Source organism: Episyrphus balteatus, chromosome 1 (assembly GCF_945859705.1).
Source record: "Episyrphus balteatus chromosome 1, idEpiBalt1.1, whole genome shotgun sequence".
In the NCBI taxonomy this organism is placed as follows: Eukaryota; Metazoa; Arthropoda; class Insecta; order Diptera; family Syrphidae; genus Episyrphus; species Episyrphus balteatus.
In genome coordinates, this window is record NC_079134.1 from 10,348,040 (window position 1) to 10,418,194 (window position 70,155).

General features: G+C 31.7%; 5 protein-coding genes across 5 annotated transcripts; 3 read left to right on the plus strand and 2 right to left on the minus strand.

Annotated features, from left to right (window-relative positions):
• Positions 1-494: 494 nt before the first annotated feature.
• On the plus strand, positions 495-40,470 carry LOC129907716 (vascular endothelial growth factor receptor 1). Its single transcript, XM_055984056.1, has 18 exons — positions 495-1,004; positions 10,531-10,905; positions 11,037-11,164; positions 15,886-16,060; positions 16,133-16,777; positions 18,303-18,454; positions 22,960-23,137; positions 23,202-23,501; positions 23,567-23,733; positions 23,794-24,532; positions 24,591-24,845; positions 24,906-25,130; positions 25,197-25,359; positions 35,892-36,031; positions 36,107-36,596; positions 36,659-36,764; positions 36,824-36,974; positions 39,392-40,470. The coding sequence occupies exons 1-18, from the start codon at positions 914-916 to the stop codon at positions 39,886-39,888; spliced, it is 4,977 nt and encodes a 1,658-aa protein (XP_055840031.1). The 5' UTR covers positions 495-913; the 3' UTR covers positions 39,889-40,470.
• Positions 40,471-43,616: 3,146 nt separating this feature from the next.
• LOC129906148 (39S ribosomal protein L28, mitochondrial) lies at positions 43,617-48,771 on the plus strand. Its single transcript, XM_055981799.1, has 5 exons — positions 43,617-43,796; positions 43,882-44,316; positions 48,153-48,299; positions 48,377-48,582; positions 48,651-48,771. The coding sequence occupies exons 1-5, from the start codon at positions 43,776-43,778 to the stop codon at positions 48,712-48,714; spliced, it is 873 nt and encodes a 290-aa protein (XP_055837774.1). The 5' UTR covers positions 43,617-43,775; the 3' UTR covers positions 48,715-48,771.
• Positions 48,772-57,921: 9,150 nt separating this feature from the next.
• LOC129906858 (inosine triphosphate pyrophosphatase) lies at positions 57,922-58,794 on the plus strand. Its single transcript, XM_055982810.1, has 2 exons — positions 57,922-58,279; positions 58,337-58,794. Exons 1-2 carry the CDS (start codon positions 58,042-58,044, stop codon positions 58,663-58,665), a joined length of 567 nt encoding a protein of 188 aa, XP_055838785.1. The 5' UTR covers positions 57,922-58,041; the 3' UTR covers positions 58,666-58,794.
• Positions 58,795-61,473: 2,679 nt separating this feature from the next.
• LOC129921382 (mannose-P-dolichol utilization defect 1 protein homolog) lies at positions 61,474-62,574 on the minus strand. The gene is made up of 2 exons (XM_056003188.1): positions 62,299-62,574; positions 61,474-62,218 (listed from the first exon to the last, which is right to left on the minus strand). The coding sequence occupies exons 1-2, from the start codon at positions 62,390-62,392 to the stop codon at positions 61,545-61,547; spliced, it is 768 nt and encodes a 255-aa protein (XP_055859163.1). The 5' UTR covers positions 62,393-62,574; the 3' UTR covers positions 61,474-61,544.
• Positions 62,575-67,800: 5,226 nt separating this feature from the next.
• Positions 67,801-69,279, minus strand: LOC129906284 (trimethyllysine dioxygenase, mitochondrial). Its single transcript, XM_055981976.1, has 2 exons — positions 68,881-69,279; positions 67,801-68,816 (listed from the first exon to the last, which is right to left on the minus strand). Exons 1-2 carry the CDS (start codon positions 69,074-69,076, stop codon positions 67,909-67,911), a joined length of 1,104 nt encoding a protein of 367 aa, XP_055837951.1. The 5' UTR covers positions 69,077-69,279; the 3' UTR covers positions 67,801-67,908.
• Positions 69,280-70,155: the final 876 nt, after the last annotated feature.

The following is a 70,155-nucleotide window of genomic DNA, read 5'->3' on the forward strand; positions in this document are numbered from 1 at the left end:
ATGATTTTTCAGAGGAACCCATAAAAAGCATAAGTGCTTAAACTGGTAACCTCTGATAACTGATAACCTCTGTTGCTGCAAAACAAACAGCTTGTGTCAAAATGCAAAAATTCTTGCAAAGTCTTATCAATTATCACTTTCAATTTTTTGTTATTAAATTTGTTTTCATTTCAATTTAAACAAAAATAATCTTTAACCTACTGGTCACTATGGTTTTGTCATTAAATGAAAATTTGCGGTTCAACGAAGATTCTCATAAAACTTTTTTTGGTTGGAATAAAAAAATAAGGTACCCGATACATATTTTCTCAACATAAGAAAGCACCCAAATCTTTTCTATTATTTTTTATTCAGTTTTGTGGTTAGCTTAAATTTATTGTTCTTATCTTAATGCTTAAATAATTCAATTTCAATACCAAATCTTATGTACTGAAATACATAAAAACACTTATTTATTAATAATAACTTTTTTTTTTCTTTCTTTATAATTTCAGAACAAAACCCTTTCACAATCATCTGTAACTGATAAAAACCCAGAAAAAAAATATTAAACCAGCAGAGCCTGCGCCAGATTGAATCTGAAAAAACAACAGAACAGTAGTTGCTTTATGGTGCTCGTGGCGGGAAGTTGAGAACGATTTTTTTTAAACGAATCTTGAAAAATACTACTGAATTCGATGAGATAAAAAAAAGTTCAAGTGATAAAAAATAATAATTCTTTGATATGATTCTTTGACAAAAATGAAAATAATTTATTTTGAATTTAAATAAGAAATATTCTCAAATAGAAAATCTGAGTGTATTCATTATAATCAATGTGTTAAGTGGATATATAAAGTGTTCAAAAAAAGATTCAAAAGAAAAAGAACCATTTTTTTTTGGAAACGGTTTTTTTCTTTCATTGGAATACGAAATGGGATTACAAGGACAAAGCCATAGATTGCTGTTATCCTGTGGAACGGTGTTATGGATTATTACGTACTTAATTAGCAGCTGTAGTGCATGTAAGTTTCTTTTGGATACATAGTACTTATGATAGTCATATTTGAACACGATAACGTAGCTTTAAAGTTTCTAGGAAGGGTGTGCCCTGTTAAAAAAAAATACGGAAATGTTTTCTGTATTCTGTATTTAACAAAATATAGCGGAATTAGAGGAAAAAAATTATGATAAAAGTTGTACTTGGAATTAAAAGAGGCAAAAGTAATAGATGGAATAGTGCGTGCGACACTAGAGTCGCGGCTTTTTCACTTATAATTTTTCGTTTGGTGACGCTCTTTCTTTTTACATCTTTTTCAATATTCAAAAGTTGAGCTGACTGTAATTTTGGTTTCTCCAAAATAAGGTTGCTCTTTTTATACTCCAATCCAAATAGTTAAATTTAATTTTATAAAACATTTCAAAACACAATAAAACTAAAAACCTTTAAATTAATACATTTTTGACCAATGCATATGAAGATTTTTATAAAAATGCATACAAAATTGTGCATAGTGAGAAGGCTTAAGCAACAAAATTGTGCACTTTTAGATAAAAGCATGAAATTTTCATGGTTGGAAGCGCTCAACGTACCACTAGTTTCGGCGTATTTTTTACACCTGATCTAATAAAATTTAAATCAAAATAATTTGACCGTCATGTAAATAGAATGTAATTTGCGTTTTTTGTGAATAGAATTACGTGAAAATATTTAATTATAACTAATGAACCATATTATGAATGTTTCATTTGCCATAGAAAAAACTAATTGAATATGCGCATCAAAAATTTTATTTTTATTAAAGAGTTAAAAAACACTTTTAATGATACCATTGCAAAATATGGAAAGTTTATGCATTTTTTTAAACTTGAGAAAAATATTAAAAATTGGATGAGAACTATAACATTTAAAAAATGATTTTTTATCATACTGTTCAATGTTCATGCAAAAATTAAGATCTTGTTTCATGGCAATGCTTCCATCCTTAACAAACATCAAGCGTTAAAATTTTTCAATAAAAAAAAAGTTTCACATACGCCGTAGTGACTCCCAAGAGTAATAATTTAGAAAAAAGTATATCGCTGAATTAATAATGAAACAAGTTGACTATTTTTGACAGTTGGTGCTAAATTGGGATTGGTTAATAATACTATACGACTTAATTCGTTATTTTAAAATTACAGTGAATCAATTTCATATTCGTACACCTTCAATAAAAAGAATTGAACGCGCTCCTAATCCAAAATGACTTCAGACACAAAAATAATAACCATGTGCATTTTAAGTACGTACATTGTTGATATATTTTGTGGAATTTTTATAGTTGATAACATTCATTTTCCTTAGGAAATGCAAATAAAAGAAAAAACTATAGTAATACTGGGTCAATTTCGTATTCGTACTCTGTTTTAATCAGTCAAAAAAGTAGGCTTTTATATTTTGTGGCATAACCTTTGGAAGCAATTACGGCTTTCAATCGTCTTGGCATTGACCATTCCAATTTTTTAGTTGTTTGAGATGTTATTTCTGTCCATTCATAGAGAATTTTCTCTTCAGGTCGATTTTGTTCTTAACAGTGCATTTGCGGATTCTGCGGTCCAGTTCATCCCATAAATTCTCAATTGGATTAACTTCAGGTGATTGTGGGGTGGTTTCCATAACTTTTCGATAGTTAAAGACAAGCCACATTCGGATTGCATTATCCTTATACTCTGGTTCGTTATCCGGATAATAAGTTAAGTTGTGTTCTAGACCCATTTGTGCAGCACTATCTTTTAAAGGAGATGGGGCGTTTTTGGGCCATGAGCGTACATTAATGAGACTAGTCTCGAATTGAAGCTGGAGCTTAGTATATTCAATATATGAAGTTTTTTTTTAAATCGAAAGTCAGGGTCCTGAGATATAAGGCTCCAAAGTTCGTTCTGATAACCATTTTCTGTCCCTTTTATATGCAAATATCATTAGAACTATAAGAGCTATATGTAAGTTTTTGATGTCAAATGAAAGGTTTTTTTTGTGCCTTTTCAACAATATATAACACATATTACACATAAAAAAGAAACGGCGAAAAAATAAAGAAAAAGTAAAATATTTATGAAAAAGAGAGTAATCCTGAACAAGTTTAAGGTTGACCTGAAAAAACGACAAAAACTAAGGATGAGGCTTTGTTCCTGAAAGCCTCTGCAATAATAATCCGCTTTTACCAAAATCGGATTAGATATTTTTTCGAGATATCCCCGTAAAAGGGTTTTTTTTTTGTGAAAAATTCATACCAAAGCAAGGCACGAGTACGATAACTTAGGCGCCGAGAATTGACAACGGCTATTTCTAGAGGTGTTCAAAACAAATATTTTTTCTTACGGGAGGGGGGGGGGGGGTCAATGTCCCTCCCTTTAGGCGGGAGGGGCAATTTTCAAAAGAAATACTTGAAATCATAAAAAAATTATTAAAAAACAACGGCAACACTTACAGTTATCAATTATACTTTTTTCAAAAGCTAGAGTTATACACTTGATTTTAATTTTTAAATCAAGATATTTCAATCAATCGTTTTTGAAATAATCGATTTCAAAATCAACATTTGGGAAAAATAAGATTAAAAAAATACATTGGATACTATTTTTGTCAAGTTTTTCAATGAGAAATTGATTGATGAGTAAATTGTCTCAATAATTTCCTAATCAAATACTGAAAACCATATCTTCTTATGCTTTCTAGTTTTTGAGAAAATTGTAAAATAAGAAAACTTTTTTCAAATCCTTCAGTGGATTAAGTTTTTGGGGACTATTCTCTGCACCATCAGGGCTCGCCTGTGGTGAGCGTACAATGGGAATCTAGTTTTTTTTTTTAAGAAGAACAAAGCTCTTTACTGACTCTATGTATGAATATCGATCTTTTCTGATTTTTGATAATGGTAAACAGCCAAGAAAATAAAAATCTGATTAAGAAATTAGTTTTTCTATTTTTCATTTTTCTCAAAAACTAGAAGCAAGGCATAAGAAGATATGGTTTTCAGTGTTTGATTAGGAAATTATTGAGACAATTTACTCATCAATCAATTTCTCATTGAAAAACTTGACAAAAATAGTATCCAATGTATTTTTTTAATCTTATTTTTCCCAAATGTTGATTTTGAAATCGATTATTTCAAAAACGATTGATTGAAATATCTTGATTTAAAAATTAAAATCAAGTGTATAACTCTAGCTTTTGAAAAAAGTATAATTGATAACTGTAAGTGTTGCCGTTGTTTTTTAATAATTTTTTTATGATTTCAAGTATTTCTTTTGAAAATTGCCCCTCCCGCCTAAAGGGAGGGACATTGACCCCCCCCCCCCCCCCCCCTCCCGTAAGAAAAAATATTTGTTTTGAACACCTCTAGAAATAGCCGTTGTCAATTCTCGGCGCCTAAGTTATCGTACTCGTGCCTTGCTTTGGTATGAATTTTTCACAAAAAAAAAACCCTTTTACGGGGATATCTCGAAAAAATATCTAATCCGATTTTGGTAAAAGCGGATTATTATTGCAGAGGCTTTCAGGAACAAAGCCTCATCCTTAGTTTTTGTCGTTTTTTCAGGTCAACCTTAAACTTGTTCAGGATTACTCTCTTTTTCATAAATATTTTACTTTTTCTTTATTTTTTCGCCGTTTCTTTTTTATGTGTAATATGTGTTATATATTGTTGAAAAGGCACAAAAAAAACCTTTCATTTGACATCAAAAACTTACATATAGCTCTTATAGTTCTAATGATATTTGCATATAAAAGGGACAGAAAATGGTTATCAGAACGAACTTTGGAGCCTTATATCTCAGGACCCTGACTTTCGATTTAAAAAAAAACTTCATATATTGAATATACTAAGCTCCAGCTTCAATTCGAGACTAGTCTCATTAATGTACGCTCATGGCCCAAGTCCCATATAATTTTGCCCCATCTCCTTTGCCTTCAAGATATCCACGTAGATCTTGTGATCCATAATTCCTTCAATAATATGCAGTTTCACAACTCCAGCCGCTGAAAAACAATTCCACAAAGTTATGGAAACCACCCCACAATCACCTGAAGTTAATCCAATTGAGAATTTATGGGATGAACTGGACCGCAGAATCCGCAAATGCACTGTTAAGAACAAAATCGACCTGAAGAGAAAATTTTCTATGAATGGACAGAAATAACATCTCAAACAACTAAAAAATTGGAATGGTCAATGCCAAGACGATTGAAAACCGTAATTGCTTCCAAAGGTTATGCCACAAAATATAAAAGCCTACTTTTTTGACTGATTAAAACAGAGTACGAATACGAAATTGACCCAGTATTACTATGGTTTTTTCTTTTATTTGCATTTCTTAAGGAAAATGACTGTTATCAACAATAAAAATTCCACAAAATATATCAACCATGTACGTACTTAAAATGCACATGGTTATTATTTTTGTGTCTGAAGTCATTTTGGATTAGGAGCGCATTAAATTTTTTTTTATTGAAGGGGTACGAATATGAAATTGATTCACTGTATGTAAATACAAAATTCTGTATTTTAAAATTCTTTAAGTCTCCATAATTCTCTATTTCAACTCTTTTTATTAAAATAATTTTAGAGTACCAAATTTTGAAAACCAGAAATCTTTAAATGCAGATTTACTGGATTTTATATAAACATAATTTTGAAATGTGGAATTTTGAATTTAGAGATTTTTGAAAAACAGAATAATACAATAGCATATTAGAATACAGAATTATATTCATACAGAATTTTTGCTGAATATACAGATTTTTGGTCCAACAGCATTTTGGAATACTTAATAAAGACCCGTTCTGTAATTATAATAAAAAATGTTGGAAGTTTACAGATTTTTTACCTGATGGGCAGAAATAAATTTTAATAAAATTTTATTTTGAATTTTGAAAAGCTTATGTTTTAACAAAGTTTTCAAAAAAAAAAGTTTTATTTTCAAAAACTTTTCAACGTATTCTTTTGCAATAAGGGTGTTAGTATTTTTTTTAACTGCATTTGCAATTTTATTTATAATGTATGACTGCAAAACTAAATTAAAAGTCCGCAAGGTAGGCAGAAACCGCAGCAGGTAGGTATGCTTTTCTAAAATGGTAAACAAAACGGGACTTTTTCTCGGTTTTCTCACACAAAAAATGCCATTTGATAATCAAAAGTATTTCTGCTCGTTTGCAAAAGTAAGAAGAAATATATTTTTTTGATATAATACAATGGGCTTTTGATGATAACACTTTGAAACTCTCAACCACTCGATTATGAAATAGCTTGTAAAAACTAATTATACCGCCGAAATCTGGATTTAGAGGCAAGGAACATTTTTTCTAGCATTTATTGATTGTTTCAAAGGTAAATCACAAAAAAGTTGCGTTGTAAGAAAAAATATGAATTCCTCTTCCACTTTCGCAAATAAGCCGCAAATTTCGTTGCAAATGAGAAACTTGAGTAAAAGCCCCTTAGCGCTTCCTTACTAACGTGAGCGAGTTATTTTAATTTCCTTTTAACTTGGATGTCAAAAGTTTTGTCAACTCCTTAGCAAAAAAATTTGATTTTCTTAGCATCAAAAAAACTGTATAATATGTAATCTTTAATAAAAAACTTTTTTTTTTTCAAAAACGACTCCAACGATTTTGGTTAAAAATTGTGTGTGTTTTCCGAATGTAAATTCGTATTTTAAAAATATTTTCAGGCCTATACTAACAATAAAACCGGTTATTTCACTTTCTTGTAACCGACTCTACGATAGCTTCGATTATTATAATAAGACACATGAGAGATATCCAGTCTCGTGTATTATAAAGATCGGTGCATGAAAACGAATTGGATTTGTAAAGTTCTAATTTGATTTTTTTTTCGACAAGAAAACGGATCAAAAATAATTGTTGTTTAATAAAACAAAAGCATGACACAGCATTTAAATCAATTCATTGTTAAAAGTAAATGACCGATTAAAATTCCAAATGCAATCCGAAGAAAAGTTATAAAAGAATCATTTAAACCAAATTATGTTCTCATTTCCCTAATACAAATTTGATTTTAAAATACCTACAGACTGTATTTAGAACTCATTTCACGTCATTATGACAATCGAGAACATTAACATATTCTCTTTTCTTTTTTTATACTCTATAAGTGTCATTTACTTAAATTGTTAGCAGGATAGCACACATTAAACACAGGCATTCAAAGAAAAAAAAGAAGTGGAGATTTCCCAAGGTTCTAACATCAATATAGTCAGTCATACCTTTAAATTGTTTTTCACACTCTATTTAACATAACGTATAACTAACGTTATCATACGTCACTGTTTAAATTTACATTTTAAATGGTGATGATGATGTGACATTTAAAGTGAAAAAGCAGAATTGAAAATGTACACAAAGAATAATAGTGAATGGAATTTATAGCAGTTTCCAAAAATTTCAAACCCAAATTGTACGTGATTTTGATGTTAGTTTTTTTGTTTATTCATTGATTTTTAATGTAGATTCGGGTTAACAATATCAGTCATCGATATTCTGTGAATAAGGGTCACTTTTGTCAAATCAAACAGAGTTAATGTTGTTACGTGTTATGAATAAATTAGTTGCATTCTTTGACAGATAAATAGTTTTATGTATAATCTATGGTTTTGATGAAAAAAGAAGAAAATAAATATTTTATAACATCCCTGTACTAATTGATAGCTCTGTTTAATCAAAGTACAAAGGAAAATACTGCACTGGCGTTAATGTGGAATAATGTTATGAATACAAAAGGGAGAAAAGAATAAACATTGATAACAAATGAGTAGTCATTTGTTTTGATTTTTTTTTTTTTAAGTAATTACAGACTTTGTCCCACTAACCGGCCGGCTACCCAACTTTGCGAAAACAAACAATGAAATTAAAAGGGTGTTTTTTTTTAAGTATGAAAATGATTTCTTAAGAAATAACTGTAGTTTTTTTGGAAGAGGATGATGTTCCCTACTTGCACTGGAAATTGTTGTTTAGAAGCCTTATCGGAATCAATTATAATATCTATTTGGCTTGTTTACCAAACGTCATTTGCACAAACTCAGGATTAATCACTTTATTATTATTCGGGTAACTGTCAAAATTGTCTACTAAATCTTTTAACATAAAGTTATAAATGATCTACTATAATATCTTTGCCGCAATATCACAAAAACATCAAAGCTTTCTTTATAATACCGGAAACCCTTTGATGTGTACCACACGTACAAATATATACAAAGAGAGAAAAAATCTTCTTTGGCCTAATTTTTTGCATCATAAACCCACTAAAGGCTACATGCAATGAATGCTCTTGATAAACAAAGATCATTATTATTAATTAAACAAACTTGAGAGAGCATTGAATGAACAAATACAAACAGTACCAGTGTGCATCTCTATCTACACACAAATGTTAGTATAACGCCATCTATGTGCACTTGTATAAAGTCGGGTAACATACATAAATGCATCGTGTAAACAGAGAATGTAATAAAAGATTGGTGGCGACAAAGACAACAACCACGACACGACCGACAATGATTGAGATTCAGATTTTTGTTCAAGTCTTCTTCTTGTATTATAATATGCATGTAGGATTGTAGGTATGTTTGTTTTTGACTTAAAGGGTACGCGAAGGCGAAAGATTAAGCGAGTTGTGAAGCAAAAGAAAAGCCGAGAATTATTATTATTATATTGTTATTGTTTACAGTTGAGGGAGTGAAGACCGCTCTTTGTGATGTTTTTTGTTTTGTTTATTTTTTCACGCATCTCTCAGGAAAGAAAGCGATAAATAACAAAGCCAGAGGTTAATTAAGCTACTGTAGGTCATTGGAGCCTTTAAAGTACGAATTGAATTGAAAAAAGGGAAATAAAAAAGTTCGTAATAAAATAAGACTTTGAAATCAAAGGAAGAACACTGATGAGTGCCAAGTTTTGTCATCGTGCAAATACGCTATCAAAGGCCAAGACATTTTTTATATTACTTCAATCAATTAAATTTGTTAGTCATCACACTGATTAATATTGAATGTTACTTGATGGAATTTTTATTATTTAAGAGGTTTTTCCACACTCGTTCTAAAACCAACGTTTTGGAATGCATTTGTAACACCAGTTTTTCAGTGCAACATCATCCTGATATTTGTGTTAAGCCCAAATTGCCCCAGAAATATATTATTCAGTGAATTTCGATGCCAGGTATATCTCAGTGTTAACTTTTCAAAATACCTGAGTTCAACATGGGATTAAATTGTATATTTTTGACAGATTATGTGTGTCCAAAATTTTTCAATAAGAAGAGATAATATCCATACAGATTCGCACATCGATATTTACAGATTTTTGACAGTTCACTGATCACTTCACCCTCAACTGAAAATTTTCAGCTGCGTTAACTCTGGCTTAAACCTTAAACCAATTAGATCTTAGTTGACCGTGGGTAATTAGCAGAGTTTGAGATTTTTAAAACTTGCTTTCGTCAAACACTTTACCGAAGAAGATATGCACTTTCTCATGAAAGTAATATTCGTGGAGGATTTGGCAATTCCTCCCCTCACAAAAAAAATTGGCTGGATTTGAACTCAGAAACTAGCATATGATGGTTCACCTCACTTACTATAAAATATGGCTGTTGACATCCAACTAACATTTAAACTACTACAAAGCTTTATTAAAACTACATTTCAAATTCGGTAAAGCTTCGGTAGGAGAAACTCTACATGGAAAGAAGATAACGTTATACAAGTTATAGTTCTTATAGCAATGTTCATATAAGACCTTAAAGAAGCTAAAAAACATCTTTCCCGAAGCTTTATCGAAACTTTGGCTTTTGACGGATGAAAAATGAAGAAAAAAAGAATTCAGTATCTGCTGGATCAATCTTACTCCATGCTATGTCGTAGTACTTCTCTTTAAGATCAAGGTTAACAAGGTCTTACCGAATTTATTTAAAAAGTAGCTTTGAAGCTTTAAAAAAACTCCTTCTGAAGCCCCTGCAATTTCTTAATTCAATAAGCTCACTTAACGAAGTTTTACCGAAGTTCTATAAGTCTTCTTGAAGCACATCTGAGTTAACGAGTTTCAGGTGTCAGCCTCTATAAGAAATTAGTTTCTGAGGAATGGTTTATAGAAGCCCTATAGAAGCTCAAATACCTTAAATATTTTTTTATGTTCTTGAATGTTTGTAGAAAATGAAAGCTTGAAGATTTTTGGGCATGTCTACTTAATTATCATACAATATTGAGAAAATATTTAAAAAATACAACTACAAGCAATCGTTTAACGCCTCATTATTAACTTCATTTTATTGAACGATCTCACCCAACCCACACCTACATTCAATTCCATAAACTAAACAAGCAAATTACCTACTTAGCATTTAAGCACTAATTATTTCAAGACAAACTTAGGTTAGTTCTTACTCATTAAAAAAAAAAAACAAAAAACAAAAAATGAATCATAATTCCAACCTACATACATGTCACATAACCACAAAATCAATAATAATAATAATTCTATACTTAAATATTAATTTCCAGTACCAAAACCTCAATCAAGTATTGAAGATGACGATTACTTTGCTAATTTTGCTGCAACTAGAGGTGCTCCCCTTATAACACCCGTCTCGCCCGAAATAACACTTGAAGTTAAATCAAATTACTCATTACGATGTGAAGCTAATGAACCGATAACATGGCGGGCATCAACACCGGTTGCATTGGAATTAGAAAATTCATCATACAATACTCTCAATGTAGATACACCGTATGGAAATATGTTGTATTTACGTAATGTGGCAGCTGAATATGTTGGATATTACTATTGTATAAAAGAGAGTGAATTAGTTGAAGATGGTGATTATGATATGCTGGTGGAGAACTTTAAAGCTGCCAAAATTTATGTTTTTATCAATGGTAAGTCTTAAGTAACAAAATGAGATTTAATTTGACAGTTGTTTACGTTACGTTAACGGAATGAAATGTCATTTATATTGTATATATTTAAAAAGCTTAGACTTTCACCTACTTTAACTCTTCTTTTTTAGATAAGGATGTACTTTTGGTACCGATGATAGTCCCTGTTATAAGCGCTAGTCAATATGATGATGTCGTGATTCCATGTAAACCAACAATGCCCGATACTGTGGTTGAATTAATCACGAATGACCAACAGGTAAATCATATACAAACATGATGATTCATTCATTCACACATTACAACATTTATTGTTTGGTGTTTCTAATAGAAATACCATCATCATCATGCAACATGCATATTGCACACATTTCCTCTTTTCATACATACAAATGTCAATCTTTGTTTTCATTTTTTATTGTTTAATATAATTAAAAGTTTGAATTATTTTTTTATTTCGTATAACTACTATACATAATAATTTAGGTTGTACTAAGTTCGATTGAAACAATACAACCAAATTTTCAACCGGACATTGCCTACAATGAAGTTAAATACGATCCAAAAGTCGGCTTTCTGATACATCAAGCCATCAATATGACCTATTTGAATTGTCGCGGTGAATCACATGGTTACAATGAAACCTTCAGTCTATACATTTCGTTAAATAGTAGGTTTTAGTTTTGTTTTTTTTTTTAAGAAGTTGTAATATTCAATAAATTATTAAAGAAAGTTGCCTATATATAGATGACTCGCCGAACCTTTATCGCTTGTTCTTATTTTATTTTAGTTATTTCGTTAAGTTTCACAATTTCGTTAAATAACAAGTGTTTTGAAAGACGTCAAAAATTAAGTTGTTAAGTTGAGGCAGCCTTCAATCTAAATTTTGAAACAAGTCATTGAGTGCTATTAAAAGTACTTGATAGCCCAACTTACAAATTTTGCTTCTATAAAGCCTTACAGAAGCTACATTTGCATTTGCAAAGTTTTATAGAAGCAAACTTGTTAGTTGCATCTCTACGTTCTTGTTCGTACTTCAGGGTGATAAGAAGATAGCCAAGTGAGGCATCGCTTTATCTCCAATGACACCCTTCAACCGACCTCGGTCCGAATCCGCTCCGCCTCAGGTGGAGCTGAGTCCGACTTCAGCTCAGAAACGGGTCCGAAGGCGGCTCAAATTAGTATGGAAATTATAATCACCGCAGAGCCGATTTTATATGTATTGGTTTTTTCACCACGATTTCTCCTTCGACTTTGTGTTCATACACAAAAAGTTGCAAGTGTGTGAGTGCAACCCCGTTTTTCTCGGTCGGAGGTCGGAGTGTCTTTTCTGAACTCCGTTTTCTTGCTTGAAGGGCAGCAGCACAGAGACGTCAAAATGATTTGGAGGATTGCGTCCAATGCAAACACGTCCAAAGCAGTAAATATCAAAGATGAAAGGAACACACCTATTTTGTGTTTGAAAATCTGACTTCAAACAGCGACTCCCTTTGTGTTCCGTAATATTTTTTAAATCGTTCCAAATCTGTCCAGATTACTTTGTCAACTCCTCGAAATTTTGACAGCAAGCTTAGTATCGTGCACAACAAGAGTGTAGAATTGAATTTGACGATCGTTCTGTACTAAAATGAATGATCAACTGTCAAACTGACATCAAACAGAAAAACCATTGTAAAATGACAGCAAGTGCAATTTAAACAGCGAGTCATCTATTAAAGGCAACTTTAAATATACCATATATTAACTGCGAGCAAAATACCATTTTATAACTTCTACATTAGGGTGGGTCAAAATACAATTTTTTGGATTTTCAAAAGGCTCAGCGATTAAAAGGTGCTAAACGGTTCGGTTAGCTTATAAGTAAAATTTCATTTCATTATTTTAAGCCTAAGTGCCTCCGGATTGTGGTTTCATTTTTGAAAAAGCAGATTTTTGCAACATGCTTTGCTTAATTTATTATTACATATCTTATTTCTTATACAAGCTAATTCAGGAGGATGTGCCAAAAAGCTTAAGCGTGAAAGTTGGGTCGGGACAAGAAAAAAATCGTATTAGAGGGGGTTAATATTCGCCCCAGTTTGGCGGGGCAATTTTCTAAAAAAATGATTTAATTAGGAAAAAATATTATTAAAAATTAACGGTTATACCTACAACAACATGTTATACCTTTATGTTAAGCCCAAAATCTCTTTTTTATTTTGCTTTCAAATAAAGCTGTTTTATAAAACAGTTTTTGAAAAATTAATTTTCAAAATCAAAATTTTGAAAAAAAAAATTTTTTAATTTGCGAACTAATTTTTTTTTCAAAATTTTATGTGATTAAGTACTATTAAAGTTTTTAAAATTCAATGCTCTTATTTGTTTTTAAGCAAAAACCAAAATCTGGATGTAAAAATGTTTTGTCGTTTTTGAGAAATTAAAAAAAAAAACCAAAACTACATTTTTCTAAGACTTGTTGATTAATTTAAGAAACATTATAGCCCAGTCGGGATGTACCCAGGGGTATTCACGATCCGGTGTAACAAAAAGGTGTAAAAATGCAAAATTTTGTTTTCTACTACTACAACTACAATAGACAAATTTTACACAATTGTATTTTATTTTTGCAATAGGGTTGGGGTATGGCAAAAGTGTAAAAGTGTAAAAAAAATTTTAGTCTGTATATTTGGTTGTTTTATTTTAAGAAAATGTTACACTTTTGCACTTTTACAACGATACAAGACCATTTGCATCGAATCGTGAATACCCCTATTATATCTTTCTTTTATTATTTTTAAGGAGATACCACACCTCTAAGGTAGAAAATCTTAAGTTTGAATATGTTTCTTTTGCACTAACCACAATTCTACCAAGTTTGAAGATTCTAGAGTATTCAGAAGTATACTTTTTAATAATTGATATTAATTCTACCAAAATGGGCGGTTACCACGCCCCCTGAATGTAAAATCTCAATTTTTTGATTTTTTTCTTTGTATGTACTTCAAGATCCAACAAGTTTCTATGAAAACTAGAAGTTTGCCATAATTTTTATCATAATGTTAGTTGGTGTGTTAGTGAGTAAATCAGCTACTCTTTTTGCAATTTTTGAAGGCCTTTTTCTCAGAAACTACAAATCAACGTAGCTGAAAGTTTTTGAGGACCTTGATTTTGATTATGTTAACAAATAAAACGAGTTTGAAATGTTTGACATTATTAAAATAAAAGTTAGAAGGGTGTAGAACCAAAGTTCATAGAGAACTTGGCTGGGCAACCGGAGGCAGAAGATAAAGTCTGATTATAACCAAACTTTATATTATTGTTCTATTCACAGTTTGGCATCTTTTAATCACTGTGCCCGTAAAAAAATCAGCAAAAAACAATTTCTCCATACATTTGTGACCCAGCCTATTCTACATACATAATCGACATAAAATTATATATTATTTATCTATTTATTCTCTGTAGCCAATATGAATTTAATGTGGAATGTATTTTTGCCACTGTTCATCTGTATATTTGATCATCAATATAAATTTATCGCCAGCAATTTAAAATTACTCTTGTAAATTTGTTAGTAGTTAATTGTAAATATATTTTTATTCTTTGAAAATTTTATATAACGCTTTTGTTATAAAACAATTCCGATTTATAAAACTTTTGATATTTAAGAACGGTTTTTGAGTACTGAGTTAGATCTGGGTTAAACCACAGTTAATTGATCTTTCAAATAAATTAAGCCAGAGTTAAAAAAGAAGTATCATTGAATTATCACATAAAAGCCCCGTTTCTTTGGATGTGGTAAACTATTTCATGACTTCTTTGATAGATGTTTTCAAGGGAAATTCACTTTGAACGAAATAAATGCAAAACCCATATACAAAACTCATATACTCGCCCAAAATCTACTCATGAGTATTTTACCACCTCCAATGGAACGCGACTGGTGACGTTTAATAGTGTTTTTTATTCCAATGAATCTTTCTTGTTCATTTTAGCCAAGTATCAAATACTAGCCACATTCTATTGATGGTAGTTGACTACTCATAAGTAGATGAAAACCATACTCCAGTACTACCAACATATTGCTGTCTACTCGGGTAGAATAGCATGTGTAGAATTAGATGGTAGTACTAGATCTTCTATTATGTACCTACTCATAGGTAGTTGACGCTTCTCCAAAGAAATGCGGCTATTATCGTGTAATAGCTGACTAACTATAAAAAACTTGAAAATATTGTGTTTAATCAATTGATTGTTTTGACATATTGCTTCAATAAAAAATAGTAGTAGATTGTCGTTGTCTTTATTTCATTTCGTTCTTACCTTAAATAGCAGCGTTCCTTTGGAGGTGGTAAACTATCTATCTTCTTATCTAATTATGTTCATTATAGCAGAAGATCAAGCGTTGTTTATATTAAGTACTAGATTATCTACTCATGAGTAGTCTACCAAAGAAGATTAGTCTACAAAAGAAACGTTCGTTGCTAGTATCAGTAAACGAAACTGCAATTGTTAGCGAAAATTCAAATAGTTTTAAAAATTCTTAAACATCGTGTCTTACCATGACATAAGGATTTATATGAGGCATGTTCCACAAACTGACAGCTCGAAATATATTAAGTGGAAAAAATCTCTACTGATGGCTAAAACATTACTAACTATAAAAATGTAAGGATTTGTATACAGAAAAAAGTACCAGAAAGTTTGGCTTCGTATTATAGCAGTGCTATAATAGCACAGAAGAAGATAGGCCAATTGGCCTTAAAGAAGAGCTCAATAAGCCTTCTATAAGGCTTTTTGTAATGGTCCATCAAAGTTGCGACAAAACATAAACTATTTCTTTCGTTCATTTGATGCTTATTTAAAACTTGTATTTGTTGCCTAACAAAAAAAAAAAACAAAAACACATCGTCATTCTGTGTTTGTGATTCTTTATGTGTTCCATTTTTTCCAAAAGACAAAAAAGAAAAAAAAAATCAAACAGAATAATATTCATTATAGGTACATTCCAGTGAGCAAACCGGCCGATACGACCCGAAGCGGGGTTTTGTTGTACAAATCCAACAAATAACCGAAGCGGGCTTATACTCATGTAAACCTCAACAACCATCACCGTTAAATGAAGAAGAAGAGGTCAACTTTTTGATCCTTTATAGTGGTAACGAAAATAATGATCGTGAGTTGGCACCCATTTGTGATGTTTTCCCAATAAATAGAAATAACCGTAACAATACTATTAATTGCACAGTATTTGCCAGCGAGATACCGCTAAACAAATTAAATAACAACAACTACATTCTATCTAGTCTAAGTCCAGTGAATAACACACATTTCTTTTCCCAATCTAACAACACCAACAACAACAAAAACAACAACTACAACGATGTGGTTGATGAACCGGTAGTGGTGGTGGTATCGCGGAAGTCACGTTCACTCTCCTCATCGCCATCATCTTTGACATCAATGACAACAACAACAACAACAACAACAACTGCAAAACCAACAACAATGAGACAATTTAAACGTCTTAATGTTGGTGGCGCTAGTAGTAGTATGGTGAAAAAAAGTGATGGCGGACATAACAATAACAACATTGGTGATGGTGAGGCTGATGTTAATGATGATGAAGATGAACCGAATAATAATAATGATGGTGGTGGTGATAATGATAATGATAATCGCGAAAATGTCAAAAATTCTGACATTACTACAACTGCTAAAAATATTGGTGTGGGAATAACATCTGCATCGTCATTGCCTAATATTGAATTTAGAGTTACAACTGAATCGGGTTATGGTGTTACAAAGGGCAAACGGCAAACGACTAGCTCTAGCTCTTATCGAGATAGATCGTATAAGAGCTATAGTGGGAGTACACCAAAACCAAGACGGTGTAAGTCCTAGCTTGACCGTTTGTTCCTTAAAAAAAAATGCTTGATATTGTTTGACATTTTTTTGTATTCATTTTTTGTTTATTTTTTTGATTTTTGTTTTTCTCTTGGATTTCAGTTTCTTGTTGCATCTTGGTGGTTGTGGTCTTTTTTACTTTGGTTCTTTTGGTTTTTATTGCATTAATATCCATTCAGGAAACAGCTTTTAAATGTTATTTCAATGTGCATTGAAATGATAGTAAACGCATTATTTAAAACTGACACGAAGACATTTAAATTTACATCTGACGTAAAACAGTTTTTGACAAGACATAATGACAGATACTGATCCACCTGGTATCAACCAAGATGTCACGCAAAACACTGTTATTAGGTCTGTTTGGGTACTGCCTAAAACAGACATATTTCAACTTTTTTCAACATTTCCAGCCCAATTCCTGTTTGGGTACTCTGAAATTGTGCATTTTTTCACAAAAAAGATGGCCGCAAGAGAGAAAAAAATTTCCCCTTCGTGCGAATTTCTGCCCCAAAAATTTCTTCGGACAAAAATCTGAAATCTGTCAAAAGGTAGTGCTTTCTCTTTCTTTCTTATTTGGTCTTGTAGCACAAAAAAAAAACAAACTACAAATATGGCAGTGTGGCTTTGTGTTTTGTTTTTATTTTTATTTATCGCGTTTTAGTGGTGTAATAATCAAAAATAAATAAGTGTTTTTATAAAAATAAATAATAAAAAAGTGTTTCAAAAATAATACAAAGTTGTTTTAAATTTTTTGTTCCTTTATTTATTTTTTTCAATTGGTGTTGTTGTTTACATTTGTTGTTAAAAAAAAGCAGAAAATTTTGTGTTTGGGTACTTTTGCTCAATTTTTTTTTTTCTCTGAGAGGATTTCATCCCCACTTCGCAAAATTTGACAGGTTTCATATTTTTGTCCAAAAAGAACCCAAACAGACCTATTGTCAGATCTAAATGACAGAAAGGAATCTAGTCGTACCATTAAATTTTAAGAAATCTGATTGTACTTTTCCAGTTTCAATGACAGCTGTCAAATTTATATTGGTAGCTGATCAATGAAGTTAGCTCATGATTGTTTGCTCATGCAAGCTTTAATATTTAAATTTCATTATTAACTATTCTCTTCAAATAAGACATAGCCCAAATAACTTTATATAAACTGATCGAAACAGTTCTGAAGACATAATCGGACAAACGCTAACCGATCTGTTTGTTTTTAGAATCTTTTATTTATAGCTTAAAGCGATTACACTTTACATGCTTTTTATTTACATTATACTTTTGAAAAAGACTCTCTGCTTAATTATATTAAAAATTGCTTTTATTTGTAGATATGTATTAAATTTTTTTGTTGCATGTTTTTTTTTATATAGAAAAATTACTAATACTGTGCCTTAATTCTATTTTGTTCTATGTAGCTTGTATAATGCTTGGCTTTTATTGTTTTAAATATTTAAAATGCATATTTTAATATTTTATTATTTTATTTTTCCCAAATAAAAAAAAAATTATAGTTAAAACAACACATGTGGCAAAACCTCAAATTCATTCAGATAATCATGGACATGCTGTTGAAGGTGAAACATTTAATTTGACATGCTCTGTGGAGATATCACATGATGTGAGATTTTTAATGAGATGGGAAACACCATTGGACAAAGATTCGGTAAGTTTGGGTCAAATATATCATTAATTTGTTCAAAATAAATAAAACTATTATAATCTGTTCCAAGATTTAATAAATCAGTTGAAAATTTTGTTTTTTTCAAAACCATTAACTAAGTGTTAGGTTTCGATTCATGTCATGTCATGGAACTGCAAGCAGTTGCCTGTTGCCTAGAAGCTTCCATTAAGTCTTTCGTTGAAACTTAGTAGAACTAACATCCAATATCCCAACATAACAATTTTTATATAATTATTAAAAGAATCATTTTTTTTTCGAAATTTTGTGTTTGAAAATTAATTTATCGAAAACTTATCACTTAAAGTCTTTATTTTTAAAGTTAAACAATAGACAAAATTCTAACCTTTATCAAACTTGTTTAAGACAAAACAACTTTATTCTCTACACATGGAAACCCTGACTCTATACTCACTATATGTGCCAGCAACCCTAACAAGTTTTTTTACACTTCAAAAATTTAGGGTGACAATCGATGATGGAAGGTTGACGTGTAGCGAGATCTTGTACTAATATTTTTAAGGTTTTTTTTTTTTGACATGAGCAATACTTTTATTCCTCAAAAATCTCCTTCATATTCTCCGCTGAATTTCCACGCTGAGGTTTTTTGCTGACCTAATAACATTCGTTACTGACTAGTATCATTATTTAGTCAAGAATCATTTTTTTAAGTCAATTTTCAAAGATTCAACAAAAAATGTTCACTGTGGTGTATACGTACCTTTTTTCTATAAAGAAAATTAAACGATTAATAAAAATATATCTCTTGCTCCCAAAAAACACTTAAACTAGTCGAACATCATTTGTTTTCCTTATCTGACCTTTGACACAATGTTGTTGGGTAATCGAACTCTTGCATAAGAAGTGTGTAATTCTACAAATCACGTAAACACGAATTGTGTAGGTACCTCAAATTTTACTTTAGGTATACTCTAGGGTAATTTTTGCATTCGTAAAAAAAAATTAACTCGAGATAACAATGGAACATGACATTACGATGATGAAGAATGCAAGAAATTAGTGTTTCTCTGTCTGTCTGCCTGGCCCTATATCGTATGAGTTTTGTTCAGAGGGTAGAAACCGAAATTTTGTTTTTTGAATACAAATTAACTGTACTTACCATAGGACTTAAATGGAAAAGGTTGTTTTTTACTTGCGGTACTTGTGGTCAGCGTTACCGTTGAAAATTTTTGAAAGGTCGCTAAAAAAGTCGCTTTCAGAAAAAAAAGGTCGCTAATCTAAAAAATTGAAAAAAAAGTCGCTTTTATGTCGAAAAAGTCGCTATATGAGAAAAAAAGGTCGCTAAACCGTTTTCATATGTTTTTAAATAGAAAAATAAACACAATTTGTCTTGAAACAAAGTTTTTATTAACAATAAAAAAAATAACAAAATTAGAAACTAAAAAGTGGCTGTCTGTAAAGTTGGTTTACGGACGATGATTTTGCGTGAAAACGTCATAAGAAAACAGGTCGTGTGCTTTTGTTAAAAAAATGATCTAAAAATCATTTATTTGTAAACTTTCTTGTAAGAAAAATTATAATAAATCTTATAGTAAAGTACCTACTTAAACTAAAAATTAAGACCTAACATATATGTGTATAACTGTATGATTTGTGGAAAAACGGAATAACTTTTTGAATCCTATCATAATTTACAAGAAAAAGTTAAATCAAAATTTAAATTAATTTTTACAAAAAAATTACGCCATTAAAAAGTTTAATATTTTTTCTAAAGAAAAGGTAAAAAATCCATTTTTATTATATAAATTTTATACCATCTGAAAGCCTATTGTTTCCGCTGTAAATATTCATATCAACCATGTCTGCACGACATCTACGAAAAGAGCTAGAATTTTTTGAACCCAATCAGTTTTCATAAAAAAAAAGCAAAAATATCAATCTTTTTTATCTTCTCAAGCCCTTAAATAAATTTTTTAAAATTAAAATAAAAAAACTAGACCGACTACTGCACTCTTGTACCATTATTTTATTTGTTTGAAATTTTTTTCTATTTGCTAAATGCTTGTTCAGCATTCAACTCGGTCTGCTCAGAGAGCGATAAGTTATTCTGAGTCCATCGATCGCGCTCTGAACAAGCTCAGAATACGTTCAGAACGAAAAAAGAAATTGAAGCTCTAAATGTTGAGAGGTAAAAAAGAAATACAATTTTTTTAGAAAAAAAGTCGCTATAAAGAAATTGGTGAAAAGGTCGCTTGGAATAAAAAGTCGTCGCTTGGTCGCTAAGGCTTCAAAAAGGTCGCTAATAGCGACTAAAGTCGCTTAGCGGTAACGCTGCTTGTGGTAGGTACTATATATCAAGTTATGCATTCGTACAAAAAAAAAAAGTTGAGATAACATTTTTCCATGACATTACGATGATAGACTATGCGATAAAAGTGGGTCCCGGAAGTCCGTCTGTCCGTCTGTCTGTATAAGGAACTATAGCCTAAACGGATGGACCGATTGACTTCAAACTTGCTATGTAGCAGTTTTTGAAAACTCTACAGAGGAATTTTTGGAATTAATTTTTTTGGACCAAAAATAACGGTACCTGTCATACAAAAATTTCGGAAAAGTTTAATTTCACGAAAACGGCTTCAACGATTTTGTTAAAAAAATTCAAATGTTAGTTTTTAAACAAGATCTATCTTTTGAATAAAAAAATTTTTTTTGAAAATCATTATTAACGGTACCTGCCATAGGACCGCTTTTTTCAAATCGGATTTTCTGCAAAACTACTTATTGTATTTCAACGAAATTTTTTATACAAAAGCATTTATACAATTTTAATATAAGCCAAAAAAAATAATTTTTGGATTTTTAAAAAAATTTTGAAATTTTTTTTTTTTGAAAAATCAAATTTTCGAAAACGGGACATTGAATTTTTTTGAAATTTTGTTTTTAGATGTTGATTAGTTATTTCTACAAAATGGCATACCAGTTTTATTTTTAAACTTTTTTTTCAAAAAATTATTTATAAAAAATTAGTTTTTTAAAAAACGGCTCTAACGCTTTTAAAATTTTTTTTTCTAAAAATGCACCTTAATATATCAAATAAAATTGCATACTTGTTTTGTGGGGCGATTTGATTTCAGATATTGTTTTATTTTTTTGAAAAATGAATTTTTGTTTTGTTTTTTTTTTTTTTTTTTTTTTTATATACCTACATTTCCCAAGTTTCTATATAAAAAGTCTTAAATATTTAAGCAACTTGAACTCTAAGAGCAAGTTCGTGCGACCCAGTCGTGCATTTTATTTTTTCTTAAAATCAAGTCCAACAACTTTGATAAAAAAAAAAATAAGAGTACTGCCCGACTAACAAATTTGCTTCTATAAAGCCTTATAGGTGGATATGTGGCTCCTGTAAAGCTTTATAGAAAAGATATTGTTTGTTGGGTGTGGCATATAAGAACCGTTTTCTTGATTTCTGACTTTCTCGTAAACCATTTAACTTATTTTAATGAAAATATGTATACAAAAACGTTTAAGTAATTAATTTAAAAAATGGTTTTTTTTACAAATTTTTGTTTTTGTTTTTGAAAATCATGTGGCAAAATAGTTTTACAAGAACTCCAATTCCAATTTTTTTTTATAATGTTTGAAAATTTGTACACACAAAATTTTATTTTTCTTTAAAACGGCTCCAACAATTAAAAAAAAAAAAAAATAAAATAAAAAATACTTCGTTACAGAAGAAATCGAATGGCTTACTTTATTTGGGTATACTTTAAAAACAGTTTCCATGCTTTTTTAAATTTCTTAGATAAGAAAAAGAAACTTTAATATTCTAAAGAACAAGTACTTACGACCAAATCCTGCATTTTATTTTATTTTTTAACCATCCAGTCCGATATCAAAGACATTACCTACAGTATGTAGCATGAATGTTAATTTTCTACAAAGTTCAACTGTAGCTTCCTAATCAGTTAATCTTCGCTTATATAGTCTTCGTCAAATGTTGCGTTGACGCAGATGCTATCATACAAAAATTAAATAAACAAATTTCTAACTGGTGTCAATATTCAGTAACAGAATGATGTTTTTAATCCGTTCACTATGGCGTATGCGTAACTTTTTTTCAAGCTAAATTAAAAGATGAATACAAATATGTATGTATTTCTATCACTAAACAAATAACAAAACTAAATGAATTTTGACAAAAACGGTACTAAAATATTGTTGCCGAAATAGTCCCTATAAAACGCCTATGGCAAATTCAATCAGATGATATTGATTGATTTTGGTCCCATTTCGAACTGAAAAAGTCAATGAAACATGCTAAACAGGTAAACCGTCTTAACTTTCTTTGTAAACTCACACTATTGAAATTTAATCTTTAAGGTTATTCGGAACTATATTTTCTTAAACAGCTCCAATTTTTAAAGTGAATTTCTCTACAGTTTTTTTATTTGCAGGAGTGAAGCAATATTTTAGTTTCAAGTTATATAAGTTTTTACAAATAATATGTTATTCTTTTTCAATTTTAACAGGAGGATCGATTGAGTTACACAAATGCCACCATCGATGCTAATGAAAAAATGCGTCATATTGGAAAAAGTTTCCTTACCGTAACGAATGCCCAAAAAAGTGACGGTGGAAATTACAAATGCATTGTTCAAGATCATTCAGGAAATTCAGCTCATAGTACATATTTAATGACAGTTCTAAGTAAGAAAGTTTTAAAATAAAAAAACATAATAATTTAAATAAATTATTAAAATTTTTTTTTTAGAAACTGGTGAAAGTTATATTAATATAAGTGAACCCAACAAATACTACACCATCACAACAAATACCTCGAAAAATATTATGATGAATGTCAACTATCGTGGTTTTCCAACGCCAAGCTTACACTGGTACGCTCCAGGACCAAAACTGATACAACCAAGCAAAAAATACGAAATCAACAGAACAAATACATCAATTAGTTTGCAAATTAACTTTGCGGAACTTTTCGATACTGGCGTTTATGTTTTGAAGGCAAATAATGGTGTCGAAGAAAAGGACTTAGAGTTTAATCTTTTTGTCAAAGGTAAGTTTTTTTAAAAGGTTATAAGTTTCATTCAAAGACTTAGAAGAATATTTTAATATTTTTAGCTAAACCACAAGTAAGTGTTGAAAACGTTTACGTTCAAGCTGGTGAACAAGCTAGACTTTTATGTAAGACTCATGCCTATCCAATGGCTAAAATAATTTGGACCTATTATCCTTGTAATATAAAACCAACATGGCCGTCATGCGAAACTGAAGCAATTACATTCAATGTAATTTTTCAAAACCTTATATGTTTTCCAAATTCACTTTCATTTGAAATTTCATTTTAGTCAACTCGAAACTCATCTGAATCTTCCACGATCGAAAGAACTAACGAACTTATCTTCAAACCAGATCGTCCTGGAAAAATGCGATGTTCAGCTGGCAATGACCTAGGCATCAGCTCGAATGAAGGTTATGTTATAATTGGTGATATAACAGACAATATGACTGTTTATGGAGTAGATGAGAATCTACTAATTGCTAGGGGTGATGAAGTCATTTTGACTTGTGCAGCTTTGGCTTATTATTACTCGGGTGATATGGATTGGTTTAAAAATGGTCAAATGATTGTTAATGGTAGTGGAATTGAAGTTAAATCAACAAACTCCGATTATTCATACAGAAAAATCATAAAGTTCAAAAATATTGAAGATGTTCATGCTGGAAGCTATGAATGTCGAGCTAGAATTGTTGAAAATGAAGAGGATTATGAAAGCAAATTTTTGACTATCGATGTTCATGAACCTGCTGCTCCGGTTATGGTGCAAACTAATATGGGCGATCAACATAAGCGAGCTCTGAGTGAGTCTTTAGAGCTTTTCTGTAAATCTGAAGGTATTCCAAAGGCAAGTATTACTTGGTACAAGGACGATGAAAAATTGAACGCTGGGAAAAATACTCTGATTTTGGAAGATAACACGATTTTGAAAATACCTTATATAAGGCCTGACGATGAAGGATTATACAAATGTGTAGCATCAAATAGGCTAGGAGTTACCGAAGCGAGTTCGCAGGTCAAAATAACAAGTAAGCTTAAACCTTTTTTAGTGCGAATAAAGTCTTAACGTTCCTTTTTGATATGTAGACATGCCTGGTTTGAAACTTGGATGGATTATTGCAATCGTCGTCTTTATAGCCATACTCATAATTTTCATAATTTACTTGGGTATTCGAATTTTGAAAGAAAGAGAGGTTCTACGTCAGATGAAACTAGCTGGTTTAGCTAACTTTGAAGAAGGTGCTCTTGAACAAATTAATCCAGCTATGTCATTGGATGAACAAGCTGATTTGTTGCCTTATGATCGGAGGTTTGAGTTCCCTAGAGATAAGTTGAAATTAGGTAATTTTTAACCTTTTAAGTCCTTTTTTTACAATATTTCAAACTTTGTTTACTTTTAAGGTAAAAAACTTGGTGCTGGTGCATTTGGAGTAGTTCTCAAAGCTCATGCTGAAGGAATTATACCTGAAGAAAAAGAAACTGTTGTAGCTGTTAAAATGGTTAAACGTACAGCTGACAATGAAGTCATAAAAGCTTTGGTGTCTGAATTGAAGATCATGGTGCATTTGGGACAACATTTAAATGTTGTTAATTTACTTGGAGCTGTTACGAAAAATATTGCTAAACGTTTGTTAACTAATTTTTTTTGTTTCTTTATAAATAAATTTAATATTTTTCTATTTTTTCTTAAAGGTGAAGTAATGGTTATTGTTGAATATTGTCGATATGGTAATGTTCAAAACTTTTTATTGCGAAATCGTAAAAGATTTATAAATCAAATTAATCCAATTACGGACAAAATTGATCCAACTATTGTCGAACAGAGATTTTCAGCAGGAGATTTTGAATTAAATCGGTATGTTTTGAATTATCTTATTAGTTTTTTTTTTTTTAAATTAAAAATTTTAAATAACTTTACTAACACAATAAGTTTAATATGTCCCAAACCCAAGTAGAATACATTTTTTGTTGTTGTTGTATGTGTCCCTGTCGTTGTATAGTTATTTGACAAGAGAAGCAATTATTTGGTTATATAAAGGCAACGTTCAGAAATGTATGAGACTAAAAAGCTAATCAAGTTTTGGGCCTCTGATTGGTTAGCTGTCAAAGTAAATCCTTCCAGTTCAGGCAACTTTAATGGAAAGTTGACTGAAGAGTTACTCAAAAAAATCTTATCTAAATTTCCACCAGAAAATGGCACCGAATTTATATTAAGTCCCTAATATTTTCTAAGCGTGTCCATGAAATTTGGCAAAAAGTTTGCTTTTGGAATAAGAATCAAAAAATCAAAAGAGTCTATACAAACATTTTGTATTAAAGGGTATTTTTTCGAGGAGGGAGTAAATTCTGTAATAAGTCCCCAAAAATCAATTTTTTTTTTAACGGAAGCAATAATAAAATGAATGTTAAAAGGGTGTTTTTTTGCGCGAAGTGAACATAAAAAAATTATTGGAAAAAATCAGCTTTAAAGTTGGTAATCGATTAAAATCTTATTATAATAATACATAAAAATAGGGATCCAGTTTATGTATAAGGAGTTCATACAATTATTTTGAATGAGGGTGTTTTTTCGAGCAAGTAAAACATAGAATTTTCGAACGTAAATTTTATTCGGAAATAATTTAAAAAAAAAACACCCTTTTCACCGAAAAGAACAAATATAGAACTTCTGTATACTAAAGTTCTTAGGGCCATTTTTTTCACTCGGAGTTGAACAAAACTTGAGAATTTTTAATATAAAAATTCTCAAGTTATGTTCAACTCCGAGTGAAAAAAATGGCCCTTAGGCTAGGCTCACACATGCGATTTTGATCGCGCGATTATTCAGTCGCAAATTAGATGACAAGAATTTCAATGACTGTAGACACAATTTCCAAATTTTTAATCGCGGGAAGCATGTGTGTTCACAGGCATTGAAATCCATGTGAACCATTTTTGCGGCTGAATAATCGCGCGACTAAAATCGCATGTGTGCGCCTAGCCTTAGTGAATCATTGGCTTTTTGGGACTTATTACAAATTTACTCCCTCCTGGAATAAAAACACCGTTTCACTAAAACTTTGTTTATGAAGCCGGTTTATTCTTGCTTTATATCCCAAATGAAAGGTTTTTACGAAATGTCATTGGGAGGGCAAATATAATATCTTTTTCAATTTTTAACATTGATATTCTTATAGACACTTTAGATTCTTGCTTTCAAGCTCAAATGTAAGATAATTACTGAATTTCAGTATGGTACCTCTGCCTTTTATTATTATTACTTATTTTTTTCAAATAACCCAACATTTTTTAAACACCTCAAATTTTCACTTAAAAAAAATATATAAACGTATATTTGATTCAAATACTTCCTTATTCCGTGACCTTTCTTTTTAAATAAAGTGAATCTTCTTCGTTGGCTATAGGTCTTGATTTGAGTCTATCTTTTCTTCTGTGTCGACTTTTCACGTGTGCTTACACGCTTCTTCAGGACTAAGAAAAATAATTCTAGAATCCTCTAATGATTCCCAATTGATTGCAGTTGATTAAAGTTTAGGTTTTTTTTATCAAGCTTATATATTTTGAAAATCAATAAAAAATCAACTGCAATCAATTGGGAATCATTAGAGGATTCAAGATAAGTATTTATTCTATACGTTTTTAGAGCTTTCTAGAATTATTTTTCTTAGTCCTGAAGAAGCGTGTAAGCACACGTGAAAAGTCGACACAGAAGAAAAGATAGACTCAAATCAAGACCTATAGCCAACGAAGAAGATTCACTTTATTTAAAAAGAAAGGTCACGGAATAAGGAAGTATTTATTATTACGGAAGGCACGCCGTACTACAATCAAATTTAAAAATGAGTTTCTACAATTATATATCCTTAAAATACGGATGCGAAGTATGTATGAGTTTAAAAACCTATAGCAGAATTGGGGTGAGTCATGTTAAAAATAAAAATACATTAGTTTTCTTACTTAAATGTAGAGAATTTGGATTGATTCCGGAATTTGTCCAAAACTCTACAAAAAATGTTTCAACGATATTTGATTTTGAAAATGAACATTTTGAAGTAGGTTTAAAAAAGAAACTTTCGTCAACTTCAAGGAAATACCATTTGAAGTTGTTAAACATATCAATATCGTTGAAACAATCTCAAATAAAATCACAACAGAGGTTATTGGTAATTTTAGAAAATAAAATTAAAAATAGGTTATTGATTAATGAATATACTAATTTCTTTAATAGTCAGGAATTAACAAAAAAAAAATCAATAATAGCACTAAATTAACACAAAAGAGTAAACTTGAATTGCTCAAGTCTAAACTTAGGCAAGAAATGAGAGTACATTTTCAGGAAAATTGGTTTGTTAATAAAACACAAACAGATTTTCCTGAGGATGTTAAATGGCTTCCCTCATTAGGACCAAAATTTGCTTTACCAGTTTCAAAAGAAAATTTCCCATTAATTAAAATTATAGCAGATGGGGAAGTAATTATTAAAAGTAAGGAACAAAGTGAACAAGAACCTGCACGGTCTTGTTTCACACAAATTCTTCAAAATCATCTTCGATGTGTATCAATTCCACCTTTTGATAAATATTTGAATAAAATATTTAATGATACCAAAAAGTTTTTGAAAAGACGTCCAGAGATTTACATTGTTCCGGCTGATAAAGGCAACGTTACAGTTGCAATTTTAAAAACTGATTATTTTAATAAAATGAATAATATGATGGCTGATAGGAATACATATTCAATTTTAAGAAGCGACCCAACAAGCAAAGTTCAAAGTCGAAATAATAAACTTGTTAAAGACTTATTCATAAATAAATTTATTAATGAATCAGAGAAAAAATGTTTGACGACTTATGTTGCTAATAGTCCAAAAATTTATGGTTTGCCTAAAATACATAAACCAAATGTACCTCTAAGACCAATTTGTTCATCACTAAAAGTTCCTTGCTATGAGTTATCGAAATATATTGTTAATATTCAAAAAAATGTAACTGTTAACTCCAAATATAATGTAAAAAACGCATCATCGTTTATCTCAACAGTATCACCAATTGTATTAGAACAGGATGATAATTCTTGTTTCTTTTGATGTTGTGCCATTGTTCACTAACATTCCTATTCCATTAGCACTAGAGTTGGTTGAGAAAAGTTGGGATATCATTAAATATCATACGAGAATGCCGAAAATAAAATTCTTAGAAATATTGCGATTTTGTGTAATAGATAACAATTATTTAGAATTTGATAAAATATTTTATCAACAAAAACAAGGAGTTCCGATGGGTAGTCCTGCATCTCCCATATTGGCAGACATTGTAATGGAAGCATTATTGGATAATGTTTTTGAAAATATTCCATATAAACCTAAAATTATTACAAAATATGTGGATGACATTTTTGTTATACTTATATCTAGTCATGTTAATTCAATTTTAGATGCACTGAATGGTTTTCATCCAAAAATTCAATTTACAGTTGAATATGAAAATAATGGAAAACTTCCGTACATTGACGTGCTTGTAATTAGGAAAAATAACCGTTTGATATTTGATTGGTATAAAAAACCAACATCTTCAGGTCGCCTCATTAATTATAATTCCCAACAGCCAAAACAGATCATTATTAATACAGCAAAAAATTTTATAACCAGAGTATTGGATATCAGTGATATTGCCTTTCGTCAGAATAACATTAACAAAATCATGGATACTTTACTATCAAATTCTTTTCCAATAAGGGCCAATTTTTCAATAGTCAGTTAAACAGTCAGTTAGTACTTATTCCTAAGGATAGAGAAAAAATCAATTTTTCACCAGGCAGATATAGCTTATTCCTAAGAATAAAACTATCTGCTTCTTTCTGAGACGAATAAAAATTATTCTAGGGAATAATCTCAACAAAAATATTGTGTCAGTTGTCAAAGCTGTTTTGAAAGAATTTTGAAAAAAATACAGTGGAACACAAGAAAACAAAAACAATCATGAATAAAAATGACGTTTAATTGAAATATTTTTGAATTTGACAATTTTTTTTTTGTTATTCTGTAGAATAAATTATTTTTGATTGAAAAATTCAATGTTTTTATCCGATTGTTTATGAGCCTAATAACTTTATTCGTCGAACAGTTAACTGACTGTTTATTAGAAGATTGAAAAATTGGGTCTAAATATAATAAAAACTTTGTTGAAACAATATTTCAACCCGTTGGTTAGACCAAATTTAGTTACAAATACAACACAGTTTCCCTACAGGAGTTGTTTGTATATTCCTAATCTTTCGAATAGACTTCAAGATACTCCTATTAGAAACAAAGATAGGATTCGCTTAGCTTTTAAATCAGTAAATGTTTTAAGAAATTCACTTTTTTCTAATTTAAAAGGTGAATTTTCTAAAAACGATAAATCAGATATAGTATATAAAATCAAATGTTTAGGTGATGGAGCAAACTTTTGTCCATCAGTGTATGTAGGTACTTCCATGCAGAAGCTAAAAAATCGTATAGCTGGTCAATGCTGGCCAATGAGAGTGTCCGCAAGAAATCGATTTTCGAAATTTGGTCGGGGGAACCCCATAAAATGTTCCGCCTTTGCAGATTTTTAGATAGCCAAAATTTAAGCTCGATTGGATAAGTCTAAATGGTGCCGACACTCGCTCAAAGTATCAAAAATCTATGTTTTTTCACTGTTTTTCGAAGAAAATTAGCTCTAGCTCCCAAACAGATCGGGTTATTTTCACTTTTTATATATTAAATGAAAGGTAGTGTTATTACACATAATTCAGATTCAAAATTTGTTTAGTTTTACAAAAAAAAAAAAAAATATTGTCATCAATTTAAATTTTCAGTACTTACCTGAAAAAAAGAGCTGAAGTGCAAACTCGATTTAAAATGAAACTTTTTTTTTACTGTTTTATTTAAAAAAAAAATCGAAACATTTAACAGATTTCTAAAAAACAAAATACTTAACATCGTGTTAAATTTCTTATACATAATTATTGAAGTAAATACTAAAAAATTTAATCAAGTGACTTACTTAAAGTAGTTTTGGAAGCATCAGGATATAATTTTCGGCACTCACTGACTACCTGAAGTACATATTGTTTTTGTTCCTCATCTTTAGTTAAAAGATTATTAAAATCGGTTATTAACTTGACTCCTCTTTCTGCCATGTCATTTACGACTTTAAGGGTTTTCACTTTCTTAAAGCCTTCTTTAAAATGGGGGTTTTCGGGCCAAAGATTTGGAGGTTCTTTGAGAAAACTTGTGTCTATTTTCAATCGGCCGAAAAAGTTCAATGTTTCTTTGTTCACAATATTTTTTAACCCTGCTGTGACAAATTGTTCAATTTCATGTGGATGTAGCTTTGGATTTACTATTCTGTTGGTTTCTGTTTCGCTGTTTTTTAAAATTATGTTGGCCATTTATGATTTTTCGCCATCTGGTAAAGTTGGGTCAAAGAACGCCAGACCTACCAGCTCTGAACTCAAATACCATAAATGGTTTGAGAATTTAGCAAGAGCCTTCTGTGAAATGTCTTTGTCTATCTTGCGGTATTCAATGAAATCACGCAAAAGATCAAGATCTTGTTTAATAAACAGAAAAATTATTTCTCTAAAATATAATATTTTTTCTATTAAAAGCTTAAATCCTGAAAATTTCATAACACTTCGTTGAATATCTTAAGATTTGTTTTAGTTTGTCACGACAATTGTCAACATTGAGTTAGCCCGATGTTAAAGCGCTCGCCTATCAATCCAGGCATAGCAGGTTCAACCCCCACTGGGTGCCCTTTTTGTTTTGTTTTTTTTTTTTTCAGTCAATTTTACTCTGTGCTTCTATAATTGATAAAATTATTATATATTATTATATATAATACGAGAAGCATTTCAATTAGATAGGTAACATCAATCTATAACATAGAAAGTTTTATTTTAAATCGAGTTTGCACTTCAGCTCTTTTTGAGGTAAGTATTGAAAATTTAAATTGATGACAATATTTTTTTTTTTTGTAAAACTAAACAAATTTTGAATCTGAATTATGTGTAATAACACTACCTTTCATTTAATATATAAAAAGTGAAAATAACCCGATCTGTTTGGGAGCTAGAGCTAATTTTCTTCGAAAAACAGTGAAAAAACAGAGATTTTTGATACTTTGATCGAGTGTCGGCACCATTTAGACTTATCCAATCGAGCTGAAATTTTGGCTATCTAAAAATCTGCAAAGGCGGAACATTTTATGGGGTTCCCCCGAAAAAAATTCGACAAAAATTTTTTTCTATGGGAGTTGCGGTCACTCTACTGGTCATAGATCGGATATTAATAACGGGCATTCTGAAAAAACTGCTCTAGCTTTGCATTGTATAGGTGAGGGACATAGGCCAGATTATAACAATGTAGATATTTTACAATCAGAAAAGCATTATAATAAGAGAATGATATTAGAAATGTTACATATTTTAGATACAGACAACACCGTAAATAAGAGATCGGATTGTGAAGGGCTTAGTAGTATTTATAGTCAGTTTGTTAAAAGGAATTTTTTGAGTTGAATTGGACACATTTTTTATTGATTTTCAAAATATATAAGCTTGATAAAAAAAACCTAAACTTTAATCAACTGCAATCAATTGGGAATCATTAGAGGATTCAAGATAAGTATTTATTCTATACGTTTTTAGAGCTTTCTAGAATTATTTTTCTTAGTCCTGAAGAAGTGTGTAAGCACACGTGAAACGTCGACACAGAAGAAAAGATAGACTCAAATCAAGTAAGGGCACCATTTATACCATTGATTTTATCGGTCTTACTGTTGATTTTCCTTATTTGCCAAAAAAAAAAACCCTTTTTTTATTATTTTTGAAACAGTTTTAATGGTACTAATTCTGAATTTTAATGTTTCTTAAAAAAAAAACACCCTTTCACTCAAAATAATTTTGTAGAATCTTTAGATTTTAAAGACTAATAACAAACGAAACTTATTCATTATTAAAAAATAAACAAATTTTATAGCAGCTTTTTTGAACTCTTTCCCACACATAACTCAGCTCTCCATAAAAAAACACCCTTTCACCAAAAATATTTTTTTTTTCTCCGCATCATCTAAAACCTCCATTTCGAATTTCATCAGTGTATGTTTTCAACATGTTTTCACAGTAGAAATGTTGTCAAAAAAAAAAACAACCACCTGTGTGTTAAATGGGCAATAACTTTTCTTAGGCCCAATTTATTCACTCCCCATTATATTTAAAGTCGCCATTAAAAATGGAAAATCTGTCAAATCAAATACGAATTTTAAAATTTCCCAATTTAAAAATTCTGTATAGACCGTTTTGATCCCTGATTCGAACTCCAGAAGGAAACTTTTTGCCAAGTTTCATGATGGTTTTTTAAATGCCTACTTTATCTCCACTTAGGTAAATAAAACTGACTTTAGACTTCTTTGTGGAAAATTTGATGAGCTTTAATTTTGTGAAACATTTACATTTACTTAGTTCGCTTGATTCGCAAAATAGCCCAGTAATTTTAGACATTTTTTACCTCAATCTGCGGAAAAATTCCTACTGGGCTCGATTTTGGTATAGACCTTCGTTACGGCGTTGTTATGAAGATGTGAAAAATCGACATTGATATCGTGTCCGCGTTAAGAGTTATAGGGGTCAAAAGGTCACAAAAACTGGTTTTTCACGATTTTCAGCAAAACGGTAAGTCTTATCAAAAAATTTTCAATGCAAGAATTGTAGACCAGATTATTATATATAAAAAGTGTCATGACACTTTTTTTCCTAAGACCCACCGTTTCTTAGGTATAACGATTCAAAAAGTTGAAGTTCAGTTGTAATCGTCATAATCAGGCCTATTTTGAAAAAAAACTCCTAACTGAAAAGTTCCTGAAATTTCATTATTTTTTAAGCTTGAATTTCGTTCTTCAACGGTTAAGAATATGGGAAAGCAAAAAAAAAATGGAAATTTTCGCCATTTTTCCGATTGGGGCCCTTCTCCCGAAACCATTTCCCTGGGAATTTTTGTTTATAATATGTCTGAATATATACAGGGTGTGCAATAGAGAATGGACAACCCTAAAACGGCTGATAGCTACACTCATGACTGTTCTAAAAACAGATAGAAAAAAGTTCTATCGCAACCAGTTCATAAAATATTGGCTTTTTTTCGTTCAGTGTATTTTAAATTTTATCATCTTGTGTTTTCGTTACAACCACGAATGAATGAATTTTATTTATTTCTTTTTTTTATAATTTTCTACAATAATTGTATGAGTACATAATTGCTTAAAAAACTGCATAGCTATTGCACATTTTTGTCAAAAAAATTTTGAAATCAGTTTTTTGATGCAAAATGTAAAAAAAGTATTTTATGAAAAATTTTAAACACCTGTGGTATAAAATAAACCTATAGAAACTTAGGTGGCCATCTTTCTTAAAAATATTCTCCTAATACCAGAATATTTTTAAGAAAGTTGGCCACCTAGGTTTCTATAGATTTATTTTATACCACAGGTGTTTAAAATTTTTCATAAATAAATTTTTTAACATTTTGCAGATTTCAAAATTTTTTTGACAAAAATGTGCAATAGCTATGCAGTTTTTTAAGCATTTATGTACTCATACAATTATTGTAGAAAATTATAAAAAAAAAAGAAATAAATAAAATTCATTCATTCGTGGTTGTAGTGAACGAAAACACAAGATGATAAAATTTAAAATACACTGAACGAAAAAAAGTCCATATTTTATGAACTGGTTGCGATAGAACTTTTTTCTATCTGTTTTTAGAACAATCATAAGTGTAGCTATAAGCCGTTTTAGGGTTGTCCATTCTCTATTGCACACCCTGTATATTTTCAGACATATTCTAAACAAAAATTCCCAGGGAAATGGTTTCGGGAGAAGGGCCCCAATCGGAAAAATGGCGAAAATTTCCATTTTTTTTTTGGTTTCCCCATATTCTTAACAGTTGAGGAACGAAATTCAAGCTAAAAAAATAATGAAATTTCAGGAACTTTTCAGTTAGGAGTTTTTTTTTTCAGGAATAGGATTATGACGATTACAACTAAACTTCAACTCTTTGAATCGTTATATCTAAGAAACGGTGGGTCTTAGGAAAAAAAGTGTCATGATACTTTTTATATATAATCATCTGGTCTACAATTCTTGCATTGAAAATTTTTTGATAAGACTTACCGTTTTGCTGAAAATCGTGAAAAACCAGTTTTTGTGACCTTTTGACCCCTATAACTCTTAACGCGGACACGATATCAATGTCGATTTTTCACATCTTCATAACATCGCCGTCATTAAGCTGTATACCAAAATTCAGCCCAGTAGGAATTTTTCCGCAGATAAAACCTAAAATTACTGGACTAAAATATTAACGAATTAACAATACGGGGAACCTTCAACCCCCCTCCTATCTAAAATATACGGCCCTGGTTGTGGGGCTATGAATATATTGGACTTGTTATACCCAGAGGTCACCTCTATTCATACAAAATATAATTTTCAATTATGGATCTCCTTGACCCCTTAAAGTATGCATTTTCAAGTTTGCACGATTTTTCGACTTTTCGGGTCAGTTATGTGTTTACATGGGGCATATTTCGGTTTCCCCTCAAAATACTTCAGCTAAATTTATGATTTCGTTCAACGGTCGTGGATAGACAATTTATTGTCACGTACAGACAATTTATTGTCACGTACAGACAATGCATTGTCACGTACAGTCAATTTACTGTCACGTACAGACAATTTATTGTCACTTACAGACAATTTATTGTCACGAACAAACAATTTATTGTCACGTACAGACAATTTACTGTCACGTACAGACAATTTATTGTCACGTGCAGACAATTTACTGTCATGTACAGAAAAATGCACCTTATTATTATTTATACTTTAACTACTTCATTTAAATTTGAAATTTATTCTTAAATATTTGTTGAGGAAACCTTATTTATTTAACTGATTATATAGTTTGAAAACTTTTATACTTGTAAACTTTATAGGCTTGTCAATATGTATTTTTACTATTCAAAAATGTACCTATTATTCTACTTGGGTTAAAATATAATCCTGTAACTAACCGAATGTTTTAACATAAATGTCTTTCAATGTTAACTTGTTTTTTCTTTTTTTTAAACTCTCTTTTTCCCTCTTTATGTGGTGTTTGTGTAATTAATTTAAAAAAAATATACGTGTTTTATGTGTAATTTTGGTGACATAATCTTCCATACAAACCTAAAAACAAATTAAAATTTTAAAAACAAAAAAAATAACGGTGATGGTTGTTGAATCTATAACTAACAGAGATGGGCTTAAATATGTAAACCTCTCTTTTTCACATCAATATTTAAACAACAATAACAATCATAGAAATTCTGAAAACGATCCACGATCTGGTACCCGAGCTGGACGCCCAAATTCCAGTAATTACTTGAGACAGTCCGATTTGTATGAAGGTCATGTTGATAGTTGTGCAACCGAACAAACTGTAATGACAACAATTCCTGAAGGTGATTTTTTCTTCTTTTTTTCAAATTTTAAACATTTAGAAATGTTAACTTTACAAAAAATCATGTTAATTTAAGGTGAAGATCAAATTATGTCAAATAACTCAGTTCAACCAGCATGGCGATCCAATTACAAACCCGATTCAACTGAAGCAATGACAATTAATACCTCTGATCTTGTAAGTTGGGCATTCCAAGTGGCAAGAGGAATGGATTACTTGTCCTCGAGAAAAGTCCTTCATGGAGATTTGGCTGCAAGAAATATTCTCCTGTGTGAAGATAATGTAGTGAAGATTTGTGATTTTGGTCTTGCAAGATCAATGTACAAAAATGATAATTACAAGAAACAAGGTGAAGCACCATTGCCAATTAAATGGTTAGCTTTGGAGTCACTAAGTGATCAAGTCTTTAGCACTTATACTGATGTTTGGTCATTCGGTATTGTGCTGTGGGAGTTCTTTTCGCTGGCAAAGGTGCCTTATCCGGGAATGGATGCAAATCAAACATTGTATTTGAAACTTAAAGATGGCTACCGGATGGAGAAGCCACCTTATGCTAATGAAGAATTGTAAGAATTATATTGTTTAAACGAATTAGTTTCTATTTTAATTGTATACATTTTCTTTAAAGATATGATATTATGTTGGAATGCTGGAGTGCTAATCCAGAAAGTCGACCTCTTTTCCATGAATTGGAAAAGAAATTCGCTAGATTGTTGGGAGATGAAGTTACAAATGTAAGTTTTTTTTTACATTTCCTTGGTGTTTCTCCATCATGCAAATTCTTACTTTTTAGCATTATGTTGATTTAAATGAGCCTTACTTAAAAATTAACACCGAACATATGCAACAATCTGATACAGATTATTTGGCACTGATGGGATCACCAGACGAAATGGCACCACCACCGCCAAGATATGTTAACGGAATGATACTACCAGAAATTCGTAAGTAGTTTTTTTTTTACTAAATTTTGTATTAGAAATAGAAAATATAATCTTCCGAAGAAGAAGACTTTTAAAACACTTAAAAAAAAAAACTAAAAATGGCGCCCAACGGTTAGCAATCAATTGAACATTATGATGTTCAAATCTTTATGGAATATAAAAATAGGCTAGGTTAAGTTAAAGTGGTCATCAGAAAAAATGTCGGGCATAATTATACCTGATTCACAATAACGCTTCACAGTACGAGAGCAAGACGTAAATGCTAGGAACTATTGTCTATAGAAAAAATTTTTTTTTCAATTGTTGGTAGAATGTAGAGATCGTTGTAGCCCTCTAAAATGATGAGGAATAGAATTTTAATGGGTTGTGAGATCTACCTATGAAATGAGTGCTTAGTAAAAGATTGAGCTATTATTCATAATAATGAATTTGGGAGCCATAAGTTTCTAACATTGTCACTTGTCATGATATTTAAGACCTTTTTTTACATACCGTAATTGTAATTGTTTGGTATTTCTTTGCATAAAAGACACATGACTTTTTTGAACAATTGTCCAAATCAAATGTAATTCCACAGCAATAAAGTCTCTCCACGAAAAAATGTTTAAGGAGTAATAACACTTTGTAGGTACGAAATCGGGTATTATTTTAATCAGCGTATGAGACAAACGAATTCCGGTTTTTGAAGAAATGAAATTTTTTTCAACCTAATGCCATTCACAGAGATTGGATGTCTGCTTTACGGGGAATTTCGATTTTGTATTCTAGTTAAAAATCGCGACCTGCAGCTGGTAGCCCGTGGAAAAATAGGAGTTTACGATCATCCAGAATTACGCTGTCATTTTATCCTATTATCTTACCTATATTGAAATGCTAAATCAAACTAACAAAAAAACATAAAAGAAAATAATGTTTCTCTTTTTTTTACATACTGATGAAAATGACACTCGATTTCGTGCCTACAAAGTGTTATTACCCCTTAAGCAATATTTTTAAAACACTGGTGTAACTGACTGTATGTCACATAACGCTCTTCGATTATGAGATTGTGCACAGCATCTATGCTTTCTGGAACAAATGATTTTTGATGTCCTTCGTAAAATTGACCGGTAACCGATAAGCGTTCAATATTCAACTTGCTATACAAACGTTTCACACTGGTCAAGAATGGCCCTTAGCCATTATTGAACCTCTACCACGTGCGTTTGTGCGTCTGTGCGGTTGTGCGTCTATCTGTACACATTTCCACAGCCTAAACGGGTGGACGGATTTTCTTCAAATTTGGTACAGATGATTTTTATGGAATTCTGAAAGTTAGTTTTTTTTGTTTTTTTTATATCTCGTTTAGAACGTATACCACCCATACAAAAAAATACGATATTGCGAATTTCTCGAAAACGGCTCTAACGATTTTGATTAAACTTTGTATACGTAATATTTAACGCAGTTGCAAGTGGTAGTGCATTTTTATTTTTTCTCAAAAAAGTCAAATAACAAAAAAAAATTTTCATTTCACAAAATTTTGCCCTAAATGTCGGCTCTTCCCCAAATATCAATTTTGTTTTATTTTAGTGCCAGCTTTTAAAAATCTACAAGTAGACTAACATAAAATTGCTTTGAACTGCAAGAGCAAGTACGTGCGACCACAGTCGTGCATTTTATTTTTTTTTTACTAAAAAGTACCGTTGGCCCTAGCACACTTTTTGGCGTGAAAAATTTTCTGGTTTTATATGAATTCATATAACACCAGAGCGTTCCCTCATTATTTCTAAGATTCTTTGGCCAACTCCTCAAAGTGAAAGCAGAGCTCCAGCTCGTAATATCTTATGCCTTTAATGAGTGTCAATAAATTTTATGCTTTGGCCTTTGCAGTAGCCCTGATTTTTTTTTTGGTTTTGTGTTGATTTTATGGGAGAAGGACAAGAGAATAAAAAGGGCTATATATGTATGTTAAGAAATAGGTTACAAAAAAAACATATTTTAAAATTCGCTAGAGATGCCATACGATTACCAAAAGTTTATCATTTAAAGAAAAGGGTTATTTCATTCTTCAAAAGCCAATGTTTGTTGAATTAAAATATGTAACCTAGTAAGTATACGAATTCAATCTTCTTCTAATCTTCATTTAATAAATTTTATTTAAGGTCTTTTTGAGTTCGTAGTAATTTTACTCATCCATACTTCTATTTGCATTCCAATTAAAACGTTTCTGAACTCTTTGGTTTTAATTTTGCATCAAAAAAAGCTAACCAATATTAATTTTCCTTGTTTAAGTGTTTGTTATAAAAATTTCAATTGCTTAATTTTATTTAACAACTACAACTACTTTAATAGTTTTAGATCTCTTTCATGCTCTTGAAACCTCTTACAAATTTTTGTATCTGAAAATTAATATATTTTTGTTTCTTTTTCTTTAGGAATTGATCCATCGGACGACTATCTTCAGATGAATTCTAAAACAGGTAGTGCTATATTTTCACCTCGTCCCCATGACGACTATGTTAAAGCTGACAATTTTACGTTCTCAGAACAACATTCACCGACAATCTCAAATAATCTTGACAGTCCGGTGACGAAGAATCGCAAAAAGGTTGGAGTCCCACCCGAAGAAATTCCCATGCTACAGAAGTCGTCCAATGGCATCAATCGCGGTGGAGGATCACAATCTGATTCGGAAACCGAGAGTCCTGGTCCACAATCGGTGGGGAAAACTTTTGCCCAAATAAGTCGAAGACCTGCTGAAATAGAGACCTCCCTAACAGACAACACCAATGGCGGCGGTGGTGATGGAAATTATGTAAATGTCAAACCGACAGATTTAAGTAAGAAGTTCATGAATAGTAATGGCACGAAAGATGCTTTCTCTAATCCCAGTTATTTGATGTTGAAGACTGTCAATGAAGGCCGAAAGTAGTAATGAATTAAAATGGACTGAATTTCGCACTATATTATGCCACACACACAAACATAAATATTTGGAAGAAGAGGGATAAAAGGTCTACACTTTTCTCCCCCCGGTCAACCGCTCCATTTTTTATATAGAAAAGTAATTCTAGTCTTAAGTTTAGAAATATTTTAATTTTAACTTAAGAAAAATCGTCTAAATTATTATATATCACCAATTTTTTTACAAACTTTCTCACCCAATTTTCTCTAAGCAAACAGAGTGGATGTTATGTCTCACCTTAAGGTCTAAAAATATAGCAATTTGATTGCTGATGTTCACACGTTTTATTTGCATTTTTTTTTTTTTGTATTACGATTGGTGTCATTTTTGAACACAAATGAATAAATAAATTTGATTTTTATTTAAAAATCTGTGTACCTATTATATTTTAAATGTAAATGAATATATTTTTTAACTAATAGATGTGTAAACGTGTATACTAAGTAAAATTCTGTGAATATAGCTTGAGATATAAATTCTGAATATTTTTATTCAGAAACAAAATAAAAATCAGTTAATTATGTAAGTCTACTTAAATATTTTTGTAAATGTAATTTTTTATATATAAATATTAATTATTATTTTTTAATTAAGTATAATGCTATTAGATTATATACTATACAAGAAACAAATTCTAAGAATAAAACTAAAATTTAATTAATGTTAGCTGATTTTTTTTTTTTTTTTGTTTAATATTTTATTCTATGCTTTATATAATTATTACTTAATTATTTAGAAACTACGAATATTTTTATAAATAAAATGTGTACAAATAAAAAAAAGTCTACATAAATGTTTACAAGATTTTTGTTTTAATTTTTTTTTTTTTGTTCTAATACATAAAGCTCTATACCAGCTCAAAGTGATCAGTCGATGAGATTAAAAAATTAAAAACTTCTTGTTGTTAAAGGATATCTACAAGTTTTAGGTTGGATATTGCTTCAGAGGGAATTTGCTTCAAAATCAATTTAGTAGTTGAATATTTTCTTCCAATAAGGTGTTTAACTCAATAAACTTACATATCTTTCCATATTGTTATAACTTTGACGTGATAACGTCTTATAAATCGATGAACCATGGCAGCCACCACAAAAAAGTGACGCCATTTTCTAACGTTACACTCTCGCGGCAAAAATTTCAATTCAAAATAATCTAATAGAGATACAAAAGTCTTCTATAGCTTATTTGAATGATAATAACCTAAAGCTTACTCCAAATGAATTATTTTTAAAAATTCGGTCATTTAATAGAGTAAACAGGGGTAAAACGGAAAGATGAAATTTGGGCTAAGATCTAAACGCAAAGTTGTAGAGAGTTGATTTTCTTTGCTATAGATAGATGAGACTAATTTAAGAATAACTGTATTTAAGAAAAAATTCTAAAAAATTTTGAAACTAAGCTATAACGTTTTGTTTGAACATTGTACACGTGTTGGGGCTATGACAAAATGATGATTTTGCGTAGGGAAATTTTTTTTTGACAATGCTAAAGGTGCCAGGTGAAAGATGAGGGAAACAAAATTAGGCGTCTAATACAGATTTGTTTCCAACACTCTGCGTTTTGAAATATGAATTTTTGAAAAACACCATGTTTTTTAGGGGTATTTTTGGGTAGTTTTTGATTTTTAGCTTTTTGTTGGAGCGTTCAAAAAATCTCAAATTTATAGGACATGTAGGTTATGCGTGCAAACAATTCATATCGTTTAGTGAGTTTTGACTGAATAACGGAAGAAACAAGTTTTAAAAAAACACGTTTTTTTACCTTTTTCAACCGATTTTCATCGTTTTTTATTTTTATCTTTTTTTCTTAAATAGATAGATACAAGAATAAAGGATCGTGAATAATGAAAGATGACCACGACTAAATGTGTGCGAAGTTTCAATGATTTTCGTAAACACAATTTTGAGATAACGGTAAAATAAAATTTTAAAATTCAACAGGTTATAACTATTGATCTAGAGCAGATAGAAATTTGATTAAACTTTTATGAGTATCCTGATACAATTACCTTTCATTTGGTATATCACACATAACGGTAGACTAACTACAAGCTACACAATGTTAAATCAAGAAACTTGCGAAAAACCTCAAAACACCAGTGGAGATCTGTTGCCCCCCGAACAGCCACCAGTGTGGGAAGTACCGTAATCTCTGGAAATTCGACATGGTTGACTTTAAAAAATTCGAACTTGTCTTGTAGACAAGACATCTTTGAAATAAGATTGATACGTCATATGAAAGGGCTTTCACATGGTATAGTTTTTTTTATTACGTTGTCAAACAAAAAAATTGATTCCATAGCGTGAGAACATAAAAATAAATGTTTTTTTTTTGCTTTTTTTAATGAAATTTGATCGAGTTCAAAAAATTCTAGCTCTTTTTGTAGATGTCTCATAGACCTGATTGATATATATATTTTGAGCTAAGACAATAAGCTTTCAGATGGTATGGGTTGTATGGGTTGTTAGGGGAAAAATGGAATTAATGACGTGGGAAGATAAAAATTCATGTTTTTTTTGCTTTTTTTGATGAAAATGATTGTTTTCAATAAATTATTTTTATACTTTTTGAGCATACAAATTTAAGAATGGTTTTATTCTTAAGAAGAAATACTTGGCTTTTAAATTGCATAATATTTTTTAAAGCTTTTAAAATAAAAAAATTAATATAATGAGAAAATAAAAAAAGGTATTTTTTTTTAGCTTATTCTTGTAAATTATGATTGTTTGAAATAAGTAAACGCTTCAATTGACTCATTTTAAACAAAAGCACACAACCTGTTTTCTGACGACGTTATCACGTAAAATCATCGTCCGTAAACCGGCTTTACTGACAACCTCTTTTTTAATTTCAAAATTGTTTTATATTTTCAAAAACAGTAGTTATTTCAAAAAAAACTAAGCTTATCAGAACAAACAAACAAACAAACACATTATTACAATAGTCAAAATATGTATTTTGAAAAAATTAACATTTTTCTATCAAAGTCAGCTATTACACGAAGCCTCAAGAGGCTTGACTCTTTTTTCGAATTTTCTTTTGATAATTATTCTGTGAGGCGCGTACTATTACACGATGCCTCTTGAGTCAAAGACTCAAATTTGACACTTCTCTTTTGATTTAAGTATTGTTGTTGTTGTATTCCACTGAGAATCAAAAAGAAATGAAAGGAAATGTTGAAAAAAGAAAGAGTGGAAAAAGAAACGTCAAAAAAGAGTCTCAGAATTTTGGCCCACGACTCTCCGGTCGGATAATTTTTTGTTTTATCTTCTTTCTCTTTTGCACTCATTAGTTTTGAAAAGAGGCGCGCCTCTTGAGGCTTCATGTAATAGCTGACAAATGAGAATAATCTGTAACTGTTAAAGATAAAATTGGTAAGTTTACAGTTATTAAATAATTATGTATATTATGATGAATCTCATGATGGTCAAAGTCAGTCATATGGGTGGTATTATGCTTTTTAAAAACTGACGCACGTCACTTTTGAAAACTGATGCGCGTCACTTTTGAAAACTGATGCGCGTCACTTTTGTAAACTGACGCGCATCACTTTTGAAAACAAAGAACAAAGGGCACTGTTCAGTTTTCACCTCATAAAAAACGCATCACAAAACAGCCGAAAAATTATTTTATTAAATTTGTACTTGCAATTGGCAGCACTCCATCACATCCCTGTTGCAGATGTCAAAAAACGTGATTTTCTACTGTCAGTACTCAGACGTCAGAGTGATTTCTTGAATTTATAAATTTTGTGAATTTATTTTTTATCAGAAAAGATATATTTTTTGTCTTTTTAAAAATTACAAAATAAATTAAAAAGTCGTGAATTAAATACTAATCCAATCATATAAATCATGGCACATGCCACATCTCAGGTAAATTACATCAAAACATTAAAAATATTTTTCCAGACTTTTTGTGACGCAATAATTTCTTTGTAATAAATTTAAAAAAATCCAGGGACCGAAGCTCCTTCATGGCTTCAAGCGACCAACACGTTTCGAGAAAGGTCTTGGCGCTGAACTTCCCGAAGCCTATAAGAAGTTCTGGCGCGAATGGAAATTAACAAAACCCGCCGCCGTTCATTATATCCCCAAAGAAGGCGAATGGGAGCGTGACGATATAACTGGTGAAATCAAACCTATCCAAGATCAAGCACTGCCATTGATTGATGTACCCGAGGCCAATGAGGGTATTTGGGGTGGAGAGGCTATTGTCAAAGGCTTCCAAAAACGCAATCCACACAAGAGGAGGGTTCCACATTTCTGGGTGCCGGTTCTCAAAAGGTCTGTTGTGCACTCTCAGGTATTGGACCAGTATATATCGACTGTGGTGACTGAAAGGACATTGAATTTAATCCATGAATGTCAAGGATTCGATCATTATCTGTTGAAGGTGAGTCTAACTGAACATTTGGTCTTGGGCCCAAAAAATAAAACTAATAGATTAATGATTATTATTTGTGAATTAAGTTGTAGCTTGTAAATGATCAGCAAATTTCTGTTTCATAAAGAATTCGAATAGACTAATAACCAAGAAAAAGATTTGTATGAACTAAAAAATTAAGAAGAAGCAAACAAGGCATTTATTAAATAAAAAAGCCTGATATTTAACTACCAACAGCTTTTAAAAGTTTTCTTAAATGAGCGATTTAGAACTGTCGAAGTTATTCACTTCAATTTTTTGGAGAGAAGTCTGAAGTTATTGTCGCCATTATTTACAGTATTTATTTGATTTTAAAGTTTAAGTGACCTCAACTCCAAATTTATAAAGCGTTTCGCTTGAACTTTAAAATTGAATTATATTCAATCGCTCCACTTAAAATTAAAATAATTTTAATAATTTTTTATTATTTTTGTTATTTTTTCTTCGTTATGTTATCAGTATTTATTTGTTCAACCATTTTAAGTCAACTAGTTGAAAACAGTATTGAATTTTCAATCATTCATTTTCGTTGATATTATTTGAAAACTTGCACAGAACACTTTCCTAATACGTGTCCTTGAAAAAAAAAAAAGATTTAAAAATAAAAATAAATAAATGTAACATTTACAGTCTTTCAAAACTACTTATGTCGTTTTCGATTGGAATAACTCAAGGATTCACTCATTCTGAAATCCAATAAAACAGTTTAAATCGCTTCCACTCAATTCTGAAATTTTATCTGTATTGGTGAATAATCAAATAAAAATTTTTTGCTTTTCTGCTAGAAAATTTGGTTTGACGTTTACTTATTTAAATATTAGTGATTTTGAGTGAATTCTGTTTTGAAATCAAGAAGAGAATTTTTATTTTCAGAAGCGTTCTGTCTGTCATAATAGTGCGAATAAAACACTTTCAGAAGGCTTCTGAATGATTCCGGACGCTTCCGGAGAGCCAATCGAAAACGACATTAATTATCGAAAATGTTTGGGTTTAAGATCGAAGAAAATTCTAAAATTTATTTTAATGCTTAAGAAAAAAATAAATTGTATAGTCCTGATTTTTCAATCGTCAGTTAACCTATCAGAAGAATAAATGAATCGTTTATTTTCAAAACATGATAAGTCCACTTTTTTTCAAAATTCGTTTTTTTAACTGAATATGTTCTTGGGGTATAACCACACCTGCCTTCAAAATATGAACCATCTACTCAGTCTATATTCGATTTTACAACTAAGCGAAAATTTTTTTTATTGTCAAAACATGATAAAATTCCCGGACTTATCATCATTTGAAAATAAACAGCAACTTTTTTACGAGTAATTGACTACACATAAAGAAGCTGACTATTGACTCAAAATCTTAGGTTGAAAGCGTCTTTCAAGTAAAATAACTACTCGAAACATTATATTCTATTCCCAAATGCAATTGTTTGATAGTCTGCTGCTTTAAAAAAATTTTCATATTAATTTTAAAACAAAATTCACATTCGTTTGTTTTCAAAGTATGATAAGTCCAAAATCGTTTTTATTTTTTATATTTTGAACTATCGCGATCCAAAAAGTAAATACCAAACGATATTATGTAGCTAGGTAAAAGTTCTACAAAATATATTTTTTATACATTAAGCCACACTTAACAAAAGAAAATAGAACGTTTTTTTCTTCTCCTGAAAAATTTGAAATCATGGACTTATCATGTTTTGAAAATAAATGATTCAAATGTCAATATAAAAAAAAAAAACTTTTATTCCAATTCCTAGGCTCTATCTAAGGTTTATCTGACTATTGAAAAATTGGCCCTTAGAAATTTAAAGTACCTAATCAATCTTCCTATACTTTCTGTTTCTAATGTGTTCATTCAAAAAAAAAAAAAATTGTTTCTTAACCCCTTGTAGCCCCATGTGACATTTCTGTAACATACCGAAAAAGATTGCACAAAAGCTGTACAAACTATATTTTTTTCCCTTTGAAGCTTTTAAAATAATCTTTAAGTATAGCTCTATCGAAATAGTGCGCAATATTTCTAATAAATGGCACCAATAGTTTTTAATTGGCAGTTAATGTTGAAAGTTGGGTTTTTTTTTTGAAAATAAGCAAATTTGTGTAAATACTACGAAATTCAGAAAAAAATAGTTTTTCTGAATAAACCAACGGGGTTTTATATTTGGATTTTAGGAAAGTGCCTACAAATAAATATTTGATAGTTTTTTGTTTGAGTTTTTGCATTTTTATATAAAAAAAAATATTTAAACTTATTTTTTTACTCCCTAAATATCGAAATAACTAAGTAAATAATGAATTTATTAATTTTTTTAAATACGTGTTTTATTATATATTATAGGGGAAGGCCTGTCAATTGACATTATTAATTTTAAAATCTACTATCCTGGGTTACAAGGGGTTAAGATTATATTACGGCCATATTATAATTAGCACTGAAGTGAAAAAAAATTAAAGCTATTACGGTACATACCAGTATATAGAAATTTAGACTCAAGATATTTTTCTATTTAAAAAAAAGCAATAATGTACTAAAAAAAGGCATACAAAAACAAACAAAATTGACAAAAAAGCCACTGATGAGTAAAAAAAAGTCACTAACGGGTAAAAAAGGCAAAATTAAAAACATCTATGCATCTGGAATCAGGGGGACATGAATCGTGTTTGTATAAAATCTATGGCTCTTATTGCGAGTGTCGTTTAACTTTCGATGCGAAAAAAGTCGATTGAATCGATAAATATCTGTGCGACTATGAACTCGATTTGAGTCTATAGAAAAATTGTAAACGAAAAAGATCGAACGATAAAACCAAAAATTTTGTTCACAATAGAATTCTCACGACACTAAAATTCATTTTCGATATTCAATTTTCGACAAAAGTCGTCTATCGACAGGCAAAAGACACTCGCAATAGGGGCCTATACTTTCTTACTATAACGTAGATAAAAAAGCAATTTTAGGAAAATCATTCCCTGATTATGATGAATATTCGCTCAAAATAATTAACATTTTTGGCTTTAAAAGCTAAGGGCTTGGTTTTTAAAGAATGGTTTTGCAATATTATTAAAGTCTATATAAAAGTCTATGTTTCTTGAGCAAAAAAATATACCAAAAATCAAATTGAGTTTTAAAAATGAATCAATGTTGTTTTGTTCTTTTTTTTAATGGTAAAATGTTGCGAAATTATTTGGAAAAACACATTTTCAAAAAAAAAATATTTTTTTCAAACAATAGTTTTATTGCAACTTTCATCTAAAAAATTAATTAATCTTTAAGGAAAAATAACTAAATTCAATCTTGTTGTATTTTGTGCTTAAAAAATTAATTGATCATCTGAAAAAACTGTTTTCAGGTGTTTTATCGAATCTTTTGAAAAGCTTCTATCTTGAGTGCTAATTGCTTAGAGATGAATACATACAGATTTGTCACTAGGCAAGCAAGATTTATTTTAGTACCAATCCCTTTTTTGGCATCATAGAAATTAAAAAAGACTGCATTCTTATTGTACTTTAAATACCTAATGTCCTCCATTAAATGTCAACAAAACTAGTAGAATGTTTACTGTCACTAACGCCCAAAATATTGGAGACGATTCTTGATTATAATGTATTATGCACCACTCTTGTAAAAAATTTGCTTGTAGTTACAAGTCTACGATACTTGTAGTTATTAGTCTATTCGAATTCTTTATGAAACAGAAATTTGCTGATAATTTACAAGCTTCAAGTAAATTCACAAATTAAATTAGTCTTGTAGTTTTATGAAATAGTTTTTTATTTCTGTTTTTTTTTTTTTTCTTTTAATAGAATCCTGCTTGTGATTTGCGATCCACTCTGGCTTTCAAGTTGAAAAGAAAAATTCTGGTAGCCCTTCTAAATGGTTGTCCAGACTTAAGTGGAAATCCAGCTGAACAAAAGAGAATTCTGAATGAATACAAAAAATATCTAGAAGCGGTAAGAAACATTCAAAACCACCACAAAATTAAAGTTTTCATACCTCTTCTTTGTGTTTTTTTTTTTTTTTTCTTTAGTACACTCCTGAAGAAATTGACTGGTATGGTTTGACTTACCAAGAAGCTCTTAGAAAACTACAGGCTCAAATTCGAGCTGAGAATCCAATTGTACCACATAAAGTCGAGTTTCGTCTTAAATTAATTGAACAACTTAAGAATGCTGGAATTAAGGAAGCTGGTGGCGTTGAAGAGGGCAAAGGAGATGAGACAGAAGCATTGCAATTGTGAGTTGATGAAGTTTAAACTTTTAGATATCTTATTTGAATTGATTTTATATTCTTTATTTTTACAGAGACTCACCATCTACAAATTGGCTATCGAAAATTAATCCTTTTGGAAAGAAACAAGAAACTTAGTTTATGATCTTTCATTTTCAAATAAATTTGCTAGTCGCAAGCCAATATGGGAAATTATATTGTTATCGTTTTGTTGTTTAAATAAAAGGGTTGAGTTTTGTTGGTTATAGCAAGCACATACGAATTTATTTGGAGAAATAATTTTACGAATAAGAAAATTTACCAGAGAACTGAAAGCTTTTCTTTCCAATATTAACAGATAAAATAAATCAATTAGTTTTTCATCAAATTTATTTTAAATTAGTTGGTTGATGTAACAGTTATGAGTGAGGATCAAATTCGACTAGTCCATAAATGTTAAAAATTTATTTACGTACGTAAAAGTAATGAAGTGACTTCAAAAGTTAATGAGTTCTTGTGATACGTAGGGAATAGGGAAACCATATATTATATGATAGAACATTTTCTTTATTAGTAATTACTATTGACGTGATATACTTTGAGCAACGAGTTAACATTGTTAAAGACTAACTTGGAATGCAGCACTTAGGAATTGACATTAGTTTTTCACATCAAGTTAAAAAATGGTACATCGATCGAACAATAAAACTGGAAAAGCGTGAACCAAGGATTGAATTCATAAACGCATCAAAACATTTTGTTTATAATAAAATTGAAATAAATGCAAGATTTGTTAAGCTTAAACTATTTTAATGGCTTTTTCTGAAGGGGAACTTGTAGCAGTTGAAGACTGCAGCATTGCAGAAGTTCTTTTTTGTTCCAAGTTATCTCTTAGAAGTTTAAAAAGAATTTGAATTATTCAATAAATTCTAATGAAAAAATAAATTTGTAACAGATTTTGCCAATGACATTTTTATAAATCCTTTTAATTACATATTTTAATATATTCTGAAAGAAGAAGCCTTTTTCACTTTTTTCTGCAATTTAAATTGTTTATTAAAGGAGTGATATTGGGTGATATGCATGAAAAATAGTAGATAAATGCTTTTACTTGAATAGTTTTAATTTATGAAGTTTTTCTATAAACATTTTGTGCATATCAAGACTTGTTTATACTTATTCAGCTTATTCATGAATGAAAAATTAAAACTCCCGGGGAAATGTGGAAAAACGTTCCTAATCAAAAAGTTCCAGGAATATCATTCCTTTTTTGATTTAATTTTGTTCCCTTGCCGTTAGTAATGATAATAATCGAAAAAAAGCGCAAAATTTCCCTAAACTTTTTGATTGGGAGCCCTTCTCCCGAACGCATTTCCCCGGGAGTTTTCATTAATAATTCACTTCAAGCTATTATAATTGCTTGTTCGTTCAAATATACAAATTCATCCATATTGTAAGTTTTTGAAGTGAAAAATATTCCACACGGAAAAATCGCATTTCGCTTTTCCGTGTTGTGAGTTCCGGGCGAAAAATTTTTCATTTTTTTATTTTGAATTAAATTTTGGTTACATAAGAAACTAGTTTAGTCAAAAATTATAGGTAACTCTTTTCGGGTGAAACTCTCAATACTTTTTAAAATTCCGGGGAAACAAAAATATTTGGGGTAGAAAAATTCACACGTGAAACTCAAGATAGAATCTTTTGTATGCTTATGCAATGCATGAATGTTGTATTTGGAGTAAGTTAGCTCTTAGCGTTTTGTTTGTATATTTAAGTATTTTATAGGTAGGTTTAAAAGATAAAAAAAATATGGGAAAAGGCAAGAAAAGACAATTAGCCCTATCCTGAGTTTCACCTGGAAAATTTTCCACCCAAAATATTTTTATTCGCCCGGAATTTGAAAAGCTATCGTGAGTTTCAAACAAGATACCGCACGCGCTGGGGTCCATTTACACCGAGTATGATGGCACTTGCGGTGGCTAGTCATATCGGCACTTAAATTAGAGTTTTTTGAAGAATAAAAATAAACACGAGATAAGAGCGGGGCTGCTTATTACAAGCAGATACAAAATGTAAAAATAAATATGTATTGTAACGATGAATTACCGAACTACTTTTAAGATAAAAGTCTGAACACACTACCTGCTACAGTAAAGGTAGAAATGTGAACGGACCTTTAGTAATTAAGAAACTACCCTCTGAACGCATCCAAAGAAATTCCCTCGACTGCTGAATATCCCAAAATATCCCACTGGACTGGAAGTATGAAGCGCCCCCTCTTGGAAAGGAAGCTTCGAGAAGCAAAGACGAGAACCTTCGAAGACATTCTCGAATTCCGAATTTCAGGTATAAAAGGGCAGCGTGGACACCGACCGGATACAGTTTAATCTTGAATGTGAAAGAGTACAGTACAAAGTGAAATAAAGTGTTGGAAATTGTTAGTAGTAAATAAAGTGATTGAAAAGTGTGTTTGTTTGAGCGAATAATAAAAGTAAATTGATTTGAAATAAAGTGTGTTCTTATTTGAACGGAAAGATAAGTGGAAGTTAAAATAAACGAAATAAGTTTTATTGTGAACCCGGAATAAAACATTACATTGGTGTCAGAAAAGTGGAATAAAACTTATTTATTTGTGCGAATCAGATAATTTCGCGAATAAAATAAAAAGTGCGCGTGTGTTTTAACAATAAACAAAGTGTAAAACATTTTGAAATAAGTAAAAGTGCTCGCGTTTTGAAAAGTTAAAATGGGTAAGACATTGAATCAGTTAAGTTTGACTGAGCTGAAGGCGGAATTAACTAAACGAGGTCTTCCTACTGCTGGATCGAAAAATGACCTCATTATTCGCCTGCAGGATTATTTAACCCAGAAAAACGAAGATTTGGATACATTTCAATTCGAAGTTGAAATGGTAGAAGAACGAGTAAGTACTAGTTCCGATATGTCATCCATGATGGCTGTTCTCCTTGCAAAATTTGAAGAACAGAAAGATCAAATGGAACAGCAACGTAAAGAACAAAAGGATGAACAGAAAAATCTTCTTGAACAAATTGAGACACAACGCAATGAACAAAGAGAACAAATGGAACAACAACGAACAGAGCAAAAGAGTGAACAACAGAATCTTCTCGAAAAAATTGAGAAACAACGTACCGAGCAAAAGAGTGAACAACAGAATCTTCTCGAAAAAATGGAGAAACATCTAGAAGAACATCGCGATGAGCAAAAGAATCTTCTAGAAGAACAGAAAAATCTTTTAGAGGGAAAGCTTGGTGATTTCGAGAAGAAGTTCACTGCTCTTGACGAGCGTGTTGAAGAAAACAAAGAAAAGCTGTTGGCAATGCACACAAAGTTCGAAGAGAAATTCCAAGACATTACTAAAGAGTTGGACAAGGTTCGAAAAATTAAGGCCCGAGAAAGTTCTGGTGAGTATTCAAAGAAGAAGGAAATGCATCCACCAACCTTTGATGGACAAAGTTCTTGGTCGATCTACAAGAAACAGTTTGAGGCAGCTGCCACAACAAATGGCTGGGATGACGAAGACAAATGTATAGCGCTGACTCTTGCTCTTAGAGGTCCTGCTGCTGAGTTGTTACAAACTTTACCACCAGAAAAGAATGGTAACTTTAACGCTCTTGTCCAGGTCATTGAAAAACGCTTTGGAGATGGCCATATGCAGGAAGTCTTCCGCGTCCAACTCAATACAAGAGTCCAGAAAAGAGGAGAAACTCTGCAACAACTCCAAGCAGATATTGAAAGGTTAGCTCATCTGGCATATCCGACAGCAGGAGACGACATTATCAATCAGTTTGCGACAGAAGCCTTTGTACGTGCTGTATCTGATATAAATCTTCAGCGAGCAATTCGAACAGCTGGAAAACGTTCCCTTCCTGAAGCATTAGCGTTTGCACTGACTATGGAAGCAGCAGAACAGGCTTCTCAAGGCGTTCATCGGGTAAGAGAAGTTGCAGTGGAGGAATGCTCTTGTCAAAAACTCGCGTTCCAAAGAAACCAGCGAGACGGAGCTGCTCGATGCTGGAACTGTAACAAGACAGGACATCTCCAGCGGCAGTGCAGATTGCCACCAAGAAGAACTGCTTGCGAACACTGTGGAAACAGGAATATTGCCCAACAACAGGTAAGCGATACAACTAACACTCATGCTCATCTTGATTCCCATTCGGGAAAACGAGTAAGAACCAACTTCGAGGGGCAGAAGCTGATTTCTGGTATCAATGGCTCCAGAACCACAATTCAAGTCTCACAGACTAAACGAGACAACAAAAGTCTGACAGTGGAAGCGACCATAAACAACAAACAACACGTGGCTACAATTGACACCGGTGCCACCGCCTCTATTGTACGAAGAGACTTGGTAAAGATGACGTGGCTACATAACATCAACAGCTATCGTCTGAAGACCGCCACAGGAGAAGCAGCAAGAGTGTACGGAGAAGTTCGTCTTGAGATCCGTATAGCAGAACTAAAGTTTTTACATCTGTTTTTGGTGGCAGATATATGTGACGAGTGCATCATTGGAATCGACTTTATGAAGGAGCATGGAATCATTTTGGATATCGGTAATCAAGTCCTGAAATACAGAAATGTAGAGATTCCAATGGTCTATGGCAGCGAAAACTCAACAACAATTAGAACTGTCATCAAAGAAGACATGTGCCTGCCTCCTTCTTCAGAAGTTTTTGTGTGGACGAAGTTAAAGGGGAACTGTGGAAACCATCGATACCTCATGGTCGAACCAGAAGTTGAGCAAAGTTCCGAAAACATCATCATCGGGAAGACTCTTGTGGCACCAAAGAACAACATGGTACCTGTACGGATACTTAACATCAAACCGTACCCAATCAAGCTTAAGAAAGGAGAAGTTGTTGGGCAATGTGAATCTGTGTCCGCAATAACTAAGATCAACGAGATGGACACACAGATGACTATGAACTCTGAGAAACTAAAGACTCAAATTCTCAAATCAGACAACTTGAGTCAACATCAGCTTAATGTTGCTGGAAGGCTTCTTCATGAATATGCTGATATCTTCTCTTCACCCAGCGGGCAATACGGCCGAACACAACTGGTGCAGCATCGAATCGATACAGGAGACGCTAGGCCGATTCGTCAACCAGCAAGACGTCTCCCCTTGGCCAAACAAAGTGAAGTTGAAGAAATGATATCGACAATGAAGAAAGACGGGCTGATCGAAAATTCCAAAAGCCCTTGGGCATCACCGGTAGTTCTCGTCAAAAAGAAGGATGGAAGCACTCGATTTTGTGTCGACTACCGCAGGCTGAATGATGTGACGAAGAAAGACAGCTACCCACTGCCAAGAATCAGCGATACTCTAGATGCAATGGAAGGAGCACAATGGTTTTCGACTTTGGATTTGAAGAGTGGCTACTGGCAGGTAGAAATCCATCCAGAAGATCGAGAAAAGACGGCTTTCTCCACAGGAAATGGTCTGTGGCAGTTCAATGTCATGCCGTTTGGGCTATGTAATGCCCCAGCTACTTTTGAGCGCTTAATGGAGTGCGTTTTAAATGGATTAACCTGGAAATCTTGCCTAGTCTATTTGGATGATGTCATCGTTTACGGGAAAACATTTGATGACCATTGTGAAAACCTAAAGGCTGTATTCCAGAGGCTACGAGAAGCACATCTTAAGTTAAATCCAAAGAAATGTGCACTTTTCAAGACCGAGGTTAAATATTTGGGGCATATCATCTCATCCCAAGGAGTAATGACTGATCCAGAAAAAGTTGACACTGTGAAGAATTGGCCAACCCCTCAGGACAAGCATCAACTTCGGAGTTTCCTCGGTCTGGCAACGTACTATCGACGGTTCGTGAAGGATTTTGCGAGAATCGCCAAAAGCTTGCACCAGCTTACGGAGAAGGGTAAACCCTTTAAATGGTCAGGTGAGTGTGAGAAAAGCTTTCAGGAACTGAAGCTACGGTTATGTGAAGCTCCTGTGTTGGCCTATCCGACTCCAGGCAAACAATTCATCATTGACGCAGATGCAAGTAATGTTGGAGTTGGTGCTGTTTTATCGCAAGTTCATGACGGAGAAGAAAAGGTCGTTGCCTATTTCAGCAAGGTACTCTCGAAACAAGAAAGAAACTATTGCGTGACCAGAAGGGAACTTCTAGCTCTGGTATTGGCAACAAAGCACTTCCATAAGTACATCTATGGACAGAAGTTCCTTCTTCGCACAGATCATGGTGCACTAAATTGGCTTTTGAACTTCAAAAATCCAGAGGGTCAAGTAGCAAGATGGATCGAGATACTCCAGACGTATCAATGTCAGATTCAACATCGAAGAGGAAAGCTACATTCAAATGCAGACGCATTATCTCGGCGCCCGTGCAAGCAAGACTGCAAGCATTGCACACGGCTAGAGGAAAAGGAAGTTGTCGCTGTAAGAAGAACGAGAGCTGATCCCATTTGCGGCTGGAGTAATGAAGAACTCAGGATGGCCCAACAGGAAGATTCGGACATCGAACCCATCCTTGCATGGAAGGAACATGAAGAGAAACCAGAATGGGCCGACATCTCCGACCGAAGCCCCAATCTCAAAGCATATTGGGCACAATGGGACTCACTTCATGTGCAAGAAGGGTTACTCAGGCGTAAGTGGGAATCCGCAGATGGTAAATCTTATGTAATGCAACTAATCGTACCTCAGTCAAAGGTTAATGATGTTCTCCGAGAGATGCACGAGGGAACTTCTGGAGGCCATTTAGGCATCAACAAGACGCTGGAAAAGGTACGCCAGCAATTCTACTGGTTACGTATGAGAGAAGACGTTGAAAAGTGGTGCCGAAAATGTGATACTTGTGCCGCTAGCAAAGGACCAGCTAGAAAAATGCAAAGCAAGATGCATCAGTACAATGTGGGCACACCTTTTGAGAGGATTGCAATAGACGTGGCAGGTCCTTTTCCCGAAACCAACAAAGGAAACCGGTATATCCTCGTAGTGATGGATTACTTCAGCAAGTGGCCTGAGGCATTTGCCATCCCAAACCAGGAAACCAAAACAGTTGTGGATAAGATTGTCTTTCATTGGGTGAGCAGGTTCGGAGTACCCATGGAACTTCATTCCGACCAAGGAAGGAACTTCGAATCTAAGATTTTTCAAGAGGTTTGCTCACTCCTTGGCATCAAGAAGACGCGAACAACACCGCTTCATCCACAATCTGATGGGATGGTTGAGCGATTTAACAGGACACTTAAAGAACACCTGTCAAAAGTAGTCAACGATAATCAACGAGACTGGGATCGACATATTCCATTATTCTTGATGGCTTATAGAAGTGCAACACATAGTTCCACTGGACATACACCATCGGAAGTCCTTTTTGGTTCTACAATACGGCTGCCAAGTGAGATAAAATTCGGATGTGTTCCAAATGAGCCACAGGAAATAGATGAGTATGTTGATAACCTGAAAGAAACACTGGCTGACATTCACCAACGGACAAGGACAAATATAAAAGCGTCTAGTGACAGAATGAAAACAAGATATGACGCGCGAGCGACAGCAACAGGGTTTCAAGAAGGAGAACTTGTGTGGTTTTACAATCCCCACCGACAAAAGGGACTATCACCGAAGCTACAACAAAACTGGGAAGGCCCTTACACAGTAATAACCAGAATCAACGACGTGGTTTACCGTATACAGAGAGGGGTAAGAGGCAAATTAAAGGTAGTTCATTGTGACCGTTTACATCGTTATAATGGTGAAAGTAGCAATGGAGTTGTTCGGGACGAACAATCCTAAGAGGGGGGCAATGTAACGATGAATTACCGAACTACTTTTAAGATAAAAGTCTGAACACACTACCTGCTACAGTAAAGGTAGAAATGTGAACGGACCTTTAGTAATTAAGAAACTACCCTCTGAACGCATCCAAAGAAATTCCCTCGACTGCTGAATATCCCAAAATATCCCACTGGACTGGAAGTATGAAGCGCCCCCTCTTGGAAAGGAAGCTTCGAGAAGCAAAGACGAGAACCTTCGAAGACATTCTCGAATTCCGAATTTCAGGTATAAAAGGGCAGCGTGGACACCGACCGGATACAGTTTAATCTTGAATGTGAAAGAGTACAGTACAAAGTGAAATAAAGTGTTGGAAATTGTTAGTAGTAAATAAAGTGATTGAAAAGTGTGTTTGTTTGAGCGAATAATAAAAGTAAATTGATTTGAAATAAAGTGTGTTCTTATTTGAACGGAAAGATAAGTGGAAGTTAAAATAAACGAAATAAGTTTTATTGTGAACCCGGAATAAAACATTACAGTATCTATATAGGAGCATGGGGAAGCATTCAACCATATAGAAAAAAAATTAAAATAAAGTATTAAATAAGGTTAAAATTTAAAAATAAGTAAAAAAATTAAAAAGTGTAGAAAAAAAACAATAAATAAAATAAAAAAGCATGCTTAAGCACTTGTTAGATCAGTAAACAAAATAAAAAAAAAAAATAAAAAGTCCAGTTTCAGTTTCTCTTTGACTATTTCACTATTTACTAATCTTAACTAATCTTTAGGTCCAAGAGGGCTATGAAATACCATATAGTAGGTTTTTTTGTGTGATCTTGCTGTTATTGCAATCAAAAATATTACAATTTTTATTAACATTCCTTAACATTCTCGTAATCGGTTCATTTTTGCCATAATCAGTTCTATGAAGAGCTTGATGAAATTGTGGGGTCGTTCTGAGAGAATAGGAACTTACGTTAAAACTAATTTGCTCAAGGAGGGTGGAGTTTTCAATTACATTACATAAAATTTGGTGTATGAAAATAACATCGGCAACTTCGCGACGTTTTTCTAAAGATTGTAAGTTAATGAGTTGCAAACGTTCTTGATAAGGGGGCAAGTTGAAATTATCAACCCACGGAAGTCCTCTTAAGGCAAAACGGAGGAATCTACGCTGTACTGCTTCAATTCTCTTGATGTGGACTTGGTGATAAGGGGACCAGACTTGGCTAGCATATTCAAGTAAAGGCCTCACAAACGTGGTATAAAGTGATTTCGTAACGTAAGGATCAGAAAACTCTTTAGACCAGCGCTTGACGAAACCTAAAGCAGAATTAGCCCTAGATACAATATTGTCATAGTGGGATCTGAAGTTAAGTTCATTATCACAAATTACACCCAAATCCTTAATGGTTGTTACTCTTGAAACAATACATTCATTGATAAAATAGTCACGTGGTGGAGGACGGAGTCGTTTACGGGAATATGTTCACGTTCAAATTAAAAAAAATAGAAATAGATCTATTGCATATCGATATGCCAACCCTGTGCTGTAACAAATAAAATTCTTGGCATCACTGAACATAAACAGAACACATGTTTTTGACTTTTGTAAACTTCAACCGGCACGGTGTTTTTTTTATCAACTTGTAAAGAAAGGGTTATTTTCCATTTCTTCAAGAAATCTTTAAATTTGAGTTTAATATTTGTTAATAATCATGTCAAAACCAATAACATTTGTTACTGGAAATGCCAAAAAACTCGAAGAACTTGTTGCCATTCTCGGTCCAAACTTTCCCCGCAAAGTCATCTCCAAAAAAGTAGATTTACCCGAATTGCAAGGTGAAATAAATGAAATTTGTATTATCAAATGCAAGGAAGCCGCTAAATTAGTAGATGGCCCAGTGCTCGTTGAAGATACATGTCTTTGTTTTAATGCCATGAAGGGGTTACCAGGTTAGTGTTAATCTTACTTATTTCGTATCTAACTAATCTTTATATTTATATTAAAAGGACCTTACATAAAATGGTTCTTGGAAAAACTTGGCCCCGAAGGTTTATACCAAATGCTCGCTGGATGGGAAGACAAATCAGCTCGAGCTGTATGCACACTTGGTTTCTCTGAAGGAATCAATTCAGAGCCAATTGTCTTTCAAGGAATTACCGAAGGAACTATTGTTCCACCAAGTGGTCCGAGGGATTTCGGTTGGGATCCAGTATTTAAACCTAATGACTACCAACAAACTTACGCCGAAATGCCAAAGTTGGAGAAGAACAAAATTTCACATCGATATCGAGCTCTTGCTGCATTCCAGGATCATTTTAAACCTAAAGACCAATAAAAGACTATTGTGCAGAGAAATAGGCAGTTGACTGCAGTGTAAAATATAAATGTAAACTCTAAAATACAACTGAAACAATTGAAACTAATAAAAAAAACTTAAAAAAATGACCAACCAATTTAGTTAATCTTCTTGCTCTTTACTTGCTTTGGTGAAACCTTAGTCTTGAAGGGATTTCGGCTGGGATCCAGTATTTAAATCTAATGACTACCAGCAAACTTACGCCGAAATGCCAAAGTTAGAAAAGAATAAGATATCACATCGTTATCGAGCTCTTGCTGCATTCCAGGATCATTTTAAATCTAAAGACCAATAAAAGGTCATTGTACAAATAATTAGGCAGTTGACTGTAGTGCAGTGTTTTTATTCTTATTTAAGAAATTAAAATGTAATTTTTTTTTTGAAAAATTTAAACAAACATTAGTTACCTAGCTTGCTTCTGTTTCTGTTTAATAAAGTTTTTGTTAAAAAAAAATACTGTAAAAATACATTAAATTTCTTTTTTTTCGTTTTTTCGTTCATTCGTTTGTCGCTCTCATGTTCAAGGGGCTTCAGACTGAAGTGATAAGTTATTACTACATCTCGGATTTTGCATACTTTCTTATTTTTCACAATATTGATACCAAGCTTTGTATTTAGACGTTTTATCATTCAAGTACAACACATTTTAATGCATATATCGAAAATATGCTAAATTTATGCAAAAAATATGAAAAATGTGCAAAATATATGCAAATTATGCAAAACATTTATGCAAAATTTTATCGAAAAATTGTATTGATTTTTTTTTAAATAAATGAGCAGAACATAAGTTTTGTTATTGTATCGTTTAGTCTAATTAACTGGAAGTAAAGAATCCCAAAGTGAAATTAAGTGCTCGACCACTTTTGAAAAAATAACAATAAAATTTCACAAACTGTTAGTATAAAATAGGTTTAAGTTTTCAATTACGAATTTAAGAAAGAAATTTTTTTTTCGTCATTTTCGAAAAAAAATAATATTTTTTTGAAATCATTTCAAATAATACATTATTGCATTAATTTTAATTATGTACATAAGTACCCAATTTTTTGACGAATTTTCTAATAAAAAAGATTTTTCTTATTTCCTTATAGAACAAAATGTTTTATGTAGTAACTTGAATTTTATTTTTCTCAAAAATATCAAAAAAATCATCTTGAATAATTAAGCGCAAAACATAAATATAGGAAAATTCGTAGGAAAATGGGGTAGTTAACTAAAATTAATAAAGGATTTAATAATTCAACATAATTTTAAAATATTTTTTTCGAAAATAACGAAAACTATTTTTTTTGTAAGAGCCCCTATTATGCCAAACCCGATTTTTATGTTAAAAGTTTTGTGCATTTTCTGGCAATTGCTCTGCTAACCATATATCAGCACTTGATTAGCGCTAAAAGATGCACTAACAAAATTTATCTTCTGCTCACTTTTCTTTGCTAACTCGATGTTTTTTTAGAGAAGCGGCAGCGCCTCTTATTTAACATTTAGGAAAACTATGGTTGTGTATTGTGACATCCATTATCTTGAATACCTATAGGTATAATTATGTATTCATTTGGTCTTTTTTAATACTCATAAATTGTCTATGAATAAGATAAACTTCAGTCTATCTTAGAAGCAAGACATTAACAGCTATGGAATATGGCCCAATATATTTTATAAATTTGTGATTTATGATCTTTGACAAGTTTATTCGTGTGTAAAGACCAAATGTTGACTCCGTATCAAGTCTATTTCTAATTTAAGTTTTAAGTGTAATATTTAACATCTAAGCTGCTTCTAAGAAAGACTTAAGCTGTGACTTGGAATCTTCTAAGAAAACCTAGGATTTATCTTCTTCATGGACACGATAGACACACTTCTAAACCAATTTCCTATGGAAAAGAGCTGGAAGAGCAATAGAGTTGCATGTTCTGAAGTTAATTGAGGAGCGTTTTTTCAAAACTCAACAAATGCTTTTTTCAAATTTTTCAGGAGAAGGTTTTTTCTTTCCCATTTGAATACAAAGCCGAATTTTCAAAAATTGGAAATGAGGAGTTGTTCTTTCTTGAATAGCTTATCGATAGGATTTATTGCTATTTCAATATTTGGAAAGATTCATCCGTATTTTGAACACGAAAACACCGCGTTTTTTCAAAACGCAACAAGTACAGGTTTTTTCTTTTAAATAGATAAATTAGTATTAAACTGGAACGAGGTGCAACCGTTACAGGAGATCCGCTGAAGGTGTCACTGACAGATAATGCTACTTTATTTCCCGTCATTTCGTAGTATATTACTTTCGCTGAACTTATTTTAAAAGGCAACTCTGACTTTATAAGTTTTTTTTTTAGTCCTGCTTGTAGTCGCACACGGTGCAGTCTATTCCGATTTTTCTTACGGTTCCATGATTTTGAAGAACGTTGCATTATTCTTCAGGACAAATGATGACTTCTTTCTTCCTATATTCATTTCATTGGATTTTTGCAAAAACAAGCCATTTTGTTGAGTTTTGCAAAACCTCCAATAAAACGATCGATTTTAAATATTGTTTTTAATTAAAACTGTTCACAAAAACAAAAATTTCTATACCATTGACTCATTTTCGCATTTTTGGAGTTTGTTGAGTTTTGAAAAAAAAAAAACGATTCTCAATTGCTTAGAAAATAAAAAAATTAAAAAAATCATGATTTGAGAAAAAAATTATGATTTCATGATTTGAGTTCAGAATTCATGAAAACTATGATAAATCATAGTTTTTGGCAATGCTACTGCAGTGTAATATGTAATTGCAAACTCTTAAAATACAACTGAAGTGATACACTTTATTGAAACTAATAAAAAAGAAAACTTAAAAAAAAAAACGACCAACCAGTTTAGTTAATCTTCTTGCTCTTTGCTTTCTTTGGTGAAACCTTAGTCTTAATAGGTTTCTTGCCAGTCTTCTTCCAGTAGTAAACCATCTGTGCAACAATCACCGCATTGGCAAACGAAGATACTCCAAAAGTGAGCACCATCATTGGATCCCCAGTCTCTTGGATTGATGTGAATATCCTTGCCAAAGAACCAGCCAACAACATGAAGCAAGTTGCTGCTGACAATTGGCCAGTACTCTTGTTTTTGTAGTTTGTATAAGCTTGTGTCATTTTGCCAACCAAGATGATTGGGATGTTAATACTTTGTGCCATGAAGATTATCTTCAGCGGCGTTAGACCCGAATTTAGAACATATACAATTGTCGAGTATGCTGCCAAGAATACTCCAGCTTTAGCTGAGGAACCTCCATAAAAGAAAATCAACGCAGCAATGGCAGCAGTTTGAAGAATCAAAAAGACTGCATCACCCCAAGCACTGAAGGGGTAGCCATTCATAAAATTATACGACATATGGAATGTGATAGCCACCAAATCGAGTAGAACACCCATTACACTGATGCCCTCGCCACTTTTGTTAGCAAGGATTTTAAGCACCTGTGGCACTTTGACTAGTAACGAACCTGCAATGATTCCCATGCCAAGTCCTTTGCTTAAAAGGGCTTTGAAACATGGTACTTTTATTGGGAAAATGAAGAGAAATGTTACATGATTACATAAGTGCGCATTCAAAAAAAAAAGGGATGTTTTTATTTACCATCAAGGAAATCATGATCGACAAAATAATTGTCATAGCATTCCTCATTCATTATGTAGAGAGCTAAATTTTTAACAGCTTCTTCGGCCATCATTTTGAATTAAAATTGTTTTTTTTTTCCAAATTTACAGAGGAAGTAGTATTCTTTATCAATTGATTATCTTGATTAAAGATAACAAAAGAGCCCGGCAATTTTAGGTTTTTTCCAATTGAAAACGAAGAACACGAAAAATTAACCTTTGGCTGGGTTGAGTTTTTTTTTATTACAAAGATGTTTGACAGGTTGCTACGTTAGCAAAAGCGGTTTACGTTACGTTTGATGGAGGGGAAAGTTGTTTTTTGTTTTTCGCCTGCGTGTCATTTTGGTGTTTTAGGGTGTAGAAAAAAAGTTTAGAAAAAAGGGAATTTTTTTTTTGGGGAATTTGTAGATTTGAAATGCGCTACCAAAATGTTTCAAAATAAAGAGCCCACTAATCTTTATAACAACTGGATAGTGAATTAATACAACAGTTTTGAGGAAAATTGAAGAAGTATTGAAATTTGGGGAATACATGTAAATTATCTGATTTCAAATGTCAAATCATATAGGAAATTATTTCACTTAACATTCGAAATGAAATGATTGTTAATTTATAGCCTGTTTTCACTAAAGCCAAAAAAACGATAATTTTGAAAATTATCTCATTTCGAATATCAAATCGTATAGAAGAAAATTAAATTTGAAATTTGAACTCATCTAATTTGCGAAATTATCTCATTTGGGCTGTAGTAAAAATAGTCTTTTAAACCTATTTTGGTCTAATGTGTGTATTTCTATTATTTTCACTTTTATGTACTGTATTTTGATTTTCGTTGAAATGAAAATAAATAAAATAAAGAATCCAACAGATTCTTTTTGTACAAAAATATGAAAACTATCAAATTTTTAAGGATGCGATGATATCCTCTTATGCCGACTTTTCACGAGTCAATTTTAGCCGCACGATATGTCGGTCGACTAGGATTTTTCTATGGGGAATGTCACTTTAGTCGCCTGCGACTTACGTTCACACCATGGTATAAAAAGAGAAGGTATGATCATTAGAAAAAACTCTGTATCGAGAACTGTAAAAACTTTAAAATGGCTACTTTAGGTTTTGACAGCAGCTGCCCATTGAAATTGTTGTTGTAAACAAATTTGTCTTGGAAATTGTTGTTGCTTTTGCCAAATTAAAGGTCAAAAACTTATTACCCCATTTTGTAAAATGGCGGCTCTAATGATCATACCTTGTTTTTTGTATACCATGCGTTCACACGAGTCGAAAAGCTTCGCCGCACGGCAAAAATCGACTCGTGAAAAGTCCCCAAATTGTGGAAACGTATCAAAACGCTTTTAGGACAAAACTTTCTGCTAGTTTTTTTTTTCTTCTGCGACAAGAGAAATAAAAAAAAAAAACAGAGCAAGCACTTTGACAAATCTCATATTTTTGTCGAAGATTTTGTTTTGTTGAAATTCGCAAAAGGGAGAAGTTGTTTTACACGGTTTCAGAGTACCCAAACCGGAATTGAAAACATGTTGAAAAAGTAGAAATATTTATGTTGTGAGCCTAGTTCGTAGCTGAAGCGAAACGAACAGTTTTTAAATCTCCAAAGTCAAATGTTAATGACAAAATACCATCGAGTATTATGCCAAAGTCAATATTATTAAAAATACATATAAAGTTTCAAGATATTTTGTTCAAGATTTCGCTGTGCTATTTTTGTATAGAAAATTTCGTTTCACTTCAGCTGCGAACTAGGATTAAGACAGAACCAAATAGACTTAGGCCCAATTAATTCACTCTCCATTATTTTTAAAGGCTCCATTAAAAATTATAAAACTGTCAAATCGCATACAAATTTTAAAATTTCCCTTTTTTAATGGCGACTTTAAATTTAATGGAGTGTGAATAAATTGGACCTTAGTCACAAAAAATATTTGACAGAAAATAAAAGAGTTAATTTTAAAGATAATTATGTCTTTTTTATTGCCAAAGTTATCGAAAACAGCAAAAAAAAAAAACAAAAAATGATAAAAAGTAGTTTTTTTCATTTTTCAATTTACTCAAAAACTAGAAGGCATAAAACATATACGGCCCTATTTTGGTATTCGATTCACGTGAAAGTATTAAATAAGAAGCTTTTAAATTTAGGTAAAAATTAAGCCTAAGGGAAAAAACGCTATGCTTTCAAAAGTTAGAGGCTTTAGAAAGCCAGTTTTAGGTGATAAAAGAAGGAAATCTTTCGATCCACGTGATTCGAATAGCAGAAAGGGCTGATAGTGTTCAGCGCTTCATAGGAAATCTAACTAAAAACGGTGCTTTCTACTTGACTCAAACCTCGCGAAATACGAAATTTGAAGTTTTCTTATGCTTGGAAGTTGGAACCGTTTCCATGCCAAATTACTAATCAAATATTATTTTTATATGGCTTCCATTATGGGGAGGTAAGGTACTTTCGGAAGTCATTAAAAAATAAAATAATCATACTTCACCTAAATTGCAAAATGGTTTTCACATAAAAATCCGACTTATATATGTATTACTAAAAAGTGTATACCTACAAACTATCAACTTATTTTGTTCTTTTATGCTAGTTTATTACTAAAAATAGTAATAGAGTCAAAATGTTTACAGTTATTACAAATACAAAAACTGAAAATTTAAACTCATCAAAATTGTAAGTACCCTTAACTTGCATAATCAATCCCACTGCAATGTACTTAAACAAAAAATTGGTTGGGATTTATTTACCCCGTTCGTTTTCAAAACAAACAAAAAATATTACAAATTTTAAACATCCGATTTCACCTTTTGGCCTAGTGGGGTTATACAAAAACGTGATTCGGAAGCGTTTTTCGTAGTCACACGTCTTTGGTTTGTGACGTGAGAGCTTTAAGCTAGACCACACGTTACCAGATGAGTTTCCTCAAAAAAGTGTTACGGTTTACCTACGTTAAGTCCAGGCATGAATTCTATAGAAAATGTTCAAGAATTTGCTATGAGAAAAGTAAAGGGTCTTGTAACATTCTTCAGCTCCTAGAAAACATTTCAAATTCGTTATTTCCTGTGTTGGTGATATGGTCTAATGAATTCAATGCGGTCTGGATTGGATGCCATGTCTCATTTTAACCAGATTCAATCAACTTCTGACTAACTCAAATGACGCAAGCAGAAATTGATAATTATTTAAATATCAATGTATGTAATGTGATAAGAGACTCTTCAAACAAATTGTGTGTTGCAATTAAAAATGACCTTAAAATTGATGATAATGCTTTTCTTTTATTTTTCAACAAAAACTTATCCTACATTTACAATATTAAAACCATTAATTTAAACAGCATCCACTCCAATTTTCATCATCATCATTTATTCAATTATTCCTAGAACTCTTGCTTTACTCAAAAAATCAGCTCGTTGCACATAACAACCAGTCATTGTACGATTTCCTGAATAGAAAAAACTCTGTATCGAGAACTGTAAAAACTTAAAAATGGCTACTTTAGGTTTTGACAGCTGCCCATTGAAATTGTTGTTGTAAACAAATTTGTCTTGGAAATTGTTGTTGCTTTTGCCAAATTAAAGGTCAAAAACTTATTACCCCATTTTGTAAGATGGCGGCTCTAATGATCATACCTTGTTTTTTAACCATGCGTTCACACGAGTCGAAAAGCTTCGCCGCCGCACGGCAAAAATCGACTCGTGAAAAGTCCCCAAATTGTGGAAACGTATCAAAACGCTTTTAGGACAAAACTTTCTGCTAGTTTTTTTTTTCTTTTGCGACAGGAGAAATAAAAAAAAACAGAACAAGCACTTTGACAAATCTCATATTTTTGTCGAAGATTTTGTTTTGTTGAAATTCGCAAAAGGGAGAAGTTGTTTTAACGGTTTCAGAGTACCCAAACCGGAATTGAAAACATGTTGAAAAAGAAGAAATATTTCTGTTGTGAGCCTAGTTCACAGCTGAAGCGAAACGAACAGTTTTTAAAACTCCAAAGTCAAATGTTAATGAAAAAATACCATCGTGTATTATGTCAAAGTCAAAATTATTAAAAATATAAAGTTTCAAGATATTTTGTTCAAGATTTCAGCTGCGAACTAGGATTAAGACAGAACCAAATAGACTTAGTCACAAAAAATATTTGACAGAAAATAAAAGAGTTAATTTTAAAGATAATTATGTCTTTTTTATTGCCAAAGTTATCGAAAACAGCAAAAAAAAAAAAAAACAAAATCTGATAAAAAGTAGTTTTCTTATTTTTCAATTTACTCAAAAACTAGAAGGCAAAAAACATATACGGCCCTATTTTGGTATTCGATTCGCGTGAAAGTATTAAATAAGAAGCTTTTAAATTTAGGTTAAAATTAAGCCTAAGGAAAAAAACGCTATGCTTTCAAAAGTTAGAGGATTTAGAAAGCCAGTTTTAGGTGATAAAAGAAGGAAATCTTTCGATCCACGTGATTCGAATAGCAGAAAGGGCTGATAGTGTTCAGCGCTTCATAGGAAATCTAACTAAAAACGGTGCTTTCTACTTGACTCAAACCTCGCGAAATACGAAATTTGAAGTTTTCTTATGCTTGGAAGTTGGAACCGTTTCCATGCCAAATTACTAATCAAATATTATTTTTATATGGCTTCCATTATGGGGAGGTAAGGTACTTTCGGAAGTCATTAAAAAATAAAATAATCATACTTCACCTAAATTGCAAAATGGTTTTCACATAAAAATCCGACTTATATATGTATTACTAAAAAGTGTATACCTACAAACTATCAACTTATTTTGTTCTTTTATGCTAGTTTATTACTAAAAATAGTAATAGGGTCAAAATGTTTACAGTTATTACAAATACAAAAACTGAAAATTTAAACTCATCAAAATTGTAAGTACCCTTAACTTGCATAATCAATCCCACTGCAATGTACTTAAACAAAAAATTGGTTGGGATTTACTTACCCTGTTCGTAGAGATAACGTTTTCAAAACAAACAAAAATATTACAAATTTTAAACCTCCGATTTCACCTTTTGGGGCCTAGTGGGGTTATACAAAAACGTGATTCGGAAGCGTTTTTCGTAGTCACACGTCGTTGGTTTGTGACGTGAGAGCTTTAAGCTAGACCACACGTTACCAGATGAGTTTCCTCAAAAAAGTGTTACGGTTTACCTACGTTAAGTCCAGGCATGAATTCTATAGAAAATGTTCAAGAATTTGCTATGAGAAAAGTAAAGGGTCTTGTAACATTCTTCAGCTCCTATAGACAACATTTCAAATTCGTTATTTCCTGTGTTGGTGATATGGTCTAATGAATTCAATGCGGTCTGGATTGGATGCCATGTCTCATTTTAACCAGATTCAATCAACTTCTGACTAACTCAAATGACGCAAGCAGAAATTGATAATTATTTAAATATCAATGTATGTAATGTGATAAGAGACTCTTCAAACAAATTGTGTGTTGCAATTAAAAATGACCTTAAAATTGATGATAATGCTTTTCTTTTATTTTTCAACAAAAACTTATCCTACATTTACAATATTAAAACCATTAATTTAAACAGCATCCACTCCAATTTTCATCATCATCATTTATTCAATTATTCCTAGAACTCTTGCTTTACTCAAAAAATCAGCTCGTTGCACATAACAACCAGTCATTGTACGATTTCCTGTATACGCACGACGAGCATGGAATATCCTCCAATTATCATACATCACAACAGTTCCAGGATTAAGTTTCATTGTCCATTGATTCTCTGTTTTCTCAACAAGTTTTAAAAATGCCTTAAAACTTTGATAAAATCCCTTCATTTCTGACTGAGGAAGAGTGTTTAGCGCAGCTCGATCATAAACATTTAATCGTATTTGAATAATTTCTCCAGTTACAGGATTGGTACGAATAATTGGACCATAATGAACATGAAATTGTCCATCTTCGATATACTCAGCTGGTACAAGAACTTTTGTTAGAACATCAAAAGCTTCTGGATTAGTCTTTTGAAGCTCATAGGCTACTTTAAAACCATCAACGAAAAAATTCTCACCTCCCGTCCCTTCATGATGGATACAATGTAGAATTTGCAGTCCAGCTGCATCACAGAAATAAGTATTATCAGTATGAGGACCAATGTATTCCTTAGTGTAGGCAGTATCAGCATGAACAGCAAGATCTTGAGCATCACTAAAAGTGTACATTTCACCAAAGAATGTTTTCATTACAGGAAATATTCGACGAACTGCCATTTCTGTCATTGTTTGATTTGCAGGAACTTCTTCAACCAACGCTAAGCCATAGCACCACAAACTTTCAACTACTTCATGCACTTCGTCTTGTCTTCGAACCAAGTCAGATAATTTCACATCAGCGTAATTACTATTAGCAATTTTGGAGGAATCCCATAAGACTCTTGTTGATGAATCCTTAGATTTTAAATAATTTGAAAGTTGACTGTTGAAAAGGAACTCGAAGGAATATTTAGATTCATGTCCATCGCTCCCTAATCAATATAAATCGTTAAATATTAAAGGCTTATGTTATGGAATATATTTCTTTTTACTCACAAATAATAATAAGATTCTTTTCATCTTCACTTTTGATAACACGCTTCGCACTCACATCATCAGGAAGATCTAATAAACTGAATTTCCTTTGTTTCGTATCGACGTTATAACATTTTTTACAGCGACAATGGTCTCTCAACCAAAATTCATCCAATTCAAGTGATTCGATAGACTTTGGACATCTTATTTCAATCATATTGATGTGACGAGATAGTTTTAAATCATCCGAAAACCTAATACAAACTGATATCTGTTAAATGCTGATTTTAATTAAGAGGCTTTAAATGAAGCTGGTATTTATCAGGGCAGCACTTGGGTAAAAAACAGTCAAAATGTTTTTAGAAACCAATGAACCCGATTTCTTGTGTTAAATTTTTATAAAGTTTAAAATTAGTTTGTCTAGTTTAAATGAATTGGTTCGAGACATCCTAAAAAAACTATTCAATATATATAATATCAAAATTTCGAAAAACAGGATCTTGAAAAACCGTCCCAAAAATCTAAGCCCCGAAAATGCAACCAATCTGCATACATACATATTTAAGTTTTCTAATAGGTCAAGGACATTTAGGTCTCCATGCTTTCATCTTTAAAAAAAACTGTCCCACTGTAGCTAATATAAGCTCTTTCGAATTATTGACTTGGGCCTGTACCCTAAACATGGATTTATTTAATTTGAATAAAATAAATTAGCTTTCAAACATGTTAGAATAAAGTAAATCCATCACTGTGAACAGACATTTCAAAGTGATAAGGGCATTCTACCATTCTACTGACAACTATTTTGAATTGTCAAGAAAAAAATTGATTTAGCTTACAGATACATATTGAATGTGTGACTGCATTTCAACTAAGTTGTTTGATAAGAAAGCTAAATTAGGAATATTGAAATTGAATATGTTTGTATGTTTGTATGGAATAAAAATTTGTTTGAGATAATAGAAATTAATTTTAAAATAAACGAATCAAATAAAAATGTTTAAAACAAAAGAGAGTCTGATCTCCCAGTCTAGTGACGCATTCAAATACAGTTTTACTTTATTGTCCGTTAGACAAAAATAAAGCAGAGTTGCATTTCTCCCCCTAGAATTGATATAGGTTTTCTAAACTTGAGTTATTCAGATCGCCCGAATTTGGAAAATTCTGCCTCAATTTTTCATTTTTATACATGCATATAGGTACAAAGATATCTCCTGTGCATTTACGTTCGTCTTTTGTTTTTTTCTTTTTTTTGTTACCCCTCTATCAGTCAAGATGCAAGTCGAGTAGCAAGGA

What these genes read in the sequence shown, in the direction of transcription:
- LOC129907716 (XM_055984056.1), top strand. Translation starts at nt 914, where the DNA reads ATGGGATTACAAGGACAAAGCCATAGATTGCTGTTATCCTGTGGAACG. An exon ending in TACACCAAAACCAAGACGGT is followed by an intron (nt 16,778 to 18,302) that starts GTAAGTCCTAGC and finishes AAAAAATTATAG; the next exon opens with TTAAAACAACACATGTGGCA. An exon ending in GTTTAATCTTTTTGTCAAAG is followed by an intron (nt 23,502 to 23,566) that starts GTAAGTTTTTTT and finishes TAATATTTTTAG; the next exon opens with CTAAACCACAAGTAAGTGTT.
- LOC129906148 (XM_055981799.1), top strand. Translation starts at nt 43,776, where the DNA reads ATGGCACATGCCACATCTCAG. An exon ending in TGGCACATGCCACATCTCAG is followed by an intron (nt 43,797 to 43,881) that starts GTAAATTACATC and finishes AAAAAAATCCAG; the next exon opens with GGACCGAAGCTCCTTCATGG. An exon ending in ACAAAAAATATCTAGAAGCG is followed by an intron (nt 48,300 to 48,376) that starts GTAAGAAACATT and finishes TTTTTTCTTTAG; the next exon opens with TACACTCCTGAAGAAATTGA.
- LOC129906858 (XM_055982810.1), top strand. Translation starts at nt 58,042, where the DNA reads ATGTCAAAACCAATAACATTTGTTACTGGAAATGCCAAAAAACTCGAA. An exon ending in TGCCATGAAGGGGTTACCAG is followed by an intron (nt 58,280 to 58,336) that starts GTTAGTGTTAAT and finishes TTATATTAAAAG; the next exon opens with GACCTTACATAAAATGGTTC.
- LOC129921382 (XM_056003188.1), bottom strand. Translation starts at nt 62,392, where the DNA reads ATGATGGCCGAAGAAGCTGTTAAAAATTTAGCTCTCTACATAATGAAT. An exon ending in CGATCATGATTTCCTTGATG is followed by an intron (nt 62,219 to 62,298) that starts GTAAATAAAAAC and finishes TCCCAATAAAAG; the next exon opens with TACCATGTTTCAAAGCCCTT.
- LOC129906284 (XM_055981976.1), bottom strand. Translation starts at nt 69,076, where the DNA reads ATGATTGAAATAAGATGTCCAAAGTCTATCGAATCACTTGAATTGGAT. An exon ending in AAAGAATCTTATTATTATTT is followed by an intron (nt 68,817 to 68,880) that starts GTGAGTAAAAAG and finishes TATATTGATTAG; the next exon opens with GGAGCGATGGACATGAATCT.